Genomic DNA, 72,089 nt, shown 5'->3' with positions numbered 1-72,089 from the left:
AATACAACAAGGATGTATTTTGGTTAAAAGAGGTGGATGCAAATAAAACAGAAGTTGAAATGAAAGAACTAGTAATAACAACAAAAATGGTAGGAAAAAGAGCAAGGAATATCAAAAATTGGTCAGCACCAAGTGAAGATGAACTGCATGGGTTTTGGTTGAAACATCTAACTGTTATATACCCACTCATTGCCAAGCAGTTCAACAATATACTACAAGGAGGAGAAATTGAAAAGTGGCTAACAAAACTGCAAAAACCTACCTAATAATGAAAAATCCAGCAAAAGGGGCAACACCAGGCAATTGCAGGCCAATTACCTGCTTACCAACAACTTTCAAATTGCTAACTGGTGTGGTAGCTGATGCAGTACAACAACATCTTGTTGAAAACAATCTCTTTCCATCTAAGCAGAAAGGAAACTGCCCCAATAGCAGAGGAACAAAAGATCAACTCCTCATAGACAAAATGATCTTGGAAAACTGCAAGAAAAGAAAGACCAACCTGAATATGGATGGATTGACTACAAAAAGACATTTGACTCTCTGTCACATGACTGGATAATCAAGTGCCGAGATATAACAGGAGTCAGTAGAAACATCAGAAAATCTGTGCAAAGATCGATGGCACAATGGAAGACACAATTGCAGGTCAATGGTGAGAGACTAGGAGAGGTTAATATCAAGAGAGGAATATTTCAAGGAAATTCATTATCACCACTACTATTTGTTATTGCACTGTTTCTTCTGTCAACAATAACTCAGGACATGGCTATCAAACAACAAAAACATCTGCCAGACTATCCCACCTCCTTTACATGGATGATCTGAAGCTGTATGAAAAAACATAATCTGAAATAGAATCGCTACTCAACACTGTCTGTATATATAGTCAAGATATTGCAATGAGTCTGGCTTGTACAAATGTGCCACATTTACTATCAAACAAGGAAAAATAATGAAAACTGAAGGAATCAAGATGCCCCACGAAAATAACATTAAGAGTCTGGATGAGGAAGATTACTACAAATACTTGGGTATCCTTCAAGCTGATAACATTAAGCACACTGAAGTCAAGAAAAAGATTAGAGGTGAATACATCAAGAGAGTGAAGAAGATCTTAAAGTTCAAACTCAATGGAGGAAATACCATGAAGGTAATCAACACCAGTCATTAGATACACAGCTGGAATTGTGGACTGGAGTCAAGCAGAACTAAAAGCAATGGATAGGAAGACCAGAAAAATAATGACAGTGAATCATGCCCTTCATCCATGCAGTGACATTGACAGACTCTATCTACCAAGGCAAATAGGTGGATGTGGAATGCTACAAGTACATCAGATGGTTGAAGAAGAAAAAAATGGCTTTGGAAGAATATCTGAAGGACAACGATGAAGATGCACTGAAGTTAGTATATCAGGAAGGCTTACTGACTACTGGAGAGATCAAACTGGCCTACAAGAAAAAACAAATGAAGAACAGAATAGAGGCATGGGAAGACAAACCACTACATGGCCAGTACATTAAAAAAAACCCTGGGAAATCAGATAAAAATAGAAATGGCAATGGCTAAGAGCAGGAAAATTGAAGAAAGAGACCAAGGGACTAATTCTGGCTGCACAAGATCAAGCCTTAAGGACAAATGCATACAAAGTCAAAATTGAGAAGACAGCAACAGACAGTAAGTGCCGCCTATGTAAAGAAGCTGAAGAAACAGTGGATTAACTGATAAGCTGCTGCAAGAAGATTGCACAGACTGACTACAAGCAGCAGCATGACAAAGTAGCAACAATTGTGCATTGGAAGATCTGCAAGAAATATCATTTGCTTGTAAGCAAGAACTGGTGGGATCATAAAATAGAGAAAGTCATAGAAAATGATTAAGTTAAACTGCTTTGGGACTTCAGAATTCAAACAGACAAGCACCTGCAACATAACACCCCAGACTTAACAATTGTCAATAAGAAAGACAAAAAAGCCTGGATAGTGGATGTAGCAGTGCCTGGAGACAGCAGAATAGACAAGAAAGAACTGGAGAAGATAACAAAATACAAAGACCTACAAATAGAAATAGAAAGACTGTGGCAAAGGCAAGCAAGGGTAGTACCAATAGTAATAGGTGCCTTGGGTGCAATCCCAAAACTACTGAAGCACCACTTGAACACCATTGGCGTTGACAAATTCACCATTAATCAATTGCAAAAGGCAGCCTTACTAGAAAGTGCTTTCATCCTGCGACGATATCTGTAATACCATCAAACATCCACATCTGCCTATCCCAGGTCCTTGGGAAGAACTCGATAGGTAGACAAAAATGTCAAATCCAGTCTGAGCATCTGGCTGACTGTGTGATGATGATGATGATGATGATGATGATGATGATGATGATGATGATGATGATTAATAACAACAGCAACAACAACAAAAACAACAACAACAACAACATGGTTTTGGTTGAAAAATCTCACTACTCCTTGCCAAGCAATTTACTGTGGCATATTGCAAAGAGGTGCAATTGAAGATTGGTCAACATCTGTCAAAAACCACCTGATAATGAAAGAACAAAAAGCAGCAGCACCAGATAACTACAGCTTACGTACCAACTACTTTCAAATTGCTAACTGTTGCAATAGCATCAATTTGAAAAGAAGCTCTTTCTATCTAAGCAGAAAAGAAACTGGCCAAACAGCAGAAGATCAAAAGATCAGCTCCTAACTGACAAGATGATTTTGGAAATCTTTAGGAAAAGCAAGACTCATTTGAATGTAGTTTGGATTGATTATAACAAGGGTGTCAAACTGCCAGCCCATGCTGAATCATGCTGAAACCGTGCCCACCCCATTGCCGAAAATGGGGAAAAAAAGTCATGAAACATTATGACACAACATGTGATGTTGCCATTTTGACACCCCTGGATTACAAGAAGCCATTCAATTTCCTGCCTCATGATTGGATAATCAAGTGCCTAGAAATAACAGGAGCCTGTAGAGATCAATTGCAAAATAGAAGACCCAGTTATTGTTCAGTGGTGATAGACTGGGAGAAATTAATATGAAAAGAAGAATGTTTCAAGTAGACTCACTATCACCATTATTTTTTGTCATTCCACTCCTCTGTCAACAATGCTGAACAAGTGATGCATACATTTCTGCAAGAAATACCATTTCCCTGGAGGGGTCACAAAATTGACAAAGTAAGGGAAAATGGAGAAACTAAACTGTTCTGGGGCTTTAGTATTCAAACAGACTAGCACCTGTCACATAACACCCCAGATTTAAGAATTGTAGACAAGAAAGGCAAAAATGTTTGGTTACTGGCTGTAGCAGTATCTAGAGATAGCAGAATAAACTAGAAAGAGTTGGGGAAAAATCACAAAATACAGAGACCTGTAAACAGAAGTAGAACATCTGAGGCAAAAGAAAGCAATGATAGTACCAAAAGCGATGGGTACCTTGGGTGCAATCTCAAAATATCTGGAGCACCAGTTAAGTACTTTTAGACTGAACTAAATTGCCATCAGTCAATTGCAAAAGGCAGCTTTACTTGGAACAGTTCACATCCTATGATGATACTTTTAACACTATCAAACAACATCTGCATATCCCAAATCTTTGGAAAGAATTCAATAGGTGGATAAAAATGGCAAATCTAGGCTAAATGTCCAGCTAACTGGGTGACCAACCATAATAATATTCCTTTTACTGAATGATTTGAAGAATATAAAGACATTTTAGGTAACATATTTTTTAAATTAAGATTTAACTGAAAATTATGTATGTGTGGGTTTGAGTCTCTATATTGTTTTTACATGCTTTCTGAGTGCAGACTTGTTTTCATTTTGCCTTCAAGATTCATTCATTTCTTGCTTACTTCAACTTCTATAAACCCCGAGAACTTCAATGCACTTATAATTTACCACAGATGAAAGCTCTTGAGGAATATTTCCTCTTGTAATTGCAAAATGTTTAGTTCAGCATTTTCTAATTCAATGGTAAGAAAAAGACAAGTGTAATAAATTCTGAGATTTTGAATATTTTCTCTTCCCCTTGCAACAGCTGTGCTGAGGGCACTGAAATATTTTGTCAAAAGATCATAAATTGCTGACAGATATTTATGGATTATTTTTCTATTACACAGATCAAATGAAATTCCTATCCCTGTGCTTTGCATAGATTCACTAGATATTGTGCATGGCAATCAATTTAATTCTAATGTTCAGTAATATTATTTCCCTGTTTTATTGGGAGTAACTGTCCATTCATTAATATACTCTATAGGAGTTCGATAATACATCTAAAATAGGGTTTTTTTTAAACCTCTTTGGATTGACTTTGCTGAAGGGCTGAACATATAGGGTTCCCCCTCCCCAGTTTTCTAATTTATAGTCTTTATACTCATTTCTGCTTGGCAATTCTGTCCACCACAAAATCCAGTTCTGAATTTTGAATCTCAACCACAGCCTTATTTACTCACATAAAACTAAAGATTCTGATATTATGGCCTCTACTTAATAGGACTCAAACATTAAAGAAAAGTATTTCCTTGTATAGTTATGTCACCTGGGGCTTTGCTTTTTATAAATCACTTTGTGTTTGCGGGAATTTTAGAACTATAAAAACATATCAGCAAGGCCTAGATTGCATGTAAAAGTTCATGGTTTGAGATTAATAGATTTCCACAGTGCCTTCAGCAGGTACAAACTATTCTATTCTCCCATAATTTGAAGATTAACTTTTGATTATTTGGCCACTGTGTAAGAGGTCACAATATTTTTATGGAAAGGTTCCTATGGTCATCTTGTTCTCAAGTAAAAACAAGGTAACAATTTGTGTAACAGCATCAAACACTCCAATACTACATTGTATTAAGAAGCTGAACATTCTTCTAACCACTCATGGCATTTTTAGGCATGTTTCCTAAGTAGATGAGTTTCTACTTGCACAGATCAGAATGCAATACCACACAGGGATTCATTAAAGGGATCAACTTGTGTGGCTGCTGCAGCAGCTGATTTTCAGAAACAGAGGCAGCTGCATTAATGAGCTAACAACAGCTCTGCCTTTGTGTCCTATGTTCATCAAAACCCCATTTTAGAACCAAATGGGAAATGCTGAATAGCTGTTACTGTTTTAAACCAATGTTTCAGTGAAGGCCCTCACCAACAATTTGGTTTTCTAGTTAGCCTTTAGTGGGCAGACATGTCATACAGGAAATCAGGGCGAACTGTTAAAATCCTAGTAGCAGGTGATTAGAAGCAAAAATGGCTTAGCATCATGCCATGTGTTATTTCAGCTATTAGAGCATCCTTGTTCATAAACAGTGATAGGTCATAAAACATGGTTTTTAAACCACATTGACTACGTTTAGATATCACGTTAAGCATTTTTTTTCTTTACCCTTTTTCTTTTATACTATAATTTGAAATGGCCCTTAACTTCACTGTGGAATAACCCATGGGAGACTAGAAGATTGAATTAGATGAGATAGGATAAACATAGTTTAAAAATGATTGATCACCAGCTGACATACCTAATAATACATTCTATAAATGAAAGCTGGCTAGGTGACTTTGGATCAATCACACTCACAACCCACCCTGCCCCACCACATCCCACAGTTGTTGTGGAGAAATGGAAAGTATGAATATTAAGTAGGTTTACTATCTTGGCAGAGATAGATAGATACTGTATTTTCCGGCGTATAAGACGACTGGGCGTATAAGATGACCCCCTACATTTCCTGTTAAATTATAGGGTTTGGGCTATACTTGCCGTATAAGACTACCCCTCTTCTAACGCACACCAAATAAAAATTAAAAAACATCAGATTTTATTTTAATATGGTAATTTTAATTCAAATGCTTATGACATGCAGGTACTTAGTAGGAAAACTGTCACTTATAAACATAAGGCTGTTTGTCATCAAACATGTAAACATAACACAGTGCAAGTGGATTAAACTTTTCCTAATTCACTCTAAAGCTTTCCCTGCGCAGAGCCTTAAGTAACACCAGCTGCCTGCCTGCAGGTTCGCATCCCATCAGGCTCAAGGTTGACTCAGCCTTCCATCCTTCCGAGGTAGGTAAAATGAGGACCCAGATTGTTGGGGGCAATAAGCTGACTTTGTAATAATGCTGCTGGGGGGGAGAGAAAGCCCTAATAAGCAGGCATATACATAGAATGAAGGCTACTGCTAAGCACATTGATTTGTGCTTTAAATTGTAAGCCACCCTGAGTCTTCAGAGAAGGGCGGGATATAAATGGGATTAAAAAAAAGACCAAATGGGAGATCCGCTCCAGGTTTTCCAGCCAGCCCGCCCAGTTCCTGAGTAAAATGTGTCCTTAGAGCTAAGCAGCTGCTCTGACTGCTGCATTCCCCACCTGCCTTTCAAGTTGGGATAGACTACAGCTGCTCTTCAACTTTAGAAGGAAAGACGCCCAGACCCCAGTCTATAAAAAAATCACAGACTGCAGCTTCTTCTCCAATTGGTCCCGCTTTCCCTACGCAGACAAAATGGGAGATCCGCTCCAGGTTTTCCAGCCAGCCTGTCCCTAAAGTTTCAGCACCTGGCGTATAAGACGACCCCTGACTTTTGAGAAGATTTTCATGGGTTAAAAAGTCATCTTATACGCCGGAAAATAAGATAGATAGATAGATAGATAGATAGATAGATAGATAGATAGATAGATAGATGATAGATAGATAGATAGATAGATAGATAGATAGATAGATAGATAGATAGATAGATAGATGGATGCATGGATGCATGGATGAATACATGCATGGATGAATACATGCATGGATGCATGGATGGATAGATAGACAGACAGATAATAGATAAATAATTATATATAGAAATATAAAGACAGGAATAAGTAACAATAAAAAGAACAAAAGATCTTGGGCCTGAAAGGGGCAGCCCTTTGTGCCTCTACATGTACTTCAGGACAAGGCTGAGAGACTGGAGTTTTTCTCCTTCTCCCTTCTGAAGACAGGAATCTGAGCAGTGGTGGGATTCAAATATGTGAACAACTGGTTCTCTGTGTGGATACCGCTTCCGAAAGTCCATTCTGGGCCTGGGCAACAAAAAATTAGCTACCAGTTCTCCCAAACTGGTGTGAACTGGCTGAATCCCACCAATGAATCTGAGGCAGAGAAATATTAGAAAGGGATTTAAACTCGCAAATCATCACAACAACTAAATTCATAAGTATGATAGGAGTAGACTGTCATTTGCACCATTTGCCAAGCTTTCATGTATCAACATACTGCTGATAGTACACCATTCTCTCCCATTGCCTTGCTTATTACTCCAGCTGTACTGTGCAGTTTCTATGATGTTTCAGCACCTTCATTTGCTCTAAAGGGTACAGGTAGCTGAACTTATCCACTCTATCGGCTTACTGGCTAACAGTGCAAAACTTCTGGTTCTATTGTAAACCACTCTTGGGAGAGATTATTTTAGGTTATAAGGCATCATTCATGCTGTATAAGACAATTTCATAATGAATTGGATTATATTGATTTTAATATTCTAAGTCAGGGTTTCTCTGACTTTCTTCAGGGACTTAAAGTGCATACATTTTAAAGTTGCTGAGGTTTAGAAACAGTGTTCTAAGTGGAACAATTTTATTAATTTTACCATCTTTTTACTATTAATTTTACAAATTTACAAAGAGCCTTGGTGGAGCAGTGGGCTAATGCCTCCTTAAGTAACACCAGCTGCCTGCAATTAGTGCAGGTTCGCATCTCACCAGGCTCAAGGTTGACTCAGCCTTCCATCCTTCCAAGGTAGGTAAAATGAGGACCCAGATTGTTGGGGGCAATAAGCTGACTTTGTAAAAATGCCACTTGGGGCCCCCCGAAAGCCCTAATAAGCAGGTATATACATAGAATGAAGGCTATTGCTAAGCACATTGTACTTTAGATTGTAAGCCACCCTGAGTCTTCGGAGAAGGGCGGGATATAAATGGGATTAAAAAAAATCATTTCATCTTATTCTTATTGTTTAGTACAACTGATCTTCAGGTGTAACAATAAATTTGATTTGATATTCTAAGCAAGTATATTCTGCATTCTAATATTTTCTTCTATTTAATTACTAGTACCTACATTCGTGGAAACATCTATTTTTGTTCTTGCTGTTGCTAACTAGAAATCCTAGATATTATTGTGTTTTTTGTGTGGTGGGGAATGATCCTGACATTTCAATTTTTTTGTAAAAAAAGTAACGTTTAAGATGTTTGCATTCCCAAACAAATATTTTAAAAGTTTGCTATATAACTTTGGTTTCCTCTGATACATGCTGACTGAGAATATATCAGAAATAAATCAAAACTTTCCACTGACTACAAAGTTTAAGTTGGCATAGAGTAAAATTTGATACTACTTTTCTTACAATCATTATTGCCTCTGCAAGTAGCTGTACACCAATTCAAACTTCATCTCCCAGTTTACTACTTGGTGAATTATATTGATCACTTTTCTAAACTATCGAACAGGGGAGAAGTTCCAGAATAATATTATAAGGTTTAATTTCTTTTAGATGAGAGTGTATGTGGCATGGGAGATATCTCATCTGTTAAATCTTCTTAGTTGCACATACAAACAGAAAGAAAAATGCACAAACCTACTCTTACATATATACAGGCAGACAAGTGGAAACATCTAAATTTTTTCTGGCTAGGAGTTATTGCAATAGTAAAAATATAAAACCCAAGGTGAATTTCCTATTCCAAATGGCACCAATTCCAATTCAGTATAAAAGTTTGCAGGATTGACAGCCAAAAATTAACAGATATATATGGAGTGAAAAAAACCAAGACTAAGATTCAAAATTTTGCAAGAGTCAAAAGATATAGGTATACTTGTATTAAGTGATTTTAAATTATATTATTGTATATACCAGTTATATAAACTATGTGCAATTGATAACAAAGTGGATAAAATCTCCAAACAGCAGAATAATAGAAAGAACCGGCTTAGCCAGGGGATTTCATAGGTATCTATGGTATATATTATTATGATTGGTTGCATGGACAGTCAGATGTGTAGACTCAATTTGGGATGCTAATCTACCTATGGAGTCCTTCCCATTGACCTGGAGTTAGCAGATGAACAAGATTACTGAAGCAAAAGCTGACAGCTGAAAGCCCAAAACTGGAGAGACCAAAACTGGAGAGCATTCAACAATGGCAAAACAGACTATATACATCCATTTGGCAGTAGACGTCTACCAAATTTAAGCAGGAATGTATCTCTTATATACTTCATAGCACACAGCAAGGTTAGCATAGACATTTGGAATATACTTTCTTGAAAAAATGTTTATGAGATCAAAATAATAATTACTTAAACAGATATTAGCTAGTTTCTACCACATCTAATTTTTTCCCCCAAGCAGCATCATATAAATACCATCCCAGCACCCCAGCATCCCAATATCTAACACAAACAGATAATTAGTGGCAGTTTCTTAATGATAAAATCACACAGGTGTAAATCATTTTTCCCATTTGAACCCACCATTTCTGCACAGATGCTTATGATCACTAAAGTATTGATGATTTACTCTTTCACAACAGAAAGCAAGAAGCTTTGCAGAGAGAGAGAGAGCTGCCTAGAATATCTAATACCTTTTACTGATTCAATTCACTTAACTCACTCTATCTTATGAATTCTAACTATCCTTATAATTCATCTTGAAGAAGATAAAAAGAATTTAGACTCTCTTGTGCTTTCCTTTAATTACTGAACCTTCTAAACTCAGGGTAAGACATTACTCCAAGGGGATGCCTCCTAAGATAACAACCTCAAACAGATTTGTGTGAGATACAGATACCTGGAAGAGTACAGTTCAAATCAAGTTGCAACCACATCGGGCTGTATATAGTTTTAATGCTCCAGAGTCAGGAACTGTTTCCATTCCATGCTCCCCTTTTTCATATCCCTGAAAAGAGCTATAACAAAATTCAGTCATTTTTAACCAAGAGGCACCTTTAGGACAACTTCCATTATACATGTTATTCCCGAGGAGAACTGTTAGGGCATTTATGCTGTGCAAATGAAAGGAGATGCCTGTAAAAGCTATATCAGTCTTGTAAAAGTTTTGTCTTCTATAATGTTTGAAAAGAGGTGTTTTTGAGTGTTTCTATGTACTTTATTCAAGTGCTTTCCACAGCTCTGCTCCCCATTTAAATGGGATGGGCATTTAAAACCTTCAAAACCTTATTTCTTTCCTAACAGATTTTCTGAAATACCTTATTGTTAGCTGCCTTTAATAGTAGTTGGCTTTTAACTTATGGCTTCTGTTTCATTGTATTTATTATTACCTTCTATTTTTGACTATGCTATTGAAAAACCCTTTAGGTTTTAAATGAAATGAAACATCAGATGCAGCTGCTTAAACAACAAATGATAGGGAACATAATTTTCATAAAAATAAGTGTCTCGCAGATAATACCAATAGCACTTAGACTTATATACCACTTCATAGTGCCTTATAGCTCTCTTTAAGTCACGGATAGGCAACCTTGGCTCTTTTATAACTCATGGACTTCAACTCCCAGAATTCCTGAGTCAGCATAGCTGACTCAGGAATTCTGGGAGTTGAATTCCATAAGTCATAAAAGAGCCGAGGTTGCCTACCCCTGCTCTAAGTGGTTTAGAGAGTCAGCACATTGCTCCCAACAATCTGGGCCCTCATTTTACTAACCTTGGAAGGAGGGAAGGTTGAGTCAACCTTGAGCCATTCAGAATCGAATTCCTGGAGTGAGCCCGCAGTACTGCATTCTAACCACTGTGCCACACCATGTGGTATTTAATGTATTAAACTCACCACTAATTTTTTAGTACATATAGTGTTTAACTTATAACCATTAGTCCTATGATTGTTCAAATTACAATTGTGCTGAATGAACAGCCTTATGACTTATACTTGAAGTTATAATTGCTGCAGCAACCTTGCAGTCATGGGGTCACAATTTGGGTGCTTGGAAATCTGTCTGCCCTTAGGACTGAACACAGGGATGTCACAAGGGCCTCCACCCATCTATCTTCCCCCATCCCACCCTGCTGAGTCCCTTGGCTGGACTTTCCACTTGGCTGGATCCCCACAGGCCTTGGGCCTGCTTTCTTTTTTACCTGTTGGGTCACAGACTCTTGGGTCTCCTCCCCACCCAATCATGCTTTGCTCTACTTATCTTTTATAAAGGCCATCTTTCAAAAGAGAATCAGCAAATGTGCTATGTGGCCTTCTTATATGGAAGCCCTCTCATGCCATCACACAACCAGGCACCATTTTGGAAGCAGCCACAATTCTAGCAATCTGAGAGATGTGCAAGAGAATGCCTTGGGAGAGGTCCAGCACAGGCCATATGTGAGGAAGTGCTACAGACATGAGCCTGGCCTCGGCCTGAGGCTGCCAGGGCCTTTTGCACTCCCTCAGGCTTTGCTTAACGACCTACACAATCATCTAATGACTGCAATTGGAAGAGTCAGGATTGTGATGTTGAGGTGATCACATGGGCACATCACTTTATAACTGCCACAATTTACAACCATGATTACAGGCTCAGTTGTGGCTGTAAGTCAAGGACTACCTGTATCATACTAGAATTGTATGTCTTACTAAGACTGAGATGGAACTCAGTAATCATTTTAGGTGTTTAGACTTAGATGCTGATGAAAAGTTCCCTCTTAATGGTTAGGTAATATTATCTTTAAAATCCTAAATTTATTTTGAAAAGACAAGCTTGTAACCTATTTAACATTGTCTTATGATGCAATATATGGGGGAATTATGTTTTGCTTCATGTTCTTTCGTGTGATATACATTTTTGTAGTAGACATACATTATAGCAAAAGATAAACCCTGAAAGACTTCTACAAAAACTTTACAATAATTCTGTAATAATTGTTGATATAGACAGGCAGAAAGACATTGGGTATTTGGATCTGGTCTTATATAGGCTGCAGAACAACATGTATTTAGAAAACAAATAATGATTAACCATTAGGTGAATTGCCCATGTTCCCATCGAAATGTAAAACAGAACTACACAGTTTACCATTATTGTCAGAATTGTAAAAAAGAAATTCTATTCAGAAGATGAAACCTTATGTCTTTTTTTGATGTACATTGTTGGCTGATGACTTGATAACTTTGGGTTTGTTGAGGACATTGTAAGATCTATTTTCAAAGAACCATTCATTAGTTGTTCAACTTGCCTTGACATTAATGGCAGTCATACCGCTCCATCATGACATGTCAAGCTCTTCTTCACTTCATTATATTCTTGATGAAAATCATACAGCATCTACTAAAGTATTCACTGAGATGCCATTGTTTTAAGAGCTCTCTCAGATTTAAAAGATAAAGAACTCAGATTTGTACACAAATTCAACTATACCACCAATTATTCCAACCAAACACCATTCCAAATCTTTGTACCTCAATTTGATGCAGAGCAAACTTCAATAATGAATTTTTCAAAAGCTTCTTTTCTTAAGATTTGGCAACAGTAGCTTACTTCATTCTCTAAGGCTTGGAAAGCTGGAAAGGGTATTTTTCTGCCAGTTTCATGAGCTGGCAGAAACTGCTGTATGTGAGGATATTACACTATACATCTGTTCAAATCTGGCATAACAGAAATAGTAACACTTCTCAGGATGTAATGTTAGGACCTATCCCTTTAAAGCCCTGCCAAATATTGGGATGGATGTTTAGTAGTGGAAAGCAGAATATCCAAAGGGAAGCATGTATGCTTTCTGTTTATTTATAAAGTCCAAAAGATTTTGCTATTGTCTTATCCAGTTTTAAAAGACAGATTGCACCCCTGGCAGCAGCTTCATTGTAACATGGTTTGGTAGGATTTCAGCAATATTGAAGAATAGAAACTATCTGATGTCAGCACCATTGCCAAAATTACTATACCAAAATATCAAAACACACAAAACTTAGTTGCTATCAAGTGAACATTCTGGCTCCTTAAAGCTGAGGGGGAAAAGTCATGAAGCAACATATTATCTATTGCAGCACTCCCAAAATAAAGACTCATCCTTCCAAAGAATGTCACCAACATTTGGAAGTTTGATCAATGACAAAGGGGTAACCTACATTCTGTCCTAAGTCCTACTTATGTATATTCTTATTCCTCTCACCAGGAAAGCCCAAATTTAAAATATAATATAATAGAAAGAAAATCTTAATTAGGTTTTCACAGTTACAGCACAAATCTCTAATTAATTTAGGTATGTAAATCAATATAGCGGGCATTTTCTAAAATATAATAAATAATAATAATAATTATGATTATAATATTATAATATTTAATAATTAATATAAATATATATTACTCAGGTCCCTCTATAATGCACAGAGTGATCTTATTTAGACCAAATGCAGAAACTCTATACTGAGAAAATTCTCTACTCAAACTTGACATTTCTACAAAAATTCAAAGATGGTCTGTAAATATTGGCATCTGGAAAACACCTTGTTCCTAGTAGAAATAGAATGTCATGGGGAAAAAATAGAAATCCTTTTATTAAATAAATGCTACTAGGCATTGGCAGCCCCTGGATGACCTTGTATGAATATGGAAACTAACTTGGATCAGCCTAGATGATATTTGGATCATATTCCGGGGACTATAAAAACTGCAAATTACACTGAAATGCAAAATCATCATCATCATGGAAATAAAGAAATGGCAAATTACTTTCATATAGTTGCTTAAAAAAACCCTACAGAGACATTACCTGTGAAGTTAGAGCAGTCAAGCCAGGTCAGAAGAGGTTACATATTATTTTTCTGCTAGGAAGTTATTGTAACTGTAACCATACAGATGAAGAATGACTTGGAATGCCTCACCAAATTGGATCAAGAGCCTTTTGTAAGCAAAGCAGAAGAGTAATTGTTGCAGCAAATGATTTAGTTTCAGCTAACTGGTGCTTATTTTTATTTATTTTATTTTATTCTACTCTCATAGATGATATAATTCCACAAAGAAAGGTTATTCTCAGAAAAAGAAATTGTGTGTTATTTATTTCTGAGGAAGATTCAAGGAAGTAATTGAAGAAACAGAGAGGGCATCACAGTGATAAGAACTTTCCCAGTTTGGTAGAATGGGATGAGATTGTCCCCAACTGATTTTAGATTGTAAAATCCTGTAAACAGAATGATGGAGAGACGAATCTCAAGTAGATCGGCAGGAATTGTACAGCCCCATTTAAAAGCTTTATTCTGGAGAGAATTGCAAAGAATTCTGCTACTTGTGATGGCTTCTATAAATATTAATGATATTTATGAATATTTTATTTCACCAAGACTTAATGGGAGAACAGAGGATGCCCATAAAATATAGCCACCGGGGAAATAAGTCTAGTAGTATACTTACTGTACAGCCAGTTATAGGTTTATGAAATTGTGGCAGGGCACATATAGCATTTTCTTTTTTATTATGAATCCTGAACTACAAATCTGAAACTATTGACCTTCAGCCAGTTTGTTCACAATAGAAAAGCTTGTTTATTTAGATTATTCTCACACTTGGGTTGAGGTTGTAAAGCATTCTAATTAACTATGTCTTTCTTAGACCTTGGATGCTTAAATTAGAACAGATGGCTTCACTTCTCTGAATCTTTCATTTCAGGTTTATATTGAACCATGTGAGGAAAACCTCAGGATGTTGGGACAGTACAATAATACTTCCAATACAGGGCACAGGAGTCAAGTTTTCCATTACATTGTAAAGCTATTAACATTTATAGGCTGGTTGGGATAATCCTGAATTCCTTGGCAACTCTATATTTAATATATAAATTGATAAAGTGCATGGCTATGAAGCAGGAGCAATTAGGAGAAAAAAGACTGAAAATGGCATGTTACTGCAAGGAAATAGGCAATCTTTCAGATATCTTGAATTTCAAACTTTCAATAATATAGGTCAGCTTGGCCAACTACAAGATCTTTCTCTCTTTCTTCTCTATCTCTTTCTCTTTCTTTTTCTTTTTTCTCCCTTCCCTTCCTTTTTTTATTTTCCTTCTAGGAGAAAATCAACTGAGCAACACACACACACACACTCACACACTCACACACACACACACACACAAAGGAAAATCCAATCAGCAACAGTCAGATCATGCACCCAACCAGTCTAGCCTCAAAACCTGGGAGAAGAGCCGAATCTTTAATACCATCAGAATGGAGGCTACCCCATTCTCTGGGGAACTTCATTCCAGAAGGCAAGCATCATGAAGGAGAAAGCATGCTTCCTGGGCTCCACCATATGACATTACATAATCAAAGGAACTAAGAGCATGCTAAACCTGGATCAAACTGGCAGGGTGGTCATCCAAGGAAATTGGTAGTCTTTCAAGTAACCAGTTCCTATGCCAGGTGTGCCTTTATAAGTCATAATTAGCACTTTGAATCCCACCTGGGAGCAAAACTTGTGCAGGTCAAAAAGCAGGGCTGTAACATGGGCATATCTAGCAGGTTACAGTTTATTCCACATGTCCTTCTGCTGTCCTTTTATTTAACTTATCTGTGCAATTTGATATGTATTTCATAAAGATGTTATGTATGATATATGATGTGATATATAAGATTTTTCCCTAAAATTTGTACTTCCAGCTTCTTTTTGATTCCCTGTTAGTCATGATGGTTGAGGAGCATGATAAAAGCAAATAAAGAAAACAGCATTGTATTGGAACATAACTAATCCTGAAGTTAAAAAATTGCAATTTTCTTTTATTTTTAAATACTAAGGATAGTCCGGTGAAGGAAATATTAACATATGAGTGGTTTGTGCTGCAATCTAGAGAATAGCAGAAGAGAGTAATTTTGATCTAAGGCCTCTTCAGTAAAAACTATGTTAAATTACAATTATCATCATTCCTAGCTCAGGATGACTCTGCTGGGAGCGGACGATGTGAATTTTACTCCAGTATAATTAGAATACAGCAGGTTGGGAAAGACAATGGATCATGGCAAAAGGCTTAGTGGATAAACCATTAGGAATTACTGAGAATATGTTGAGGTATGAGAGTATTGCTGGCACTGAAAGAGTTTTGGGGGAAAGATGTAGAACGGTGACAAGCTTAAGATTTCTCTACTCATTTTATTGATCACCTTCACTGATCTTACTATTCTCCTTATCAAAACAATCAACTTAATAATATTCTGTGGGAAGCTTCTGGATAACTGAGACACCAGTTTAATTGATTGACCTGGCCTTAAGAACAGCAGTTCATATCTGGGTTATTGCTATAATAAATCCATCAAGTTAATCTTGCCATTGTACATTTAGTCCAAGTTCAGCATGTATTGTATACGCAGATTTGTTGAGAGAACAACATCAGAAGGAATAGACAAAGTAGAAAGTCAAAAGGTGACCCACACCAAAAGATACTTAGAAGCTACTATTGCTAGGAATTGGATAAATGGAGAGTCACAGAGACCTTCACAGATTAGTATAGGTACTCAACTTAGGACCACAACTGAGCACCAAATTTCTGTTGCTAAGGGAGACAGTTGCTAAGTGAGTTTTGTCCCATTTTATGACCTTTCTTGTCACAGATGTTAAATGAATAACTGCAGCTATTAAGTTAGTAACACAGTTGTTAAATGAACCTGGCTTCCCCATTGACTTTTCTTGTCAGAAGGTCGCAAAAGGTGATTACATGACCCAGGGACACTGCAACCATCATAAATACTGGTCACTTGCCAAGTGTCTGAATTTTGATCGTGTGATCATGGGGATGCTGTAATGGACATAAGTGTGAACTAACTAAACAGCCTGCTTGTTCTCTTAGTTAATCCTGCATGATCAAAACTAGTTCATTTTCTTTTATTACCATTCTATACAAAGAATGATACCAGTAGAAAATGACCACAGGAGAGTGGTGGTGATCTGAGAAGACAGTCCATAAATGGAGCATTTTAATGAGAAATTGGAAGCTTTTTTTTAAGACAAGTAAATTCTGTAGGAACTGTCAAAAATGGGACATTGTTTTTCAGATTGATGAATTTTGGGGCTGGATGGACATAATCTAGTTTTTGTTTTGTTCTGATGTTTTGCCTGAGTCCTTCGGGAAAGGGTGGTATATAAATCTAATAAAATAAAAGTAAATTAATTAAATTGCTGCTCGTTCAGTATGCTATGTAAAGAAGTGGGAAGTGCTTTTCAAATGGTAATAATATAGCTAATTTGATTTTACCTGAAGGTGCAAATTTAAGTCTCCTACTTTTTAAGACAGAAATATAGAGAGGGTATTCATTTAACAGGGAGGTCCCCATATTTTCCAAAATATTTATTTAAATGTCAGTAACAGCAGCAGATTGGAGGAACACTGAACAATATTTTGGAAAAAAATTTTGTGTGTGCCACAGATTATCTTTACCTATCTACTTTTTGCAGAGCTTCTAAACACGTCTCTTTGAGATTTCTTTCTTAGTTCCTTGGAAACTCTGCTTAGCTGTTTTGTTTAAATCCAGTGCTCACTGAAAGTATATTGTCCTTTTTGTGTCAACTGAATGTCATTTTCTTTTTGTTCTAACTTGAGAAAAACAATGTGAAAAAAGACAGTTTCTATTAGGACAACTGGGTTTTATTCAGTAGAAGTTAAAACTATATTTCCATGTAAAATCTGAGGTATTGCTAATAAAGATAGCATTGTTCAGGTATACACACACATGCAGATAAACACACAGACAGAGCAAGAACTGGAAGATTATAGTAATTTGTTTAAAATGCCTTCCAATGTCATCAAGTAAATAACAGAAATATGAGCTTCGTTCATCAAGTCTTTGTCACAGTAACTGTATGTTTTCACCTTAGAACATATGGCAAAGAATTCATGTTAAGAGTGATCATAGTTTGACTATCCCTCCAATTGAACAAATTTGTAGAACAGGGTGTTTGAACTTGAACTTTAGCTACTGACTTTAGATATTATTTGATAATTTACAGCATTTGCATGCTATAATGCTAAATCTGATGAATTTATTTGGCTAAACCTGCTATTTCAACCAGAGCCTATAGTTATTTAAGTGTGGCTGTCGGCTGAGGGAATGGAAACACCCCTCAACAGCAGTACAGTTCTGGATAGCAAATATTTAAGCCAGTATAATTTGCATATTACACATAATCCTCACTTAAGGTAAACTTTTTCAGTGACTGTTCTAAGTTACAACAGCACTGAATGAGGGGGATTTAACAACAGCTCCTTGTAGTTGTGACTGTCACAGCATCCCTTAGTGTGTGATTGCAAATTGGGCTCTCAGTGACTGGCTCCAAATTATGATGATGCAGTGTCCCATGGTCACTGATTGCCATTTGTAACCTTCACTGCCAGCTTCTGACAAGCAGAGTCAATGGGGAAGCTGGCAGGAGGTTCTAAATAGTGATCATGTGATTGCAAATGCTGTGGACTGCACAAGATTTTTCTAATGACAACAACTGGGACTGCTACAATTACTGCTGTAAGTCAGCACAGTCATTGCACTTTATGGCTTTGTCGCTTAGTGATGGAGTTTCCTGTGTCAAATACATTCAGTAGGTGAGGACATCTATACCTGGGAGTTGTTTACAATGTGAAATATTTTAATTAAGATTTTTTTTAAAAAAAAATGGTGAATTTAGCATGTTGTTTTCACAAGAGTTCTGATCAAGTTGCCCTTAGTCAAAAGGCAGCTTTTAAAAAAAATCATTTAAAATGCCCATATCTACCAATTATCATTGTTTCTCTATTCTTCTTCTTATTTTCTGTGCCAAAATGGAACATCAGTGCTTGAATATGAGAAAAAAGTGACAACCCAAAAAGACCATTTTTTTATATGTTTGTTAGAGTCTTGCCAGGAGATTGGAACCAATTTGCACTAGTGCTGTCTGATGTAGCCACTGATTCTTTTGAAACATTTTTTTTAACAGTCAGCTGTGGAAGTTGCTAAGCTACTCCTGGAAGTCGTCTTCTTTCAAATGAATGTAGTAATTCATGATCCACAGTTCCTTAAAGAATAGTATGCTGTACTGCATAGAGGATACTAAATACTGAACCAAATTGTAAGTAATATATCCTCTTTGATCAATACTTCCCTGTACTACAAGAGGCTAATTCAATCTTAAATTGAATATTTAGATCTGTTTCTGAGAGCCTACAAGCACATAACACAAACGTGTCCCTCACTGGGTGCACACAAAGATTTATTTCAGTGTCCCTAACAGGAAAGCATTCAACCCTTGTGAATATTTAAGTGTTGGGTGTGGGCAATTACATTGTACTTTTTTTTTCTTTAAAACAATCCTTTTCAATACACAATAATGTTTGAAAATAGAAAAAACCAACAGCTGTTTTATTTAAGTATGGTTACTCTAATCTTGATTTTAGGATTAAGGGATAAAGGAATGAGCATAGTCCAAGTTGATAGGCCTGCTTTTTAAGATTTGATCACTTAAGATGGACAGAATTTGGCAGACCACAAGACAAAGGCTAGATGATTTATGAAGCTAAGCTGGATTGGTCCAGATTAGTCTTTAAAGGGGAGCCATTCAGCCATTCAGGGTTATTTTGGCCACTCACCCCTGTTAGCTCAGCCTAAGCTACATAACTGTTCAGTTGGAAAAAAAAATTGCATGATGTACAGTAAAAAAAAATCATGATATTATGGATGAAGAACAATTTAATTTTCTGGCCATCCTTCCATGATAACTCCATGCAGACATGCTAGAATAACCTAAAGTTAATCAACACATATATAGAAGTTGCCAATATCAGACAAGGGTAGCAAAATACATTGATTCTACATTTTCAACATAGTACCTCACTATGTAAGAATCCTTCAAATATAAATTTCATTTTCATTAAAATTCATTAAATAAATGAAATGAAATGAAATGTATTTAAATTCTGCCAGTAAAACAATCTGGTGAGCAACCTTGGTGGAGCAGTGGGCTAATGCCTCCTTAAGTAACATCAGCTGCCTGCAATTAGTGCAGGTTCGAGTCCCACCAGGTTCAAGGTTGACTCAGCCTTCCATCCTTCCGAGGTAGGTAAAATGAGGACCCAGATTGTTGGGGGCAATTAAGCTGACTTTGTAATAATGCCGCTTGGGGTGTGTGTGAAAGCCCTAATACGCAGGCATATACATAGAATGAAGGCTACTGCTAAGCTTGTAAGCCGCCCTGAGTCTTCGGAGAAGGGCGGAATATAAATGGAATTAAAATAAAATAAATAAAATAAAAATGAAATGCAGGGGGAGGGGGGCTTATTTGGCACTTTTTTTTATAGAAACGGGGCATTACAATGGTTTCCCTTTAAATGCAAGTTTTTAAAGCACAATTTCATAGAGATGTAGAGAGACTTATAGAAAAAAGTAGCCTCAGGTACTTTTAAGCAAAAGGCAATTATAAATATTAAAAGCAATAAATAAAATAAATAGCCATTCAGGCAACTTTAACATTTATTTAGGGGCACAATAAAATAGATAGCAAAAGAAAGGCTATCCTTTAATAAATAAAACAATGCATCAGGGCTGTAAAAATTACCCTTTTAATAACAAGGAATTTTGCCTAATATAAAAGTATGAGTAACTTCTTTGCTTCAGTTTCCTTCTGAAGAGATCCCACTAGGAATTTGGAATTAGAAATAAAAGAAAATGCTAAAATTTTATTTATTTATTTTATTTATTTATGCCAGAGAATAGTAAACGGCAAATATTTCTGTGCCACGTAACGTCTTCGTACAACTAGATATGAAATAAACATCCTATAACTGTATTTGTTTCAAGATAATATTTGGGAATGATATCTACATTTATTGTGTTCCCAAGTTTATTGCTTGCTTGTCTCCTTCCTGCCCAAGAAAAAAATGAATGGATACTAATCAAGGGAAGGAGAAATTTCCTAACAGTGAGAACAAAGGTTGACTCAGCCTTCCATCCTTCCGAGGTAGGTAAAATGAGGACCCAGATTGTTGGGGGCAATAAGCTGACTTTGTAAAAATGCCGCTGGGGGGGGCGAAAGCCCTAATAAGCAGGCATATACATAGAATGAAGGCTATTGCTAAGCACACTGATTTGTGCTTCTTAGATTGTAAGCCGCCCTGAGTCTTCGGAGAAGGGTGGGATATAAATGGAATTAAGTAAGATTAAGAAGAATTAACCAGTGGAACGACTTGCCTTCAGAGGTTGTGGGTGCTCCCTCCATCACTAGAGGCTTTTAAGAAGAGATTGGACAGCCAATTTTCTGAAATAGTGTAGGTCTTCCTGCTTGAGCAGGAGTTGGGCTAGAAGACCTCAAAAGTCCCTTCCAACTTTGTTATTCTGAGTTACGTTTGGCCTCCCTTTTTCAGCCATTAGAAAAACTGTAAAGATGCACCACCATCCGGATTTCTCTTGTTCACTGCTTTTATGTTAATTTTTTTTTAAAAAAAATCAGTTTAGTTCCTGCTTTTCTTTTGAATATCCATAAGAATCAAAAGGCAGGTATGTATAATGAAATAAATGATAAGCATCTTATTGTACAGTCTACCATGATCATAGCATATTTTATCTATTTGTGATCACAGTATAATAACTATTGTAGTTTTTATTTTGATCACAAGGTGAGGTCAAATAGTCTGTGAGTTCATTCACAAACTTTAATATAAGCTTTGGGAGCAAATTATACTGTAACTCTGGAACATTTCAAACATAATGTTTACCTTTTACAGTGAGAGACAAAGAAGTGATTGAGGTAATAGATTGTACTTTCTAGGTATTGAGAATGCATGTTAAGCTAATAGTGTTTAAGAAAAAGTATTGAAAAAACAAAATATTGAGTATTATTTCTGCAACAGTTCAGCAGCTCCAATACTTATGTTGATTATTCCAACATAATACACGCAAATGTAAATTTGTATTGCTACATATATTCCCACAGACACTATTACGTTTTTATTGTTCATTTTTTTGTAGTTGAGTACCTTTTAAAATATATTATTTAAAATATATTATTCTCATTTAATTCAAAATCATGAAAATGCAAGAACTCTTCTGAAGCGACAACATCTTTCATCCTTTCTTTTTTATAGTCCTCCACTTCTTCCTTTTTATTCCTGTCCTCTTGCACGTTTCAACCCTTATCTAGAATTCTAGTCTTGGGACACATTTCCAATTCTAAACAGAAAAACTACTCAAGATGCAACACTGACTAAAAGTCTTGATCCTGGGCCAAGAGACAAGCTGTGTCATAAGAAAATTGTACTTATAGATACACCAGAGAAATAGCAAATATGAAGTTTAAACATAGATTTGATTACCACATTATTAGTTATTATATATAACATGACTTCAATATGTTTTCATTATTGCAATGGAAAAATAGGCAGCAGCTATTGGAAAATCGAGCGATATTGTAGAGAATATAGTGATTGAAATCCCCCATGCCTACATCCAAAAAGCTGAAAACCACTCAATGACACTAACACCTACCAAATAATCCCCAATGATCCTGCAAAACAGCTAGAGAACAAAATAAAAGACACCCTAAGAAAAATGGAAAAAGAAAAACAGCTAGCACCACTAAAGAGAAATCCAAAAACACAGTGATCATTGTAGTCAGTTTTGGGGGCTTTGGAGGAAGTCAGTTTTTTTTTTTAAAAAAGACAAAATAGATGCATTACCTAGTAGAGGCTTAACTGGGTAAATTGGTTTTAGAAAAAAATATGAACAGTTTTGGAATGCAGAACTGGTTACTGGGTGTCAGTAATCAATGCCCATTATTGTATGTGGCATTGTATTTGCATTTTCTGTTTAAAGATAAGGAGATAATTAGATAGTAGACAGATAAATCATAGTGTGATCAGTGCCAAGCAAGAAACGAGGGTGGGTGGGTGGGAGGGAATGATGTTAGGAAATATGACAGGTAGAACTGGTGCCCTGAAAATTAAAATGTTTGAGTTCACTTTCCTCTCTTCCCATATGTTGTGGAGAGGCAAACATGTATTTAAAACTTTGTAGGGAAAGGAGAGCATATCTGGCTGGAACAAAGAAGCAGCAACAGGATAAATGAATAGCAGTTTTCCTGGGGGTGACATTCAGGCAATTCTTCCATATTTAACCTGAGTTGTTTCATTAACAGCTTAATCCAAATTATGCTTCCAGAAGATATGTTGATCTCAAGTCATGTTTGAGTAGATCAGGGGTCTTCAAACTTGGCCCTTTTATGACTTGTGGACTTCAACTTCCAGAATTCCTCAGCCAGTGTGCCTGTTGAAGTCCACAAGTCATAAAAGGACCAAGTTTGAAGACCCCTGGAGTAGACTGTGACCTGCACTGATCATATAATATATAATACTCATGAGTTAGTTGGAGTCAAGTGGTGTCTATCCTACAAGAGAGAACAGATTAGGAAAGAAATGCCATATAGCTCAGAATCTTGCAAGTCTGCTTGTGCTTCCCTCTCCCACACTTTTTCACCATGTGAACTATAAGTGGCTTGTCTGAGACATTTTTTCAAATTAGTTTTTGGGCTGGGCTCACACCATGCTCATGTGACTTTTGCCTTGATAGTGGTTCTTCCTCCTTCCCTTCAAGGCCATTCCCTACATCCTCCAAAGTTATTTGACCCATTTCTATCCTTTCTTTTAAATCCTGCTCTCTATCCCTGCCTGTTCCTACTGATATTTATATTCTTGCAGAAAAGAAAAAAAACAGGATATTGCTTTCATAGTACATTTATCTTTTCAAAGCTTTTGCATAACAGAAACTGCCCAGAGAAACCAAAGCACCCAACAGTACGAAAAAGATGTAAAGTACCTTACTTAAGTTTCCATTGCAAGCCTACATGTCAGAGATAAGGGAGGGGGGTGGGAATCAATCGAGTCCAACAGGTTCATATATTGATCCAAATAGCTTTGGGGAAAGACCTCAAGTAAAATTGTTTGAAACAACAACAACAATAATTACAATAGAGAAGATGGATGGGCAGACAGGAAGAAAAGAGCATTAAACGCAACTTCTTGGGTATGTGCAAACTCTAAACAGGCAGCCAACAGTGAAGGCAGAGCAGCATGTTGCCAGTGAAGATTGAGCTCCACCATCTTTATTCTCTACATGACTGCATATGCTGTGAATAATGAAGGGTAGCAATACAATAAAAGTCTCTCTGTGTGAAAACATGCCAGTGGGAAATGCCTGCGGAGTCACTGAAGAAATCTGCACATTAAAGTTAGTTAGTCTTGGCCTTAGATCAAGCACCCAGCTGGTCAAATGGCAGACAAGTGGGGAGAATTTCTACTGCTGACTGATAAAGAAGTTTGCTAGCAGATGGCAATCTATAGTGAATGCTCACCTTTAAAAACACCTGTCCATTCGTGTTTTTCAATTTCCTTCTAGATTTGGGAGAGCAAAACCCAAGCGGAATTAATTCAGTTCTTAGCACAATGGTTTACAGCAGTTCTTAATGCACTGAAAACAAAAACAACACAGTTATACAATGTTACTGACAGATCTAAGATAAAATGTGTCCTGGAAATGTTCCAGTATGTTAAGAGATTGATCACCACAAGTAATAATTTTCTTTGGAACCTTTTATCTCGGTAAGGACAGAACATGTTGCAAACAAAACAAATCCATCTTTCTAAATCATATTACTGGAAAATGTATCAGGGAAAAACAGAAGACAAATGGATGCACAGCTAGAGAGCACAATAAAACCCATCTGTGGTAGTTAAATGGAAGAGACTAACCAACTTTGCCTGGTTAAATAGAATTGGTGCAAAAAATTGAATGCCAGGTGTTGCAATTAACTTTTGTCCTTTTAAGATGCAGTTTGAGATATTTCATGTCCTGGTAAGCATTTTGCCACAACAGCCCTATCCCTGAATTATACTGCCTGCATGAGTTGGTAATAGAAAAGATAAAATGTTCAACAGGGCTGAAAACACTAAAAGTGTATGGGGTATTTCCTGACTGCATCTAATGATGTGCTTGTAATTTCTACTCTTCTCTCGCCTATGCCTCCAAACTTTCAATCTTCCTGTATGACTGAGTATGATTGGAGAAAGGAAGGAATTGGAAAATCCATTTGGCCAATGATGCCCATTTCTCTGTGAATTATGTGCACACCAACACTAAGGAGAACCCCATTTTCTACAAGAATATAAGATTACACAGTATGAGGAATTCTTCATTGTGTTCTATAAAGGTTCCTCTGTACTACAGCACTGCATAGGCAAAAAGGCCTAGCCTGTCTTTCAGAGTCATTGTTTTTAACTTTTAATTTAAGTCCAAGTTTAATTTGTTTCAAAAAAATTTGTCTTATTTGTGCTTCTGTAAACTGTTAGAAGTATGATAGATTATTGCTGTTTCTCAAAGGTCAGCACAACGTGAGGCCTATAGATTAATATTGGGCAGATTTTTTTTATTTGAAGGAAAAAAGGTGTATTGCAGCATGAAGGAGCACTCATACACAACTGTTTGCAATTCCTTCTTTCCTATGATCATGTAACTGCCTTCTGCAGGTGCTACGTAGCCACAGATGTGTTTGCTTTAAAGAGATTCAGGCAGGTGCTGTGTATATGCTGAGTAATTTCATGTAATGTTCTGTAGCATTGGTAGAAAAACAAGATCCTCCCTGCTACCTTACTTGACTTAAGTTCGTTTTTGATTTAACATGGGAGTTTAATTGTGGGACAATCTCAATAACTGCAACAGGCAGGTGTTTACTATTGTTGCTATTTAAGCTACAAGAAACCTGCCTAAAACTTCAATTTATCCCAAAAGACTATCTTACTACCTCCATCATTGTTTCACTTCTATATCAGTCTCTGGTCATGGTCCAGGACAATGTCAATGTCTTTACTCTGAAATTAGCTTATAAGCCAACCTAATGCTCCTAGTTTGCTGATGATGCATTTTTCCTGTCCCAGGCACCAATTGAATTAGAACAAGTTTGAAGATCTCTTGCTGTCCACTTAAAAGATTCAGAGATAATGCTAAACTACAAAAGGTCAGTTATAATGGTCTTTGCTAAGTACCAAAGAATCTGTACACGGCAATTAAATTGACCATAAAATTGAGCAAGTCAAGATATTTAAATACCTTGGAATCATTTCTCAGGCCTTAGGAGAATATCAAATGTAGATTATAGACTTAGAATGTTCAGATATCAGCTTTGGAATCTTTTACCAATCCAGAGGTGATTAATTTATTAGATTTAATTTACAGACAACTCCCAACAGTGAAATCAAACAAGTGATGATTGCTCTTCTTGCTTAATAAATATGGACATTTTAGATTAGAGTCTTCCTTCTCATCTCACATATTTTAAATCTAATCACTAATTTATAGCTAAGAATATAGATTTAATATGAATTACAAAGTTATAGTATCAGTACTAACAACAATGGTTATTTTAGTCTTGAGAGTGATCATTAGTGGAATAACATTGTCTTATTCTGTTATTAGGTTGAACTCGTATTCAACTCCAGTGTTTCTGATTTTAACTATTTTATTTTAATCGAATTGTTGGATTGTCCCTCCATGAAACAGCTCTTCCACTGTCAAGATAGTGGCTGAAAAAGTCTGTACCAAAAGCCAGGTGGGATTTTGGCAGGGGGTAATTACAAGATGGGGCATTTGGAGCCAGCCTGGTTGTAAACACCCCCTGATAAACTCTAACTTGGCTTTTGATATGGACTTTTGGCTGCCAAAAGGACAACCGGCCATACTGATTTTGTCCTGCACAAAATGACAGCAAAAACTTGGGTTCAATATTCCAGGCTCAATTTTAGTCATTAGCTGAGGAGCACAGTATTAAATCAAGGTACTGTAAAGGTTTTCCACAGTTTGGAAACTGGGATGAAGTTTGAGTATCTTGCAGTATGATCAGTGGAGAATGACTACTTAGGAAAATGTTGATGGGGAGGCATGACTGAGATTGTTGTATGTCCATGTCCAGAATAATTTCCATCAGTATTCTCTTGGCTTCTTCATACTTTAGAAGCAGAATATTTTTTGTGAAATTCTTAAAAACTATGTAGTTTTGGGAGGAACCCTCTGATATTTTTAAGATTTGAAACCACAAACTAAATCTCTTTTAAGTAGGGAAGGCTACTTGCTACAATGATTTGCATCTGGCTTTTAAAAGGTGGTGTGGAAGTTGCTATGAAAGCTCTGAAAGAGCCGACGAGTTTATCCTTGCTGTCTCTCATGACATGAGTAAATGCTTCAGTTAGGCTTCCATCATGGTTTAACTGCATGATAGAAAATATCTGCCAAAAAGCCAGATTGCATCTGTTTCATTCTACTAGAGAGAGTGTAACTGTTTCTCCAAAATTATTACATTTGTATAGGAAAACTTTTTTGTTGAGTAACTTTTGATGTTGTGTTTTGTGCCAATTTTGATCAGCTTTTACTTTCCTAAAAAAACTGCTAAGGTGACTTAGGGCACTTGTGCAAGCTTAAATAAAGAGAGGAATTCTGATTTCTGTATTAGTTGCATTTGATTCCTATTTTCCTGGTTGATCTCAGGAGAGAGAAAAAAGCATAAAAAAATTGTGATATGGAAAATCTCATTGTTCACCACTGCCTTCTGGGAAAAACCTTTAATTTTATATATTCCTAAAGAAAAATGTCTGAAAATTGTATTGTTGGTTAAAATATATATATACAGGTTTGTGGAATTCTGCTGTGTCTAACTCAGTGGATACTTGAGAAGTTAATTTATTTGGATGTTATCGTGTGTGTCATTATGCTTCATATGCATCCTACTTGGTGAGATCAGCTAACAGCATGTTGACTTGCAAGATAGTGTCTATATTAGATACTCTAGCTTTTGTTCAATACAGGTAGTCCTTGACTTACGGCCACAATTTTCTGCAGTTTTTAAGTTAGTAACACAGTTGTTAAGTAAATTTGGCTTCCCCATTGACTTTGTTTGCTAGAAGGTCACAAAAGGTGATCACATGACCCTGGGGCACAACAGTCATCATAAATATGAACCAGTTCTCAAACATCTGAATATAAATCACATGACCATGGGGATGTTGCAAGGGTCCTAAGTAAAAAAATGTCATTTTTTTCAGGGCTGTTGTAACATTGAATGGACACTAAACAAACTATTGTGAGGACTACCTGTAATGTGAGCATGCTTAGTGAAACTGAGCTTCGTTTGCAACATATTTGGTCAAAAGGTACCCATAGTGAATAGGGAATGCTGCAGGAAGTACAAATATAATTAAGTTGGTAATCTAGTCTATATCTTTCTCTTATTATTAAAAATTGTCATTCAACAGAAATCAGTATCTATGGGCCTATATGGTTGATTTTGGCATACGGAAAACTGTAACTTGTATTGTAAATGAAATAAATAGTAGAGCACAAGTTAACAAATGAAATGAAGGAACGTCTTGTGCTTCGGAAAACTCATAAAGGAGGTAGTTGGCATCATGAATATTCACGATCTTTTGTACACAAGTGATTCTATGTTGTTGGCTGAGAGACCACATGATTTGCAGTGACTGATATATGATGCAATATGAGGTGTGAAAGACTAAGGTAGCTGTGAGTGATAGGATTAACAATTGTACATAAATGGTGAAAACCTAAACAATAAGCTGTATCTTGTTAAAAGGTTTTTAAAAGCTGGATGGAAAATTTTCAGATTTGCAAATATTGTACAGTAAAACTCACTGTTTTAGATGACCCCAAGCATAGATGTAGATATAATTTAACAGTTGTATACCCAATCATCCCTTTGAAATAAAGGGCATTCTCAAGTAAATTAATCTGGGTAAGTTAAATTTGCATTCACTTTGTCTTAAATTTAAAATGTCTCTAGAAATTCTGCAATGATGTGATAACACAAATGACAGCTTCCTCATTAACATGTTTCCATATTTATCAGGCATTCTCCAATAATGGGTACTCACTGTCCCCAAATACCCATTAAAATGATATTTCACTGTTGGTGGATACTATGTAATTTGATACAAGGAATGCATATCAAAAGAAGCAAAAATATGTTTTTTTGTTGAATAGTACAAAATATAACAGCAAACTGAATGGTACTTAAGAAGTATATATGACAAATCAAGGAGGCACAGATGTAGGAATTAATAGACAGATGCTGAATGATTGTGGGATGAGGATAAAAGTGAACAATTACAACAAAGTGATTATATTGAAGTGCTTTGATCATGTACAATGAATCAGAATGAATTCAAAAGGAAGGGAAGGACAGAGTTGTGAGGTGAGATGTTCAGAGGAGAAATTGTAGTATACATGGTATACAAACTAAAATAGTATGAAAAGACAGAATGGTGAAATATGGTGAATGTTGGTATAAATTTCATGTGGTTATCTTTATTTTTCCTATTTCATGCCTTTAATAATATTTGTTTACTGTTACTTGCTCCTATTCTTTGTTCTGCTTAATATTTTTTATCCAAAAATGGATAGCTTGATAAGTATATAATATATGTATGTTTTTGTGTATAATGTAATATTAAGAAACTTCTTAGAAAAAGGGATAGTTGAATATTTTACATTAAGCATATGTTTTTTTATAAAACTAATCCTGATCTATAAATATTTGGATAGTTTTAGTTGTGAAGTATAACAGGTATATTTGTTTGCATAGAAAGATAGGATATTCTTTGAATAAATAAAATGAAAGAATGAGACATGCAACAAAAGTGTTTGCAGAATTCAAGGCATCCTCTTTGGTGTTCTTATTATTCAATGTATGCCTGTTTTCAGGATATTCCAACACAGTATTCCATTTTACCATCCCTTATGGATATGTTCATTCATAATCTACAACCATTGAATAAATAATCTTCACTGGGTTGCATTTGATGCATTTTTCGGTATTTTCTAATACAAATTATTACTTTCCCCAAACCTGGGTTATTTCAACCCAGCTGCTACCTCTTATTCTTTGCTTAATCCAAGCAACTATGATCCCTGTTGAACTTCAGTGATGCAGAGAATTCTATAGAGAGTAGAAGCCTTTGTCACTTCACAATATATTATGCATGTGGATAATATACATTCTTAAAATCTTCTGCACTGAGTCTGTTTTTGAATACTTTTATTGTTTTCACCCCAGTGAAATGTTGTAAAGGAATTATGTAAAAGGGTGCAAGACTATGTCGGTCAATGAGCAGGATAACTTTTCAAAACCAGAACAGGAGCAAATTTCCTCAAATGCATCCTATGGTTGAGGCACTTGGGCAGTGGCTGACTGTACCAGTCTTAAGTAGCAGTTTTCCCTCCTGGTCAGATGATTCAAGGCAGAGCTGCTATTAGTGTATTGGCCAGCATTCCAAAAGCAATCTGTACTTACTTTCATCACCTTGTTGGAAAGGATGACTACTTGTTTCATCCTACTAAGTGGTAGCGAGGTTGTAAATTTGCAAAGGGGGGGGAGCTGCATTGTGTGTTAGGCTGGTACCATTGATTGCCAGTATAACCTGGGTGACTTTTGGCACTCACCAAAGTGTCCTATTCTTATAAACCGAGGTTAATAACATTCTCTCAGTTTTACAAATGGGCCATCTAGCATGAAAAGTTTGAGGAGGACTAAATATAATTATGGATTCTCTGAGAGTTTTGATATATATAAAAAAGCTAGATTGCCATGCAATCCTTGCATGGATTGACCTCTCTGGTTAGCTATGGATTAACTGTTAGGTATAAAAGTCTGATTTCGCCCAGGTTCGCCTGGTGCGCCAGTTGCGGCCCTATCTAAACCGGGATGCCCTGTGTACAGTCACTCATGCGCTCGTGACCTCTCGCCTTGACTACTGTAATGCTCTCTACATGGGGCTTCCCTTGAAGACCACTCGGAGGCTCCAACTGGTACAGAATGCGGCCGCGAGAGTTGTCTTGGGAGTTTCCCGGTACTCCCATGTTACACCTTTGCTCCGCGAGCTGCATTGGTTACCAGTTGTCTTTCGGGTGAGGTTCAAGGTGTTGGTTACGATCTTTAAGGCCCTACATGGCATGGGTCCGGGTTACCTCAGGGACCACCTGCTGCCGGCATCGACTCCCCTCCGCCCTGTGCGTTCCCACAGAGAGGGCCTCCTCAGGGTGCCGCCAGTCAGGGAGTGTCGACTGGTGGCCCCCAGGGGGAGGGCCTTCTCTGTGGGGGCCCCGGCTTTATGGAATCAATTGCCGGTGGAGCTCCGGATGGCACCAGACCTTCGAACTTTCCGTCGGGGCCTGAAGACCCATTTGTTCGAATTAGCTGGTCTGGCCTGATGGGGATTATGGGTTTTTTAATTGTTTTTAATCTGTATTACTGTTTTATTGGGCAAGGGTTTAATTCTTTTTTAATTTTTGTATAGTGTTTTTTGTTTTTTATATATGCCCTGTGAACCGCCCTGAGTCCTACCAAGGAGAAGGGCGGTATATAAATCAAATAAACTGAAACTGAAACTGATTTGTAGATGCTCACAATGTGAAATTATTTAGAATTTGACTTCTGGTTTTGCACAATAGCAACTGGTTTCAGGCTTGCAGATTCTCCACATCCCCGTGGCTAATTTCGTCCTGCCAGGGGACCCTAAATGGGTCTAAGTCACCTTGGAGAGGTGGCGAAGAAAGAAGGGTGCCCCAGAAATTCTGGAATGATGGCAGTGATTCCATTCGACTTGGGGAAAGCCTTCTAACCCAACAGGAGAAAGGCTGGCTGTACTTCATCGACCAGCCCAAGCTACTTGCAACCGAAGTCCAAAAGTACTAAGTAGCACAACCATGAACAACATACTTGAAACTGGGTGAGAAATTTGATCTTCTTTTCTATTCTATATTTAATTTCCTGGAAAATATCCTCAAGAAGTAAAAGGCCTCCAAAAGTGAAGGGGGGATTTCCGCCCCACCCTTATACTAATGGAAGCAGAGAATTATTCTTTTTATGGAGGATCAAAATATATGGAAGTGAAATAAACATAAAACCTGAAAATTAATACTTAAATCTGGATAAATCTAAAATTGTTGAATGGTTAAGACTCTCATTCTAAAGGTAATTGTTCATTTTGGAAATTGAAAAACAAATAGATGCTGACACCTAGTAGTGGATGAAGACTATGACAGCTATGACTTGAATATAAGACTTGGCAAAACCTGGGAAAAGCTAATCTGTGTTGCTTTAATAACAAAGAACAGCTGTGACAAAAAAGGACAATAATCTGGGCTGTAGACAAAGAGAGAATTATAAATTTCAGGGAAAAAAATCTTTTTTGAACCATTTGGATTAATTGGGACTCTAAAGCTATTTGCAGGGAAAAGAAAAGAAGAGAAAAACTCAAATTCTTGGCCATCATGGATCAGAGATATGTAGAAAGAATATATCAAGAAAACATAAATAGTCCACAGGAGGAGATATATAGTATACTGCAACTAATTCAAATAACAGTAATTTCAAACCACAAAGAAATCCAAAATAACTTTGAAAATATAAATCAATCTATTTCCAAGTTTACAACAAAAAAAATTCCTATAAAACAGAGAAGGAACAGATGAAACAGATAAATGGATACAAAATTGAGAATAGAGACTTAAAGATGGAACTTAATAAAACAAGGAAACATGATTTAATCCTAGTGGAAATTTTTTTACAAGAATTGAAAAAACCTATCTGTTAAGATTATAAAATAAATCTGAGGATAAGAAAACAGATTGGATAAAATGGACTGTAGAGATGTCAGGAATATTGGAGAGAAAGGAAATGATAAGAGAAGCAGAGAGAAAGAAAAAGAAAAAGATTTTCAACGAACATGGAAAGGCAGAAGCCCCGTACAAAGACACTTCATCTGATTTATTTTTTTGTTTCTACAGTAACATTTATGAAACTATGGAAAAACCTTTCGAGTCAGCAAAGTACACTGATTAAGAAAGATACTGGGCAAAGGAAAAAGACTAAAGTGGAAATCAAGAAAATAGATGATGGGACTTACCTGGGAGAATACTTTAAAAAGAAACATTTGTTTGAATATGGTTAAAGAAATAGAAAAGATTTGGAATATATATGTCATTCTAGGAGGGATGAATCCCCTAAATAATATAGTATGCTTTTTTACCCTTTTTTATTCTACTTCTTGATATGAGTAATATTAAAAAAAGCTGAAATGGCTTAGATAAAGGAAATGTTTTAGATATTTAAATGTGATTGAATTTAAGAAAATTATAAATGGGTAAAAATGTTTTGAATAAGAGTTAAAGGACTAGATGACTAGATGTATTAAAAGATTAAACATATTTTAATTATGGTTAAAAAGAATAAGAAATCTTGGAAACAAATATATATTAGCTTAGGGGGACATATATTTTAAGTAGTATGTTATTTTTTATGTTTCTTTATTCTTGCTCTCCTTACTTTTATTTCACTGTTTTATCTATTCTTTAAGAAATGTAAAAGTGCTGAGATGGTTCATAATAATAATAAATAATAAACCTTTATTGTCAAAGTACAACATGTGTACATTGAGATTAGCTGAGCCCCCCCGTGCTCTCTCCCCCCAACACACAGTGACAACAAACCCTCCATCCCACCACACTATGTGAACCAACTACACCACACACCGGCCTCCCAAGTCAATTCTGCATAAGATTATGTCCCATTTAAAAGCCTAACAGCCCACGAATAAAAGCTATTTTTCAGCCTGTTGGTACGGCTGGCTGTATTCCTATATCTCCTACCGGATGGTAGGAGAGTAAAGAGATACCGTCCAGGGTGTGAGTCATCCCTGAGAATCTTCCTCACTCTTCCAAGGCAACGAGCCCTGGCGATGTCATCCAGTGGTGTCAGGGAACAGCCCACAATGTCTTGTGCTGTGCTCACTACCCTCTGTAATACTTTCCTGTCCGTGGCTGTCAGACCAGCATACCAAACCACAATACCGTATGAGAGGACGCTCTCTATAGTAGACCAGTAAAAGAGGGTCATTAGCTGTTGTTCTACCCTGTTCTTCCGCAAGACCCTAAGAAAGTGAAGCCTCTGTTGGGCCTTTCTAGCCACCTGAGTTGTGTTAACTTTCCAGGTCAGATCTTCACAGAGGTAGACTCCCAGAAATTTAAAGGAGGGAACTCTCTCTACACAGTTCTCTCCGATGTAAAGTGGGGCAGGTTCCTCCTTTTTTCTCTGGAGGTCTAACACCATCTCTTTCGTCTTGCCGATGTTTAGGTGCAAGTTGTTGTTACTACACCATATGGATAGTTTTTGTACCTCCGCCCTATATGCTGTCTCATCCCCACCTGTAATAAGACCCACCACAGTTGTATCATCTGCGAACTTGATTATTGCAGTGGATGAGTCAGATGATACACAATCATAAGTGTATAAAGAGTACAGGTAGGGGCTAAGCACACAGCCCTGTGGTGTGCTGGTGCAAAGCTTCAGGGGGGTGGACAAAGCAGACCCGACCCTCACTGTTTGTAACTGATCCCTAAGAAAGTCTTGAATCCAATCACAGATGGCGGGGGAGAATTTCAAGTCAGTCAGCTTCTCGATGAGAATGCTTGGCAAAATGGTGTTGAAAGCCGAGCTGTAGTCAACAAAAAGCATCCTGACGTAACTTCCAGGTTTCTCGAGATGACTTGCTACAGAGTGTAAAGCAGTAGCTATGGCATCGCCTGTCGACCTATTTCTCCTGTAGGCAAATTGATGTTTATCAAAGTCCAGTGGGAGGCATGTCCTAAGATGTTGGAGAACCAATCTTTCGAAGCATTTCATGACTACAGACATTAATGCAATAGGTCTGTAGTCATTCAGGCACTCAACTGCAGTTTTCTTGGGGACTGGGACAATGGTAGCTGCTTTCAAGCACGATGGTACACATGCCGTTTGCAAGGAGATGTTAAAAATCCTTGTCAGGACCCCTGCTAATTGATCGGCACAATTCCTGACCACTATCCCCAGCACCCCATCTGGGCCTGCGGCTTTGCTGGGATTCACAGCCTTCAATACAGCTCTCACTTGGTGTTCACACAGGGTGAGTGGCTGAGAGTCAGAAGGCCGGCCAGCAAAGGCTACAGGGTCTGGTCTTTTAACCTCGTAGTGGGCAAAGAAGATATTCAGCTCCTCAGCCAACGAGGCATCGGTGTTTGCCATGCTCCTCATGCTGCCCTTATAGATGGTTAAGTGCTGCAGTCCCTGCCATACTTGCCTCGGATCATTGTTCGCTAAATGGTTCTCCACCTTTTGTTTGTACTGTTGTTTTGCCATCCTAATGCCTCTTCTGAGGTTTGCCCTGGCCTCTCTGTATCTGTCCCTGTCCCCTGCCTTAAAGGCAGAATCCCAGGCTCTCAGGAGTGTTCGTATCTCTGCAGTCATCCAGGGTTTACAGTTCCCGTAAACTCTAATGCACTTATCCATTGTTACACTATCAGTGCATGTTCTAATATAAGAGAGTACGGCATCTGTATATGAATTTAGATCTTGTTCTTCAAATACACTCCAGTCAGTGGTTTCAAAGCAGTCTTGCAACTGACTGAGAGCACCCACTGGCCAGGTTCTGACCCTTTTTGTGACTGCCTGAGTCCTTTTCCTGAGAGGAACATACTTTGGGCACAACAGGAGTGAAAGATGGTCAGATGTACCCAGGTGGGGAAGAGGGAAAGCTCTGTATGCCTGTTTCAGATTGGAATACACATGGTCCAAAGTGTTCTTCCCTCTGGTGGAAACTTGCACATACTGTACAAACTTAGGGAGAACTGTCTTCAGACAAGCTTGATTGAAGTCCCCAGCCACGACAAGAGCACCCTCTGGGTGAGTTTGCTGCTGCCTGGTGATGATGTCATACAGCTTAGAAAGTGCCATGTTGACATTGGCATCAGGTGGAACATAAACAGCTATAATAATTACCACATCAATTTCTCTAGGCAGATAGAAAGTCCTACATATAACAGTCATCAGTTCCACATCTGGGGAGCAATACGTGTATACCAATCTGCTGTTCATATGGAAAAAATAGACTTAAATTTGTAAATGTAATTAATTTTTGAGAAAATCTTAACCAGTAAGAATACTTAGAATTTTGTGGGAGAAACAAATTTAAATAAGGACTGTAATAGGATCTATGATAAGGCAACCAGAATAATTGGATAGAAAAGAAATATTATATTTATTTTTAGGAATATAGGGGGAAATATATATATTTAATTGTTATCTATCAAAACAATAAGAATTGCATTAACTCAATGTTTACAAAAGAGGATATTTTGGGGCAAAGAGGAAATCAATTAAAATCATGTGGATTATGGATTATAGAAATCAATAGTTGGTGATTGTTTTACAAATGTGAACCCAGACAACACACTGTTCACCAATTATTAAGTGATTTATGTTTAAAAAACATTAATAAAATATATTAAAAAAGAAATAATTTATAATTTGTTTGCTATAATGAGAAACCTATTATTTCTTTTAATACAGTAGAGGGAGAGAGGGAGGGAGGGAGGGAGGAATGAATGAAGATGTATTCATTCTGTGAGAGATTATTTTCTATGTACAAATTCTATTTGAATTACAGTATATTATATATTTGGTAATTCATTGGTCTCAGAATATTTAAATCTGTTATACAACCTGTGTGTGAGTGTGTGTGTGTGTATAGTGTATATGTATATGTGTGTGTATAGTGTATATGTGTGTGTGTAAATTTTTTAGATTGCTAACAAAGAATTAAAGGGAGACTGATATGCATTTTGAAATGCATATCAGTCTCCCTTTAATTCTTTGTTAGCAATCTAAAAAAATTACACAAATATGAGCTGTCACTGTTGTGACTACTGCCTGTCGATGGCCTTCGGTTAGGCTGAAACAGGAAATAAAGATTTGTCCCATGTTTGGGGCCTATCAAGGTAATCAAAATAGTTAACAAGCATTATATATATATATATATATATATATATATATATATATATATATATATATATATATATATATATATATATATATAATGTGTGTGTGTGTGTGTGTGTGTGTGTGTGTATAAAATTATATATATATATAAGAGCACACCAGAGCACACCTCCACCCACAGAACACACCCCCTCTGGCAGTTTAAAACAAGAGGAACAAACAGCCACTACAACACACTTCTCCCAGAAGAACGAAGCTGAAGCCACCAGCCTGAAGATGACAGATGAGATTTCGTCGAAACGTTGCTCTTACACCTTCAATTCTACGTGGGAAAAAACCCGAATGACCAAAGATCTACACAACCACAAAACAGAAACCTAACTACAGCTGCAACATCAGCCACATTAAACCCCTCCAAACCACACAATAAGCAAACTGACACCCACTATAAAAACAGGGCACCACCACAAACACGAAGCCGAACAAAAGCAGCACAACACACCAGCTCAGGTCTAAGGCTGGCAGCTGAGACAAGCCCATCCACTCAAAACACACCCCCACCCAATCAGAACACACCCACCATTCAAAACACACTCCCACCCAATCAGAACACACCTAATCCCCCATCCAATCAGAGCACACCTCCACCCATAGAACACACCCCCTCTGGCAGTTTAAAAAAGAGGAACAAACAGCCACCACCACATGCTTCTCCCAGAAGAAGGAAGCTGAAGCCACCAGCCTGAGGATGACGGATGGGATTCCGTCGAAACGTTGCTCCTACACCCGAATGACCAAAGATATATATATGCCTGGCAAATGAATTAATCCAGAAAGCTCTGTAAGTCCAAGAAAGAAAATCAGAAATCAGAACTTAAGAGTTAGGTAAAAAACATGGGATTATTTTTCTTTCTTTTTTTTGAATTGGAGTAATCTACTTATTGTACTGGTTTAGCTCAAGTTCTATATAAGTTATTTGCTGCACAATTTGGAGCCCACAGTAGTATACTCTGCTTATAGTAGTACAGGGGAAATATTTCAAAAATATCTCAGTGAAACTTTTGTGTGTCTTGACCCCTTCAGGCTGGAATCAATTGCTTAGGAATTTTAAGGTTATAAATCCAGCATGCAAAGGTATAGTTATAAATACAGTCCAACTTCAATAGTGTTCCTACCCATAACCAAAGTTCACGGAGCAAGGCAGCATCCATCATACGAAACAAGCAAAGGTTGAAGTTTCGAAGCTTTATGACAAGGTCTTGATATTGCAAGAACATGTTTCATAATAAAATACATGACATAAAGGTTTGTGGTATCTATGAGAATTGTTCTGGTGCTAAGTTGCACTTACTGCAGATGGGACTTTAAATAAAATGAGCTTTCTTTGGATTCCGGCATTTCATTAACCCCAAAAGCCATTTCCAATTGAAGACAAGGAGCAAGAATGCCCTAGGATCTTCAGACATGTCACTGTTGCTATAGCAGAGTGATTTAAAAAGTGTCACAGTAAAATCTCTTTTACTTTATAACTTAGAAATGTCTGCAAACAAGAGGAAACTAAAAAAAATCAGTCAGTGAGCATCCCAACCACATTTTCATAATTTTTAATTCAAAGCCGTGATACAGAAAATATCAGTGCTCTTCAACATCTTCATCAACGATTTGGATGAGGGGATAGATGGGGAACTCATCAAATTTGCAGACAACACCAAGCTGGCAGGAATAGCCAATACTCCAGAAGATAGGCTTAAAATACAGGAGGATCTGGACAGACTCGAACACTGGGTGCTATCTAACAAAATGAAATTCAATGGTGAAAAAAGTAAGGTTCTACACTTAGGCAGGAAAAATCAAATGCACAGGTATAGTATAGGTGGTACCTTGCTCAATAGTAGTAACTATGAGAGGGATCTCGGAGTCCTAGTAGACAATCACTTAAATATGAGCCAGCAGTATGCTGCAGTTGCCAAAAAAGCCAACACAGTGCTAGGCTGCATTAATAGAGGGATAGAATCAGGATCATGTGAAGTGTTAATACCACATTACAATGCCTTAGTAAGGCCACACCTGGAATACTGCATCCAGTTTTGGTCACCACAATGTAAAAAAGATGTTGACACTCTAGAAAGGGTACAGAGAAGAGCAACAAAGATGATTGGGGGACTGGAGGCTAAAACTTATAGGGAATGGTTGCTGGAATTGGGTATGTGTAGTTTAACGAAGAGAAGGGTGAGGGGTGACATGATAGCAGTGTTCCAATATCTCAGGGGCTGCCACAAAGAAGAGGAAGTCAAGCTATTCTCCAAAGCGCCTGAAAGCAGGACAAGAAGCAACGGATGGAAATTAGTCAAGGAGAGAAGCAGCCTAGAACTAAGGAGAAACTTCCTGACAGTTAGAACAATTAACCAGTGGAACAACCTGCCTCCAGAGGTGGTGAATGTTCCAACACTGGAAGTTTTTAAGAGGAGACTGGACAGCCATTTGCCCGAAATGGTATAGGGTTTCCTGCCTGAGCAGGGGGTTGGACTAGATGACCTCCAAGGTCCCTTCCAACTTTATTATTATTATTATTATTATTATTATTATTATTATTATTATTATTATTATTATTATTATTATTATTATTTTCAAGCAAGGTAGGAATTATATATGATTTATATTCAAATATGCAGGGCTTTTTTTGTCATAGAACTCTCAGAACAGAGTTCCGGCACCTTTTTTGGATAGAACCTTGTAGGATAGGCAAGGCGGGTTGTATGACGTATGTACGTTCTGACACCTTTTTCTTCTACAAGAAAAGCACTGTAAATATGTGTCAGTATAATGACAGTGAAAGAGGCAGTCAGTTAGGTAGTATAACTGGTGCTTCATGGAGAAACTTCAGTAAACAAATCTTTCTATTAGATCCAGGTTGGATATCCACTGAACACAGAGACATACTATTGAGGCAATTTTTTCAGCCCCCTGAAGGAGAAAACCACAGTCCTCTCTATCAAAGGTTAATTTCAGAACTGGCATAAGTCTTGTCTTTTCCCATTAGGAAGTACCCACAGCCAGGCTGCTGAGAATTTTGGAATAATTACTATTATTTCTGGTTTTATAAACTTGATTTATATGACATTGAAAGAAGAAACCCTCAAAGATATTAAGATGTTATAAAATGATAATATTCATCTACAGTAAATAAGTACTTAGAGAATATTGCATATGGTTGTATAAAGCTTGTTAGCCGAACATCTTTTAAAAATTGATTTGCAATAGGTACTAAGTGTGATTGTGTCCCAAGGCAATAGGAAACTTTAGAAAGACACTCCACAACCTCACAATCAATGCCTGGATAATATAATGAGAGAAATCATCTCGCCATGCTTCAGATGCTGTAAAGGATGTAATATCTACATGAGCATTGACAGACATAAAGATCTCCTGCCTAATGCGTGGGGTTTTGTGAAGCTTCAAATGGGTGATTTAATTAGTAGGACAAGTCAATTAAATCACCCCTTCAAATCCAATCAGGTGCATCTGAAGTACTTTGGAGAGATCTGAAGGCAATTCAGAGATTCAGTGAGTGTTTCAATGTTTCTGGCTTTGCAGCATTTCAGGTGCTACATGGACAAAGCTGAAAAGGCAGTTGTGACTTTGATAGCAATGTAAGTAGGCAATCAATGGAATTTATCACCCCTGCAACCTCTGATTATCAGCTTTGTTGGGATGGCTGTCCTTTTGGTGCCTTTCCTTTCTACAATCTGTACAGACAGATTCATTTGGAGACAAAGAAAGCAGGAGAAATGGAAGGATAATTTTATTCTGCTATTCTTTTTATCTCTTCTTAAACTGGATAGTATTTCAGATTCAATTTCCAAAAGGAGCGTTTGAGCATGAGAACATGGGACAGATAACTGTTTGCAACAAATCAATGTTTTTTTCCTGGGATTGTATGTTTATGCCGTGGAATTCTAGAAAACACTAAACTATTTTAGATAGGTACCATATTTATCTTCACACAAATCCCAGAGACTTCTGGGGACTAAATCTAAAGTACAGAACAGCTCTAAAATCGACTTTACACCTTTATGTAACTTAATGCCCATATATCTATGGGACCACATATTCCTGAAGATTAAGTAAGAGAGGGTTGCTCTGGGTCTTAGATTATTATTTTCAGGGTCCCAGATGGAGTCAAATTTCTTGATTTCTTTGGAATAATTTACCTCCTGAAATCAGAATAAGTCATAGATTTCCAAATTTTTGCAACTGTTCCTTTTGTGATATTACTCTACTATTTTAATATTAAATATTAATATTTGATATTTAATATTGCCATAAGAAAAAAATCTAGGTCCTGCTGGATTGGAGTGGCATATGAGGTTCTGTAAATAAATGACTAAAAAAAGAAATACTTTTCTCTTGCTTGGATGAACTTAATTTTTTCTTTCAATCTGCTTGTCCGATTTGTAGTATAGTCCTTTTTAGTTTCAAGTGCCTAGTCTGCCTGCAGTTATTCAGCTCTTTAAGTATACTCTTAAGTCTGGTTCATTCATCACTCTTTGTGTTTGTGCATGGGCGTGTATTCATGTTTTCTTTCTTTCTCTTTTATCTCTGTCTTGTCTTCTATTGATTTCTTTGACGTAAATACATATTCTTGCATCAAAATGGAATATAAATTGCACTAGAAGCTGAAAGGCCCAAGTTCTACTCTACACAAAGCCACAGAAGCTCATTGTTTGACTTTAAGCCAGTGGTTTTCGAAGTCCCTGTTTTTTTATTTTATAATTAAGAAATCATCAAACATACATTACAGTATAAGCCATCTTTTTTCTGAGATAACAAAATAAAGTTTTTGTTTAAAAAAAACTCATAACCTTTTATTGATGTTTTTTTCACTGAATTTTCTTCTGATATGAGAAAAAAAAAACCTTGAGGTCTTTTAATTGAAGGCACTATAAATAATAATCTTTTAGTTGAAAAGTACATTTCCAGTAAGAAATACAAAATGGCTCTGAGGTTTAGATGACTTTATAGTAGCCTGCATCAGACTGCATTCTTTGGGTCTACATTAAAAATATATTATCATCTACATCACAGAATGTATTTTTATTTTCATTGGGAATCTGCATTAGTAGCAAATATTGTAATATGCTATGGCTCAGAGTATTTTTTTTATTTAAAAAGTTTTACAATACATTTTATTTTTAACAAACAAAACACAACCCCACCCCAGCCCCTTCCCACTCCCCAACCCTCCCCAGCCCCTCCCTCCCTTCCCCCTCCCCCCTCCCCGACTTCCCAGAGCTAAGTACAGGGTATAAGAATACAAACAATCATAATCTACCTTATGCAAACAATCATAAACTATTAAAACTATCGCACTTTAACTCATATAAATTAACTCCAAACAGTATAAATATCACATCAATAATTATTCAAATGCTGGATAATACTTTTTAGTCCCATATTTACTCCACAATATCTCTCTGTTGCAAATAGTCCTTCAAGTACACTAAAGTCTTTGCCATATCCTCCAAGTTGGGAACTTTTACAGTCCATTCTTCTATAATTGGCAGTTCTTCCTTCTTCCAATATTGCCCTACTAAAAGTCTTACTGCCGTAGTTAAATTCAACATCCGCTTGATATCCACAACAAGTGTCAATAAAAATACCCAATAAAACAATTACAGACAAAACAAATTTACATCAATCATTAAAAAACCAATTTTCTATTCTTCTTTCCACCTGGTCTTTAATTTTCCATACTAAAACCAAGTTTATGCAATCTTTCCTTCTCTTAATATATTATACAGCTTCAAGTACCATACATTACTTTCCAAACTTAATTTTTTTAAATATGTAATCACATCATTTTTATATTTTCTATTACATGTTTCATTATTGCCCATAAAAGTAGCTTACAAGTTAACTTTCATCTATACTTTTTCCCAAACTCGCAACAGAGCATGTCATAAAATATATACCTTAAACACATTATCCACCTTCTTATCACACAATAGATATACATACCAACCAAATAGCAAATCATGACCTTCAAAATTTCAGTAAGCACTACTATAATTCTTCCCAATTAAGTTTTCATAATTATATTAAAATTAAAACAACATAAATATTACACAACATAATTATTTTATATAACTCTACATTTGAGGGTGAAAAATATATCCCCAAATATTTAACCCTTTTAACAATTTCAATTCCCGTTTACTCTTCTAAAACCACCTTTTATGATCCTTATTGCATTATTATCTCCTTCAGTTCTACAACTAAATCTTCAGGCTCGTCTCATTTGTCTAGAAGCAGCACGCCTCCTCCAATTTCTGGCCTCCTCCAGTGACACTGAAATTTGATCCACTCCTGTAACTTTCTCATCTGTCTGCATTGTTCCTTCAGCACCTTGTAGATTCTCTCTGTGTCGTTGAGACTCTCTCTCACCTTTCTTCTTTGTAGATTCCAAAAGTGGTATCGGGGCTGCTTTTAAAACATTACTATAAAAATCAACGTGCCTGAATCACCGTAGTAAGATGATGCCTCATACCTTCATAGGTCACCACCACACCCACTGGTATCTCCCATCTGAACTTGATATCACGTCGTCTTAATTCTTGTGTCAAAAAAGCAAATTCCTTCCTTCTACTTAAAATTCTTGGAGGGATCTCTTTTAAAATCAAGACTTCTTGCTCAGCAATTACAAATTCAGTATTGTAGGAGGCTTGAATAACCTCATTTCTAATCACTCTCTTTGTAAAATAAACCACCACATCTCTGGGTAATTTCCTTTGTCTTGCAATCCACGAATTAACATGGAAAATTTTATCTATATCTTCCATTATTTCATCTGCTGGTCGCCCCAGCACCCCTTCCAGAGCCTCAGAAACTATTTTCTTCAAATTTTCTTTAGTATCTTCTTTTAAGCCTCTGATTCTAACGGCAAACTCCATCTGATGATACTGTACCAAGGTCAAATCACAATTAGTTTTCTCCACCACATTTTCAGTTTCTGTCATTTTTACTTCTAATCTAGTATTATTTTGACTGAGATCTTCCACTCTTTCATCCAAATTCTCAATACATATAGCCATGCCTTGAAATGCAGATAAGATGTCTGCTCTTATTTCTGTTAGTTTCTCTGTAATCTTTTCATCCATAACCTCAGCTAGTTTTTCTGTTAACTTCTCCTCCAGCTTTTTATCCATTATCTCAGCAAATTGTTGCAATTGCTTTTCCATAATCTCTTGCATCACATTCTGCAAATCTTTAACTGTAAGGGCTGATGCAAATACGGGTGCAGGGGGCAATAAGGCTTGCAATGAAGACTGCTGCACCAGAGCAGGAACTTTAGAAGATATAGCCACCATTTTCACACACTATTGTCTGCTACGCACTTCCACTTTCAAGCTCAGCAAAGTCCATTGAGTTAAAGATCAAAAGACCACTTTCACCTGAATCTCCTGTATCGCTCTGCCTGCATCCTTGTTCTCCAAAGTTCTTTCTTGCTAGCAGGGATGGTTGCAGATGCCCTGTTCTGCTCTAAAAAGACCGGAGCAGAAGCGCCTCGCAGTCCGGAGCATGCCCAGGCTTCGGGGGGGCTCAATCCTTCAGCCGCCAAAACTTTAAGTTCTGGCAGCCCCGGAGAGCTCTACCCCTACCCGGGCGCTCACCCCCTCCTCTTCTCCCGAGGAGGGGGCTTCCGAGCCACCGAAACAGCTGATTGGCGCTGTTTTTGGCAGCTCTACGGAGCCGCGGGGCTGACAGCCTAAGAATGGCTGCCTCCGGCGACGCCTTGCCATCCAGAGGTCCGGCTCAGAGTATTTACAAGGTAGAAAATTGTCTATATATAATTGCTACAAGCAAATTGGGTTGAGACAATGCAAGTTTTGTGATTTTGAATTGAGGCAATATTGGAATCAATGAAGGAGAATATTTGTAGCTCAGGGTTGAAATGAGGGGTCATTGGTGCTCTCTGAGCTGGCTTGTTTTCTTGCAGATATTGGAATCAATTTACAATAGAACTTGTGATGCTGAAATAAACAGACTGAATGTAAGTATTTGCTTCATTTGACAAATAGAGGTATAAATCAAATCCATATGCATAGGAGATTCCGAACTTGGATATTGAAAATACTCATTTCAGATTATGCAGAGTTTTAGTTGAAATAAACTGGTAGTCTACCAACTCTGGATCAAAGTGTACAATATGCAGAATAAGAACAAAGTTCCCTAGACAGACATAAGTTTTCATCATGGATTTATAATCAAAGTCCCAACATTTATTAAATATTTAATCCAGTGGACAGCATCTGTGAAAACAACAGCTAAATATGAATATTGTAAGGTAACATCATCAATTGTATTTATATAATTTACATAAATAAAGTATAGGTAAAGGTTCCCCCGCACATGTGTGCTAGTCGTTTCCAACTCTAGGGGCTGGTGCTCATCTCCGTTTCAAAGCCGAAGAGACAGCGTTTGTCCGAGGATGTCTCTGTGGTCATGTGGCTGGCATGACTAAATGCCAAAGGCGCACGGAACGCTGTTACCTTCCCACCGTAGTGGTCCCTATTTTTCTACTTGCATTTTTATGTGCTTTTGAACTGCTAGGTTGGCAGAAGCTGGGACGAGTAACAGGCACTCACTCTGCTACACAGCACTTTGGATTCAACCCACCAAACTGCTGATCTTCTGATCAACAAGCTCAGCATCCTAACCCATTGAGCCACCACGTCCCTGTAAATAAAGTATAGAGGTTTGTAAGTATTGGATTAACACAGGGAAGACTCAGCCTTAAATATTCCCTTAGTGCTGAAAAAAGTTACAGATGACTTTGGAACAATCACCCATACTTCCTCTCTCAGCTCACCTTTCTTCACAAGGTGGCTCTTCAGGGAAAAATTGAAGGGATATTTTTAGTTAAGCCGCACTGCAGGACTTTCCCAAAAGATGAGATGGAAACCAGAAAATTAATGAAGCAAACAATTTTATTCCATTTTGCTCAATAGGCTCCAATTAGACATATCCAAAACTTGAAAAAACAAACAAACACAAATATAGAAGATGGAAGACAAATGCATTTGCTTGCTATGAAAGGAATGAGATGGAAAGAACTGTTAATATAATTAGCACACTGATGTTGTTTAGTAATAAGCATAAATGCTTTTTTATTAACTTCATTTTTTAAAAAATGAAAGAAGGCATATATGACACATATAATATAAATGTATTTCTACAGTGTGCTGTATCAGTGAAAATCCAAGTTTAATTTATTCAATTACTTTTTATGTAATGGTTTGAATGAAAAAAGACCATTCATAAATAATAGGAAGCAAAGCTGAATAAAACTAATAAAATACATCAGGGTAGGCTTTTAAAATATAATATGAAGTTTGACTTTCAAAACTGCTGACTGCTTGATATTCTTACCCAAACCCAATTCTATTGTAAAATTATTTCTAGAATGCAAACAAATGGGGTTTGCAGTAAAATGCTGCCGAGCGGGTGCTGTTGTTTATATTCTAGGGCAGGGCTGTCCAATCTTGACAACTTTAAGACTTATGGATGTCAACTCTCAGAATTCCCCAGCCAACATTGGGAAGTCCATAAGTCTTAACATTGCCAAGGCTGGACACCCCTGTTCTAAACAGACAGCCAAGATTCTTTTTCATTTAGTTCCATTTTTTTCCTGGCAATTTCCTGGCTCTTTATCGTACACCAACTTTCTTGGCTCATATTTTTCCTCATGTATTTTGTTTCCCCACCAAATGATAGCATATTAGAAAGATTGCCAAGATCCCTTAAGAAACTTCTGAAATCAATGAATTTGACATTGCCAATACAATCCTATCTGCATTTACTTAGAACTAGATTCCACCAAGTTTAATGAGTTTAAGTAAAGTAACTCAGTAATGTGTCATGGATTTGATGCCTGACTTTCCCACATTTAATACAAGCATTTTAATTAGCACATTACCAAATACAAATTGCCCAGAAAATATCACTCATATGTGACTGTCATAGTTCCAGACATCTTGGATAACAGTTATCTTTTAACAAGATATTTCAAGATAGTTATTTTGATCTGGAATCATTTTCTCCAGGTTAATTCAGATTTCTTTTGTTTTCTCCTTCCGTATTAAGTATTTATTAATAATTATGTATTAATTCTCTTCTTTTTCATGTAAGTAATGTAAAATTATTCTTCTTAAGCCTCACATAATATGCTTCTTTGGTTAAATAACTATGGCAACGTATAACTGGAGAAACAGTTGGGGGCCATCTTAGAAATAAGTATTTTATGCAAGAGAATGTGACAAAATAGATGAAGAGAAAAGAATAAAATATATAGCTGAATGTGAGGGTAATTCCTGTACATGAAATCTATTTCGGTGTTTTTCTTATTTATGATCAGAATGTGATCTGATGATACTGAAATGCATTATTACTTATTTTATACACTAAAATAAATTGGTAGGTTTTTTATCTCTTTTGTATAGAGACAAATATTTTTAAATGGTCCTTAAATTTGCAAATGTAATATTTTAAATACTTCTCTAAGGTACATATCTAAAATTCAATTCAATTTATACACAGGATTTCCTATCCTAATTCATATATATCAACAGACTATTCAATCTTTCTTAATTTATTGACTACACAGACAAAAGTACTGAAAATAGGTTTGAAAGATTAACAGTCAATTAAACCTCCTATTTCCTTTGGGTTCTATGTCCAAAATCTGCTGTCAACTGCTGAAATTTTGATTCTACTAGTGGTTAGGAAGATCTTAAGAGAATTTGGTATGTCTTTTGCATTTAAAACATCAGTTGGGAAAGCATTTTTCTCTAATGGTAGTTGATGCAGCATTTTCTTTTTCTTTTATGAAAACTACCAACAATCTAATAAAGAAATATATATGTTCCTAGCATGTGAGATTTCTTCCAATCTTGCATCTCTTCTAACTATACAGCATGATGATCACCAGACCAATATTTTATGGTAATGTGATCTTTTCTAGAAAGAAACTATGAGATTGATTGGACCATATGTAAAATATGTGATGATGATGATGAAGCTGATGGTTTATTCAGTTTTTATTTATTTTAGATTAAAGGACAGAATGATGGTTCCTGTGTGAAAATCTCTAGGGTAAAGTGACTTCTTGCCTACCTGCACAACATTATAGACAGATATATTCATAAGATATGCATCTGCAAGCATACCATTAGGCTGAGCCAATAAACCACAGTTTTCTTTCTTTCATTTCTCCATTCCAATTGTCCATTATGGTTGAAATAACTATCTAATCTAATCTAATCTAATCTAATCTAATCTAATCTAATCTAATCTACCCACACTTGATATTAATTATAGTTAAGGTTTACAATTCCAAAATAGAAGATGCATGTTTTTGGTGCCCAATTATCATATCTAAAAAAAAGAACAATTTTATTATTCAGTTAAAATCAGACAGTTTGTACATTTATCCTAATTAGGAAGCTGGCAGATTGCTCTTAGACTTGCTTCATTGCAAGTAAACAGCATTCATTCATCCAGAGTCTGCCATTTCATACAACCTTTTAAAAAAAAAAGTAACCCACCTGGCTGGTTATTTTGGAACATTTGCTACATATTGTTCCACTCCAAACAGATTTTCTATGTACCAGTAATTATTTTGAAAATACATTTTAAACTGTTATTTTCCTAAGTGTTGTAATTAAAATATCTCCATTAATGTCAACAATGTTTGGCTGCTGGGATGTTTAAAAGGTGCATAAATACATTAAAATACCCCCAGATGGAATGTAAGTACATTTTGGGTTTCTGCTTTTGCTAGGCAAAAGCTTGAGAAGGAGCATAAATGTCCTCAGTTCACAAAAAAGGCAGAGTAGCAGAGTCAGCATTTAGAAAATGATTTTATTTCCCATGCACATGAAATCAGGAAGTTCTCACCAAAGCTTTCACTTAACTGCTTTACCAACGTTTCAAGGACATGTCACCTTGACACTCCTTTGTCTCATGCCTAGCCTATTACTAAAACCATTTGACTTGACGTTTAACTGAACTTTTCCACCTTATTCTGCCACAAAGTTTGTTCTGTTCTGGCTTTCTCCTTCATCAGTTACTGCTGCCTGTTTATCTCTTGAAGACCCAACTAGTCAACAGTTAAGGGATGCTGAGGATTGTAGGATAGCAATGCTTGAAAAGTTACATTTTATTTATTATGTCATAGTAATAAAAACTGTTAGCTAACATGATATAAAATCAATGCAAACTAAATTAGCAGCAATTATCTTGTCCATTGAACAAACAGAAATATATGATATCATCAAAACAGTAAAATAATTGAAATGGAAATGGGCTGGTCACATAGCAAGAAGAACTGATGGCAGGTGGACCAAGGCAGTCATAGAATGGATCCCACTTGATAAAAAGCATCCATGAAAGAGACCTAATACAAGATCGATCGATCACATCAGCAAGTATTGTGGGCCCAATTTGCAAAAGAAAGCTCAGGATGATATTGGTTGGAAACATGCGGAAGAGGCCTTCATCATGCAGTTGATGGACAATGGCTAAAATGATGATCTTGCCCATTGATAATTCTGAAATAAATGAGATTTAAAGAAACATCAGTTTTAGGAACAGGACTGCTCTGTTAGCTTTGTCTCAAATATTGAGCATACCATTGGACCGGGCCTAAGATATTAATAAATGATGGAATAAAACAAATCTTTGTATGAGCATCTTTATACACATGCCAGAGAGTTTTGTTGCTGTGATAAAAAATAGCTCAGCCTAGCTGTTGAAACCATGGTGGGGAAATCTTTCAAAAAGATTTGGCCTTAATTATCTTGCTATAAGACTGTCTGGTGACTGACTTCTACAGTTTTCAAGATTATAGATTCACCCCCTAATTGGCTGTGAAGATGGATTTTTGAATTTTGTAATGCTCTCATGGCTTTGCCATTTCTATGGCATGTGCCACACATATGCTTTCATAAGGATTGGAACCTTTCTAAGAAATGAGTTTCAAATTATTTCCATAATTGTGGTTAGAGGTTGAGGCTGGAGATCACTTCATCCATTATCAAGTTTGATTTTCTGACCTACTCAAGAATCAGATATTCTCAATCAGAGAAAGAATGGGAAAAGATGACCTGTTATGCCAATCCACCATGTTTAAATGTTTGTTTCTTGATACACTTGCTTTACTCTACACATTCCACTGAGCCTGAGTTCAGTCTCAAGCAAGTCAATCCTATGGTTTAATGTGATGGGGGAACCTTGCCTGAAACTCTCATCATGATCCTTGGATGATGTTACTCTGACTCAACATGGTTTTTTTAGCTTTCTTCCTAGATGATTTGTCTTTTCATTGTAAAATCAGGCACAGCCTTGCTGAACAGAATTAAATATTAACATTAGTGGGAGAAGCATTTTATTACTGCAAATCTCTGGTTTGATACAGGTTGTAGTCAGGAGAATTGATTGAGCCATGTCTTCTGAATGGCTGCTACATGTTGAAGGCATAAATAATGATCTCACTAAGTGGAAAAAAGAAAGCAGGGATGCATCAGAACATTATTTCCTGGATTTTCAGGAACGTTGTACTTTTGAACGTGTTCTGCTTGTCACATTAGTGCAAAGAAATAGCAGCTGAATTGTTTCATTCAGAAACATTAATCATTCTGTTTCTCCAATCAAAGGAAGCTTTTATAAGTGAATTGATTGGTCTGAAAGGTTTTTACTATCTTCAGCTTTTAATTACTCTTCAAAGGGTAGTTGTTGGCTGAATGTAGGTCTCCACCTACCCAGATTTAAAATAAATTAAAACTTATGGGAAATTATTCTGAACCGTCTAGCAAGTGCTAAATAAGGCTCCTATTTTTTCTCCTGCTCCTTTGAATAACAAAGTAATATTATTCAGAATATCAGCAAACTGATTAAAAAATTTATATATCAGTAAAAGGTTCCTAATCATGTTCTTATTACATCCCATATCTTTTGAGAATTTTTTTTTTGCCTCGAGTAAAGAGGTAGTTAAATTTGAACTTCATTAAATACAAAAAAAGGAGAATAATTGAATTTTTAAATTATCGGGCAACAATTATTGGTGTCCCAAGGGGAAAATAATTAACACCTATGTTATTTAGTGAAAAGTAGCACAATATTATTTTAGCATGCAAATAGATGAAATTGCATAAAATTAATCCATTTAGCACGGTATTTTCTAATGAGCGGCAATAACAGCAGATCTTCAGATTTTTAAATGGATATGATTTTCAACCTTTTAAGTCAGGACTGTTTAGCAATGACCTGAGAAGTTACACAGGTGACAAATGTACTGTATAACAAGCTGTGTTGAGACAAGGAAGTAGGTGTCATCTGAATGGATGCATGATTTAATATGATTACTAACATTATATCTGGATACTCATTGTTAAAACTAGCCACAGTTTGCTCAATCACATTTTATTGAAGGAGCAACTGTCATGCTTCCTTGCTTTATCAACCACAATTGGAACTTAACTTATGAAATCCTAGTAAATTTAATAAATGCTCCACAAGTCCCATGGATGACTATATCGGTCCAGGAAATGTTTGAGCAGTCACTCTGACTTTACATCCATCTCCTAAGCAGAATAAGGCAATGTTGTTAGAGAGTGAAGATTATATTCTCCATGTTACATGCTGAGGATGTTATTATCTTACTGAGATCTGTTTTAAACAGTAGAAGGTTGATGATAGCTAGATCAGCATCATGGAGGGAGAAACCAATTTTCAAAGGCATCTCTGGAAAAGATGTTGACCCTGTGTCCATGTGTGCAATACTCCTCAGCACAAGTCTCTGCTGTAGAAACATGACAGGTTAGTGGCTGCTGCTGGACTGGGAAGAAAGGAGGGATCTTGGTTCAAAAATTGTCTTATGATGCACATTTCACCCAGTTAAAAGTCATGACAATGAGAGTTTTAGTAACATATATGGGTTAGGACGCTGAGCTTGTCAATCAGAAGGTCAGCAGTTTGGCAGGTCGAATCCCGAGTGCCGCGTAACAGAGTGAGCGCCTGTTACTCGTCCCAGCTTCTGCCCACCTAGCAGTTTGAAAGCATGTAAAAATGCAAGTAGAAAAATAGGGACCACTATGGTGGGAAGGTAACAGCATTCCGTGTGCCTTTGGCGTCTAGTCATGCCGGCCACATGACCACGGAGACGTCCTCGGACAGGCGCTGGCTCTTCGGCTTTGAAACGGAGATGAGCACCGGCCCCTAGAGTTGGAAATGACTAGCACACATGTGCGGGGGAACCTTTACCTTTACCTAGATAGATACTGAGATCTCCTGTCTGTGGTCTTCTTAAATGCCGTTTGGGCAAAGTGACAAAAAAAGTTTTTATTTAACAAAATGTTTTTACTAGAAAAAAAAAAGAAAAGTAGAAAAGTAAACTTAGGAGCAGGGAAGTAGAAGTACATCTGAAGAATCCATTTAGCATAAATAAATTATAAAAGTCAACTCAGATAAAAGTTGTTAAATGTATAAACTAAAACAAACATACCACTGTGGGCCTTTTCAAATAAAAAAATTCTAAAGTGCTCTTAGTAATAAAGGAAGTTTTACATTTTTGTCCTCTTGACAGTTACACAGAATTTAAAGGATTTTAGTTACTTTATGATACAATTTGACACATGGGAGATAATCTTCACCTTTCAAATACAATTAACACTTTCTGAGTGAGCACTGCAGAGTGTGAAATGGGATTTAGCAAAACAAATGAGGTTGTTTTTTTTTAAAAGAAATACCTAAAGTGCTATTGAATTAAGAATAAACTCAATACTGATGTCATTATGTGTGCTTCAGCTGAATCTTCAGCTTTCCATATAGCTGCCAGAACCTTGACCAAATGCAGTAGAGTTTTAAAATCAAGACTGGGTCAAACTCAGACTTCCCTCCTTCCGAGGTAGGTAAAATGAGGACCCAGATTGTTGGGGGCAATAAGCTGACTTTGTAATAATGCCGCTTGGGGTGTGTGTGAAAGCCCTAATAAGCAGGCATATACATAGAATGAAGGCTACTGCTAAGCTTGTAAGCCGCCCTGAGTCTTCAGAGAAGGGCGGGATATAAATGGAATTAAAATAAATAAAATAAAAAACTAATACTACCCATGGCAGCAAAAAAGCCACTGCTCCTGAATGGTGATTTAGAAGGAATGCATAGAGTTTAAGCTAGGTTTACCAGACTTTCAGCAAAAAAGGACATGTCATGTCCTTGTAGGAAATCAGCACCCCCTTCCTAGAGAAGGAAATATTTTGGGGGATATTAAAAAAGGCAGAATATTACATTTCCCCAAAGGAATAATAAAAAATTAGGCAGATCTCCCCCCCTGCTTCCAAAGTCTCTCTGCTCCAAGTAAAAACCAGCTTTTAGAAATTCAGATTTGGTGATTCAGGAAGACTGGGGCCAGGAATCATAGAGCTGATTGGATTAGAAAGACAAAGACCCCTTAAATCTACACCCCCACCCAAAACCTAAAGATATGAGCTTTAGGTCACAATAAGATTAACCCACCACCATTAGAATACCAAAAGGGCAGACTGAGGCTCAGGTCAAAGTTCATTGCACAGGAACAGGAAGAACCTCAAATACGAAACCACAGGAACAGGAAAAACTCCAAACATAGCCCAAAAAATGTACAAAAACCCACCACTCCCAGCCCCATTTTGTCAGATTTTTCAGAATTGCATGCTGTTGCTGTTCTGTTCTTCAATAAACTGAACCTATTTTCCTAATCAGCCTCCATTTTGTTTACTCCCAGCTTGGACTGGACCATGAAAGTTTTTCCCCCAACATCCTTTATCCAGCATAGCTTTAAAATCAAACATTGTCTGGGTTTTTTTGGTGTATTTAACAAACTATCTCTTCCTGAGCAGCTTTCCTCTGAGGTGCAGCAGTTCCTTAAAAAATGCTAAGGCAAGTTAACAAGCTGCACCTGAAGTTGACAAGACTTTAATCAGTTACAACTTGAAGGCTGTTGCATCCTAACCTCATATGGGTTTGCAGCTGTGAGCGCTCTAAGCAAAAAGCCGTTGCTAGTACATTCCTCTCAATGTCTATTCCCCATTGTGTGTCTGTTTAGTTACTTGTAAACCCTTCCACTCCAATGTCTGGAACTAAACATATTTAACAGTGTATCCTCCTTGCCCTTGGAATTAATGTGAAGAAATGAAATTGCCAGCTGTAATTTGCTTTGAGATAGGAGATTAATTTCTGCACAAATTTCTGTACAAATTTCTCCTACATATTTCTCCACATATGGATCACAAGAATACTTAAATTAGAATATTTACTGTATGTCCAAAATTATGTATCAGGCCGTTTAACTTAATATACAGTATGTCTTAAAATAAGTTAAAAACTTAAAAATAAACAGTCCTATTTTTAGGAAGTCAAACTAGTGTTGTATCCAGATCGTGATGAGTAAGTTTTCTATTTTTATCTGCACTGGACAAACTTCACCTGAAATCTTACTTCTCCTTTTTGCTACATTTAAGAAAAGCTTTGATAATCCAGAGCAGTGTTTCTTAACCTTAGCAACTTTAAGAAGTATGAAAATTTCTGATTTGACACGCACATGTTTTAAAGTTGCCAAAACTGAGAAAACATGACTTAAAGTGTATCCAAAGGAAGAATATAGACATTTTACAGTAAATAGTTTTAAAAGTTCAGTATAGGACTAATGGTAGATCAGATTATGTTTAAAGTAATAAGTTCTTCTTGAAAATATGTAATAAGAACTCTAACATCCTGCCTGAGTGCTGCATTGAGCAAGGAATGGAACCAGTTGGAAGATCAGTTCTACCATTAGAGACAATATTCCATTAGATTCAGGCAACAGATGCTGAAAGAGATGACATCCCTTAATCTTATCTTATTACACAACTTGCTCTTTGACAGTGAAAGCAGCCTGCTTATTAAGGTGTGATGGAAGACATCATCCCATCACTAAGAGTCAGTTGTCAATCCAATCACCTTCTGTATAGGGCAGGGGTAGGCAACCTCGGCTCTTTTATGACTCATGGACTTCAACTCCCAGAATTCCTGAGTCAGCAATTCTGGGAGTTGAAGTCCATGAGTCATAAAAGAGCCGAGGTTGCCTACCCCTGGTATAGGGGAAGAGGCATCACCTTGTCCTGGCTAACTGAATAAAAACATCTGTGATATTGTACCTGACCTCACCAACAAACATCTGAGCTGTGGAATGGATTCATAGAAAGGAGTTTTGTCCACTTAGTCAAGCCTATCTTTCAGTTTTGATACTCTGCTAAAGCAATACTCTTAATTTATATTCCAATCAATAAGAATGAGCAATAAGCAATAAGAACAATTTCAGACGTAGACCAGTTCTGCAAAATCTGCAGTCTCAATTTTAAATCTGTTCCCATTAATCCTAGGAGGCACTTGTCATGAGGAGTGTTGTTACATAAATACTATAAAAATAATAAATAGGCTGTTAATTTTTGAGTGTTGTCAACTTTTAAAATGCATTTGACTTCTCTAAGTTGCACATTTCAGTATGTAGGTGTTTTTTTTAAAGATTACAGTGGTAAAAGCATAAAATACATAATAATAGAGTTACCAAACTTACTTTGATTGTAATTTTCTTTCCCTACGTATATCAGTGCCTGTACATCTTAAGACTAACAATATGATTCCTTTTTATAATTTTACAATAATCTTTAGACAAACACATACAATGTTGACATAACCTTTCCTTTATTATAGCACTGCACAAAGAGCTTTCAATTACATATTTTCCCCATTTTTGGTGCACACTGAGGAAATGTGTTGTACTTTGAGTATTTGATATGTACAAAAAAAATCCTCTAGATCAGGATGACTCTTTAATTGTTTTGAGATTTCAAATGTTAAACTTCTCATTTAAAGGACTAATTTAAGAAGTACTGATTCTCTCAACATGACCCTTTGATGAAAATACACAGAAGTTACCTTTGAACTGAGTGTATCTCCACAGGAACCTCACAAATACCAGGATTTCAAAGGAATATATTTATAGATGTAGGAGATATCTTGTTTATTGCAGTGGTTTCTTTGTTCATCAGGGTTCTAATGCAATAGCATGAGAAGACATTGTTCCCCATAAATTAAGGGGTGAATATAAAAGCTAGATAAGTAAGGGCCTTCATTTGAATTCAGAAAGATTTCTTCATGCATTAGGAATTGTGGTATTATTTCTTAGCCAAGATTAAATGCAGTCTTTTTTAAAGTTATTGTTAAGAAGGCATAGATGAGGGGGAAAGGGTTTGTCTAAAATGGCTCACAACATTATCACATCTACCACATGATGTAATAATCTTACTTTTGAGTTAAGATGGATGAGCGTTCACCATTCACCTTCAAGGTTTAAATATAATTCAAATTGTTTTTAAAAGTGCACCAAGAGGTAAGGAAAAATATCACATGTTGTTTATGGCATAAAATGCAATTATTACTTCCTCTCACCTTCCAACCTACTCTGCTGAGAGATGGCTGTGAATGATCATAGTTTTATGGTTAGTGGCAGAGATTGGAACACCAATTCAATTTTGACTTAACTATCTGGACGTGATTCTGAATAGGGCTTGTCTCTTAAGGGGCAAAGGTTTCCTTCAATTTATCTTTAAGGAATAACTCTGAGAAAAGTCATTGTACATCTAAGCAAGGTAAGATATTGACATTTAATTTCCTCTCAAAAGTCCCAATTTAAGTTTGCAGAACTTTTGTGTTCTTCTTCTTATGCATCACTTTTTGAAAATCTACCTATATATATTAAATTTCAGTTGCAGAGTTTTCTTGCTTGTAAGAACATTTTGGTCCTTCCTAAGTTATGTTGCAGCCAGAGAAGTATATAGTCTTTACACAAATCCATGTAAAATTCAGTGAAGCAACACATGTTAGATAGTTCTATTTCCCCAAAGTCACTTGGAGAGATGTCTTTTGTTGGTGAGGTTTCTGGGGAATCTGCCCTGTAATAAAGTTGATGGGACCGTATTGTGCCTAGCTCAAAAGACTTCTTCCTAAACCTTGGGGAAGCTAACTTGCATAAAAAGCTCTCAGATTGCCAATTGTCCTTTATAATTAGGTCTCTGCTGTTCCAAAAGAACTAACTTTGGTTTGGTATTCAGTGCCATCCAATATTTGGACTAATTTTTTTCCTGGTCAAAATTCATGTTGACCCCCTAGCCCTTCAATCTCTGCTGGGTAGTTTCTTAGCTTGTAGTTCATTAATTTATGGTAATGAATTTAGTGAACTTGTAATTCACAATGAAGCAGTGATAGGTAGTTTTGCTTTCTGAGGCTCAAGAATGCATAAGAATGGACAGTGGGCTTGAGTAGTGGAGATTAATCACAAGGAGAAAGGTCATTAACAAACATAAAAAAGATCATGAAGGCTAACAGGGTTTAGAATGATAACAAGCATCAAAGGTAATGGTTTGATGTTATATGGTTGCAGAAAACTGGACATTTAGGAAGAGGAGATAAAAGAAGAGATAGGCCAATTTCAAATTATGAAATTGGAGTCAGGTTGCTAAAAGTACCATGAAGTGCAAGAAAAATCAACTGATCAAGCCTGGATGAAATAAAGATTCCTATCATTGCCTCAAGAGACCAGTCAGATATGAACTGCAAAAAAATTACTAGGCTTGGGAAAAGTGAGAGAAACCAAAGACAATGGATCAACATGGCAAGGAAATTATAGAAACATCCTTCAAACAGTAACAGATGATCACTAGCTGCAGGTTTTGATGACAAGCATTTAATAATTCTGAGACAATTGATGACATATGATTAATCTACTTTGAACACTTCATTTCTTTGAGTAGGTTTGATAACAAATGTATCTCTTTTGGAAAACTCATGATATATTATAGGTATTTTTTTGGGTGGTGGTGATTGGATCCTCTGGAAATTATTACAAAAAGTTGGTAAGAACCAAAAATAAGATGCATACTGTTTGGAGTTTTTCACCAGTTATGCTTTTGGTGAAAGTTGCCCTGTTAGGGTACCCTCAATAGCGTAATTGTGGCAAATAGGTATTTGAAAGCAAATACAACATATAACCAGCTCCATCTTGATTGGCAAATTCTAATTTTGTGATTAATGAAAATATACCGTAGCTGTGATATCTATTATAATGCATTAGTCTTTAAATTATTTGGGTCTGCATATATAGTTGCACTTAGTCTAGCTTTAAAATTGTTTAAGAAAGTGTTCTACGTTACTGGCTATTTTCATATTTTACCAAAGTGTTCTACCCAATTTTTTCATGCAGCTTTTTAATGCATAAGAAAATCTGATTTATGTAGCCTGCTTGAATTTTTTAATAGCCAAGTATGTTTAATTCTCCCTCTTTGGTAATGTGTTTTGCTACACAACACCTTCTAAAAATGTGCATAAATCTGAATATTGAATATTGTATGCTAATTACATCTTGAAACCCTTATTTAAGTGCTTCAAAATGTTGTATGGACATTTTACAGGTAAGTGTGTCATCCTTTAATTCCTTTCTCAACAGCTCACTATTTAATTAAATTTACTTTCTGCCAATGCATTTTACATTTTTGTGGCCAATGTGTTACTGAAAGTTTTATTAAGTAACTCAATAAACTCAGCTACATGCTAAGATTTAAGTCCCATTAATTTTTATTTGCTGCTTTCTTTCACTTTATACTACATCTTAAATTTATGTTATTTTCAAAAAGAAGTTGTTGAAGTTTTCCTATCATTTCCTCTTCATTCTGTTCCCACTATTTGAAAGGTCGGCCTGTAACCTGGGAAAAATAGAAGAGGAGGTCTTCTGCTTAGCTGAAAACCTACTTATCCTGTTGACCACAACAGATGTTTCTCATCATAGGCATCCAAGAAGGAAGGAGAGAGGCAAGATACCAGTAATGTTGATATGTGCATGATAGCTTCTGTGACTTAGTACCGGGGTCCTCAACCTTGACAACTTTAAGACTTGTGGCTTAAGGAATGACTGGGAGCTGAAGTCACAAGTCTTAAAGTTGCCAAGGTTGAGGAGCCCTGACTTAGTACTTGCATCAGACATCAGCATGCCACTACAAAATGGTAGCATTGGCTGCAGGTGCTGTCATTTTGTCATCATTGTGGTTTACTGTAAACCCTGCTGCTTCTTCTACTCTGGCATTGATAGCTGTACAATTCTAAATTGAAAGATAGTACTTTCAAACCCAAGATAATATCTACAGAGATGATACCAAAGTTAAGGGACCTCAGAGTCAAGGAGTCTGCTGGGGCCCATACCCATTGTTTAGGTGCTCCAGATTTCTAAGTGTTTCCATCCATCTTTCTTTTTTCCTCCTCTGCTTTCTTTTTCTGTTTTTCTATCCATTACCCATCATTCATTTTTCTCTCTCAGTGCTTTGCCAGGCAACAGGATATTTACTTTTCTTTCTTTCTTTGTAACGTTTAAAAGCTCTGGAACTCAGAGAATATCCAAGACTGTATCCAGCACATCCATTGGTTCAGTAGGATTATTTGTGGAACAAAGCAGGTGAAACATAATTATCTTGCTTTCCCCATCCACCGTCTTTCAGGAAAATGACACTAGAAACTAGGTCTATGTGAAACTACCCTCTAACCTAAAAAAACATTTCCACATTCCCTGAAATATAGTTAAATTAAAAGCTTTAATAAATAATATAAACATTTGTAGGGTCCTTAACATGTTTACATTTTGTCCATAACTTTAATTACACTAGCAGACTCATGAAGCCAATGGAAGGGTAGCGCAGAAGAACAAATTATGACTGATATATTAACCCCCAGTTCAGCCATTCTTCTTTTATATGGGAGATGCAGTGACATTTGCTTAAGCAAGCAGCCAAGATAAGGATGTGGAATGAAACCAGTTCTTACCATTATTCTTTCTCAGAATAAAAATACTACCTAGTAAAGCCTGGTGGATAAATCAAAATGATAGAAGGAACTACTTGCATGAATAAATACTTCAACATGTGAATGAAGGTTGTCAATTTATCTGTTGAAGGAAAACATTCAAGAGCAAAAGAAAGATTTCCTAACTATTCAAGCATGATATATAATATAAATGGCAAAAGCATTTGATCAAAACCCAATTAACTTGTCATATAATTCTTCCTTTAGCGTGTTCTCATTATTAATGATAAATCAACTGTTCTGTTTGCAATCAGAAAATTGTTTTCCTAGGAGACCTTTATGTCTGATTTATTCAAATGATACCAACACTAGTTATACTGCTATAGGTTCCAACAGTGTTATAATTTAATGTAGTGAGATGTAAGAATGTGTGGAAGACATAAGAAAGATCTTAATCATCTAGATGAAATTAGTTCTCCACAATCTGACACATTACAGATGTGCTGCGATTGGAACTCCTCCAGAACTTTTGAATGTGCAATTGAAAATGAATTTTCTCAGCAAGACTGGTTGTTAGCAATAGGCTTTGATTCAACTTGTTTCACATGGCAAATTTAAACTTCTGGACCATTTACATTGGATCTAACTCTAATTGATCTTGTATAGTCCTTGAGAATTTTGGGAAAATTCTTGTTCAATTTCTAGAACTTATTCAATCTTTGATTTTATCATTATTTTAATCAATATAATATAGGTAGAAAGCATCCTAGGTATAATTAAATGTTATATTTCATATATATATATATATATATATATATATATATATATATATATATATATATATATATATATATGTGTGTGTGTGTGTGTGTGTGTGTGTGTGTGTGTGTGTGTGTGTGTGTGTGTGTGTATGTATGTATATCTATATCTATATCTATATCTATATCTATATCTATATCTATATCTATCTATCTATCTATCTATCTATCTATCATCTATCTATCTATCTATCTATCTATCTATCTATCTATCTATCTATCTATCTATCTATATATCTATATATCTATATATCTATATATCTATATATCTATATATCTATATATCTATATCTATATCTATATCTATATCTATATCTATATCTATATCTATATCTATATATATATATATCTATATATCTATCTATCTATCTATCTATCTATCTATCTATATATATATATATATATATATATATATATATATATATATATATATATATATATATATATATATATATATATCACTTAAGCAGTTACCCATACGTTGAAAGAATCTGTAGGCTGAAAGAATCTGTAGGCTGAAAGAAGAATAAATAAATGGCTATGCTGAGTGCAGTATATGTATGCAAGCTGAAAATTCAGTATTATGCAGAATGTTTCTTACTGAGTTGACATCACATAATATTATGTATTTGTTTATATAACTGAATTGTTTTGATACCTCAATGAAATCTTTCATAGTCACACTGTTTGGTATTGCTCTGATACATTCATTTAAATTATATTCATTGGTAGCTGGTTGTGTGTAACTGTTCCATCATAAACTGAATGTGTGCAGCTGCTCCATCCTCTGCAGAGGTGATTGTTTTGTTCCCACTAATTTGTGTACTGCACATATGAGAGGTCAAGAAAAATTATAGCATCTGAAATATTGGCTTCAAGATGAGCTGCCGCTTCTGCTGCTATGTGCAGAGTGGACAGAAATATACCATGGTTTTATTTGACAATCTTCCTGCATGTATTTCTCTGTGTGTGCCTATAGTTCATAGACTTTACTGCTTACTGCTGAACTAGAAAGAGGCTAAAATAAAATCTAAGGGTGGAGACAACTTACTTCTCTCACATATGATCCATAAAGGTAGGTTTACTCTCATTCTCTGTCTGTTGCAGGCCTGAATTCATCTATCAATTGTACAATATATAATTGAGTAGATAAAATTCAAGCACAAGAAAAAATATTTCATCTGTTACATCTAGATTTTGATCCAGTACTATCTTTTACTTACATACTACAATAAATGAACAATAATTTCACTTAGACCAGCATTTTATGAAATGCTGCATTTTTTTCCACAAGCTAACAGATTACACCAAAAATAATAACCAAATTCAATTCCAGTGTGGTTTCAGAGTAAATTCAAACCAAATCATGATTATACAATGAAACAACTAAGCAAAAATAGTTTTTGCACTGTAAAGGGCTCTAATGCTTAGCATGGGAGGAAGCAGGCAACAGAATTTCTCCCATCCCCCTCTGCATAATACTTTGAAAAGAAGCTCCAAATTACTTATTTATTACATTTATATCCAACCCTTCCCTCCAAGAGCTCAAAGCTGGTTTACATAGCAACCCCTCCCCTCCCATTGTTTTCCCACAATAACCCTCTGCCGGATAATTTGATCTGAAAGATACTGACTGGTCCAAAGATATTCATTGAGTTTCCATTGTTAAGAATGGATTTGAATTTATTCTCCTTGCTTTTTGGTCCTAGCCAGTATACCACACTAATAGCAATATAATTTTGACTCAGCTGCATGACAGACCAAGTGCTGTGTCATCCTAAGCACTCTTTGCAGTTTAGGTCTGAAAAATCTTTATATTTCTGCTGCTCTCAGTCTTCATCTATAGCAGATCCACATCCATATCCATAGAGGAGATAAAAATATATATCTGAGTTTTCAATGGATGACTTCCTCAACTGAAGTCAGAAAGCCTCATTACCGGTCCCTAGAAAGCATAGTTCCATTTCCCTAGAGCAGCGTTTCCCAACCTTAGGAACTTGAAGATGCGTGGCTGGGGAATTCTGGGAGTTGAAGTCCACGCATCTTCAAGTTCCTAAGGTTGGGAAACGCTGCCCTAGAGAACTGTTCGTTTAGTTTAGTGAGATTGTATTTTTCCTGCTATGTCAGGAGAAATGAGAATTCCAAATTGGAAATGCAACTACCTTAGTAATATTGAAGTTTTCTTTGAGCCACCACTTTCAGCACAGGTTCTGTAGACAGAGAACTCAAGATAGTGGTCTGTCCTCCTGTTAATCCCCACAACCATTCTTCTTGTGAGGTAGGCTAGCTAAGACTAGCCTAACATCACTCACTGAGCTTCTGTGGCTAAGGGTGCAGAAGAACATGTCTCTTCATTATATTAGAACTGTGTGAAGTTTGTAGGCATGATTCAATCTGAAGGACATTCAACCGAATTTGAGTCTTTAAAACCATTTGAGGCGCTGAATAGAATCAATACCTCTGAATCACTCCCCAAGGTTTAGTTTTAGGCTATTCTACTTTTGCAGAGTCTCTAACACTATTGCAATTTTCTTCTTTTACAGATATGTAAATTGAGGAGGCAACAAATCCTAACAGCTGTACTAATCAAGAAAAGCCAATGGTCAGAGCAATTCAGAGCATCCTCAGTCTATAATATCTTTTGATCAATTTTATTTTACATATTTATTTATTTATTTATTTATTTATTTATTTATTTATTTATTTGTTATTGGGACTTATATGCCGCCCTATCTCCCGAAGGACTCAGGGTGGCTAACAACAATAAAACACAATAATATAAATGTTAAAAAAGATTAAACTAACAAGTGATAAACTAACCCCAGTGATAAAATATTAAAAACATTTTTTTATAAAAAATACCTATCGTCAGTCCAGGTCAGCCTGATGGAAAAGAAATGTTTTGAGGTCGCGACAAAAGGACCGGAGATCTGGGGCCATCTGGAGCTCAAGGGGAAGCTGATTCCACAGGGCAGGCACTCCCACAGAGAAGGCCCTCCACCTGGGGGTCACCAGCCAACATTGTCTAGCTGATGGCACCCTGAGGAGACCCTCCCTGTGTGAGCGCACCGGGCGATGGGAAGTCATTCCTGGCAGCAGACGGTCCTGCAAATATCCCGGGCCTAAGTTACAGTAGGACAGATTTTATATTGTTTCAGCAGGATAATCTAAATGCTATATGAGTCAGTTTGGGGCCTATTGTGCTAGTTCTATTATCCTCAAGGTGAAATCTTTTTTCAATTCAGTCTCAATTCCTATTAATCTCTGGAAATGTTTGTTGGCAAAAATACAAAATTAATTGGTCAGTGCTTTTTCCTTTAGCTTAGTCTGTAGCTCAAGAATTGCTTAGAGTGTTCCCATCAAAGTATTCACTAGCTTCAATAGTGTTTAAGTTTTCTTTTTCCTTCAAATATATCCAAGTTCAGTTAGGGTGGAGAGAAACATTTTTTAAAATGTACAATGAGAAACCCATAAAATTATTTAGTCAAAATTTTGTGCAATGAATATTCTTTAAATCAACAACCATTCTGGCTATGTCCATCATATCTTGCTTTTGGTATTTTGATATTTTTAATGGCTATTTTTTATCAGAACAGAACTTGAACTTGTTAAACTTAATTCTTCCTCCTTTCAAATCTCATTTTTGAATTTGACTCATTTTCAAAGTTAGAGTAGAATAGAATAACAGAGTTGGAAAGGACCTTGGAGGTCTTTTAGTCAAAACCCAGGCAGGAAACCTTATACCATTTCAGACAAATGCTTGTCCAATCTCTTCTTAAAAACCTCCAGCGTTGGAGCATTCACAACTTCTGGGTGCAGGTTCTTCCACTGATTAATTGTTCTAGCGGTCAGAAAAATTCTCTTTAATTCTAGGTTGCTTCTCTCATTCATTAGTTTCCATCCATTGCTTCTTGTCCTGCCCTCAGGTGCTCTGGAGAATAGCTTCACTCCCTCTTCTTTGGGGCAACCCCTGAGATATTGCAACACTGCTATCATGTCACCTCTAGTCCTTCTCTTCATTAAACTAGACATACCCAGTTCCAGCAACCATTCTTTATATGTTTTAGCCTCCAGTCCCCCAATCCTCTTTGTTGCTCTTCTTGCACTCTTTCTAGAGCCTCAACATATTTTTTACATTGTGGTGACCAAAACTGGATGCAATATTTCAAGTGTGGCCTTACCAAGGAAAGTTATCAAGTTACTGAGGTCTTCCTTGAGAAACTCAAAAGATGGTTTCTCTAATGGATCCCAAGGATTTCCTAAGCAGGCACTAGTTCCACATCTCACAATATGCTTTCAGACTAACACAGTAGAATTTTATAGTTTCTGTGAAATGAGGAAAGAATCGTATCACATCACCCTTGGATCCATCAATGTATGTGGCACTATAATAACTTTCTGTCAGTATTTATAATATTATTTTTATATACAAGATACTGTAGCGTTTTAAATTTTATAAGGTTAAAAGCAGGCATTTTCTTTCCTGGCACAATGGAGGTAGTTAACTTCTTAAATTTTGCTCAAGTTCTCAATTTTTAATCTAAAAGTTAAAAGCTGGATTTGTCAAAAGTTCATACCTGCAAATACAAGTAACTGAAATTTCAAATGTGTTCCATCTAAAGTTACACTTCAGCAACAGCCTGGGCTAATTAGCCCTTCATCTGTACACACTGTCAAAATAAGAGCTAATATGTTCTAGTAGTCTTGTAGTCACGTCTACAAATAGTAGTTGGAGCAAAGCAATGTTAGTGTATAATTATTTCTTCCACCTCCTGCACCCTTCTACTTGGTATATTAGCTTTCCCCTACTCAAATAAGACAATGATATGAGGCTGCTGATGACTATTTTTATAACAATTACTTTGCATGGTATAATAAGTATAGCCCACAGTGGAACTTCCTGTCAAAATATGGATCAAAATCACAATGAACTATCAAATATTTTCAGCTTGAGTGGTTATGGATATTTTTTTCCTCATGTGAACATTTTATATTTTTTGGCAGCTATGGTTTCAGTCATGTGTTCTCTATTCTTAAATCCTTTTATGTTATAGAGGCAAGGGATCCAGACAGAAGTAGGAGCAGTGGTTAATGGAAACAGAAAGAAGATGAAACAAAACTTGTTGGAGATACTGATCCCCCAGTGATCCTTCCCTGGAAACATATGGACTTGTTCAGAGGTTCTTGGACATTCTCCAAAGTATGACAGGATTTCCCTTAAGCAGGGTGAGTTGGACAGCATTGGAGATTGTGTGTTTCATAGCTGATTTGTATCATCATTGCAAGCCCCATTACTTACAGTAAATTTAAATATATAAGCCCTATAGGAGAAGTTAAGCTACAAATATCCTTGGCCCAGGAACGTGTTTTGTATCTGACCGTAATATTTTTCCCTTCAGAAACAGATTCATTTTGCTCCTCATTTCTTTTCTTGATGCTACCACACTGAAGTTTCATGAGAGACCCATGAATAATTTAATTTGACAATGACTGTTTCAGTCAAGAAAGACTATAAGCAATTACATATATCTTTCAAAATATAATACAATATCTACAGTATAAAGACAAAAAAATATCAAAATAAATACAAATGCCTACAAAACAATACATTTGTAACCAGTGGCATCAATTGATTATCAGTATCTCCAAATAATCTGTTTTTTCATAACATACAGACAGCTAATAATGGCCATATTTTTAGAGGTAGACTATTCCAAAGTGCAGGCCCACAAGAGCAAAAGAGAACACTGAAGTCTCCATCTTTCTTGCCTCATAAAAGTCAGGAACTACAACATCTCCTAGAACATCCAATTTACATAGGTCAAAACTTGTTGGATGACAAGATACTCCAATGCCCAGCCATGTGGGGTCTTAATGGTCACAACTAACACTGTGCATTCATATTCTACAGGGACCAAGGACCTGGAACAAAGGTATCAATTATATATCAGCAATTATATCACTGGGGTTCTTTTTGACCAAGTGAAACATCCTAGTGGTATTCAAAGGGTTCAGACAGATCACATTACAACAGTCCAGACAAATATTGATGAGGGTATGTAGAGCTCCAGTTTCCACCAGCCAAATTTGGGAACAGCTTCCTGTTGTTCATCCAGCAGTAGTCATGAATCCCAAAGACTACCAGCTGTGTATTTGCTTTTTTAGAGCAATGCCATTGCTTCAAGAGACAATACTACATATGTCAACAAACCCTGAAGAAAAACAATACCTCCATCATCAACCTGTGTCATCTCATCCAGTTTCTCACAAACCACAGACAACTGAGTCAAAAGATGAATAGGATTTCATCACCCACAAACAAAGGTTCAAAAAGGAAGGAAAATTCTGACTGGGAGTCTCCTATTAGAGGAAGATGATTCCTCTTTTTCTTATGGCAGTATTTTGACTGACCAATCCAGCTTCTGTTATTCCCTGTGGAAAAGAGCCTAAAACTCTGAGAAAAGTGAGAATGTGGGAATCTTGCTTTTCTTTCTATCATCATTTCCTGAGTAGAAATGAGTATGCATAATAGTGGCAATATCTCATAGTTCCAGGTGTGCATTGTTAGTCTATCCCTCAGCCAGAAACTTTAGGTATTTTTTAATGCTGAACTCTTATTTGGGGCAAGCACCAAGAATAGTTTATTGCAGTTTATTTTTGAAATGCAGAACATGTCAACATCCTGTCTATGGAGATTCTCAGTAATCCAGGTCATGGTTGTCCCAAAGTTTCTTTCTTTCAAAAGGCACCTTTCTTGTTTTGCTAGAAGACATTTCACTTTTCATCCAAGAAGCTTCTTCAGTTCAGAGTGAATGGTAGAAAATGAAAAGATTTATATTCCTTGCAGTCATGTGGTCATTAACCCTCTTTCCGAGAGTCATTGAGGCCACTTGGAGGTTTATCTGTGCCCTCAGGGTTACCTCAATCCTGTAGTCTGCATTTTTTTTCTTGAAATCCTTTCATATTCCTGCACCATATGAAGTGTGTTCATCCCAAAGTGCATAGCTAAATGTCTACAGAGATTTTCAGTCATCCAAGTCATGGTTGTCCCAAAGTTTCTTTCTTTCAACAGGAAACTGGACTTTCTTGTTTTGCTAGAAGAGGTTTCACTTCTTATCCAAGAAGTTTCTTCAGTTCAAACTAAATGGTGACCACTGAGTCTGGACTGAAGAAGCTTCTTAATTGAGAAGTGAAACCTCTTCTAGCAAATCAAGAAAGTCTAGTTGCCTTTTGAAAGAAAGCACATTTGGGACATGAAAACATCTTTTTGCTTGAGGTATGTCACTAGACTAAGGAGCTCTGATGCTCACCAACACATTTTTGGTCCATATGGTTATTCTTAAATATTAGAAAATTATCTTTACTACCTAGATAAAGGGAAACATCCAAAATATGGAGATCAGAGGTGACAAGGATGAGCAGAACAACTCTTGAGCGAAAGAGAGCTTGCACAAAAAAGAGGATACTGAGAGTAGTTAAGTTTACACAGCAACCACACAGATACACTGAGGTGTGTACAAAAGTTTTTACTTGTGGGATAAGACAATAGCACAGTCCAGGAAAAAACAGTCCATGTCATACACAAGTAATGAAAAGATAGCAGATAACTACAGTCCAAGGATTATCTGATACAGAGTCTTCTTACCAGTCCGTAAGTCAAACACAGTTCTACAGGTTTAGCAAAACAGTAGCAAAACCACAAACCACGATAAACAGCAAGTAACAGCAAGCAAGAATGAACGTAACAGAGAGAGAGAAGCTATGTCTCTAGCTCCCTCTTATCGCCATTGGAAACAGTGCTGGCCAATCATTAGAAGATATGATGCAATGCATTACATAGTTAAAGTGATACATTACAGTTTCTAAAAAAATGATACAATCATAGTTCATATATATTGCCAACCCAACCAGTTAGGCCACAGACATATACCTAACAAGAAGAACTGTATTTTATTAATTTAATACCATATTATACTAATTTAAAGATAACATTTTAAAATTCAGTTTTTATCATGGCTCCACCTACTTTTGGAGGGTGCCCTCTTTGCTTGAAAAAGGTAGTTTTCACTGAGTTCCATTACCCTACACCATATATCTCAAGTTGTTATTATTCAGTGTATGATGAGAACATGACAGAAGATAAATAAACAGACAAACATAAAGACATACTCACATTTATGTATGTTTGTGTGTGTATCACAAGTGCCAATCTCAAGTGCCAACAAGAAATAACCTGAACTGGAAAAGCAATCTTTAAAAAATGAATAACAATTTCAGAATAGTAATTCTATTGATTTCATGGGATTTTTGCTAAATGATTTAATTCGTACCAGGTGCATGTATTCTTTTTTAGAACATTTTCTGAGTAATATAGGGCAAAACATTCAGTGTGCAACTTGAATCGGAGTACTGCACATTTCAATAAATATACAAGTGCCCCAATTTCTCATAAACTCATAGTACTTTACTGTATTCAAAATACAGTTCATGTGATTTGAAAACAGCTGTCCCTATTCATTGAAGTCCTGATGTTGTAATGAATGTTACTGCTTTTTCCTCTTCTCTCTCTTATGGTATACATTCTCCCTTTTAAAATTGACATAATAGGTTGATTACACCATAAATGCAGGAAAAAATGATCTTGACTAACAAGCAAATGGATGTTATGTTTCTACATTGCCTTGAGCAGCAATATTCATTTCAGTCAAGAACGCAACTCTGAGAACAATAGGACAAATATTTTATGAATGTGAAACTTTTTTTGGGGGGTGGGAAGTATCTAGAATACTTTCTGTAATCTTTCAAGTGAATTAAACTAGCCAGATGTTCTCAGGTTCAATATGAAATTGTATGTTCTTGAGCTGTATATGAAATATTATGGATGGCTTTGTACTTCAAAAACATAAAGGACTACAGAGCTTGCTTATAGATGTTTATACCCCAATTTTCTGCACCTTTTAAGGCAGACATGTCAAACACAAGGCCCGGGGGCCGGATCCGGCCCACGAAGTGGTTTCATGTGGCCCACGAAGCCATCCTGGAAACAGTGAGGGAACGGCCCCCACTGCCTTGGCCCTGGCCCAGAGACCCTCCTTTTGCCAGAGACCCTCAGATCTATCCCACTCCTGCCCAGGCCCCCATAGGCACCCTTGATGCGAACAATGTAGAGCTGGCCACGCCCACCCAGTAGGCCATTCACAATCTAGCCACGCCCACCCAGTAGGCCACGCCCACCCTGACCATATCCACCCGCCCCCCTGAGGGCAACCGCAATGCTGATGTGGCCCTCAATGAAATTGAGTTTGACACCCCTGTTTTAAGGAGTCTGATCCAAAAGAAAAAACAATGAAAGCAAATGTAAATATGAAACTACCAAGTAAAATGCATATGATTGCTCTACCATCTTTCTGTATTAAAACAATAATATAGTCAACGATAAATTAATGAATGAACGGCAATTCATTAATGAATCTATTTGGATACATTATTTTTCTTTTTTTAAAAAAAATCATCCACTGTTTAACCAACAACCATTTCTAATCTTTCGTGATGAATTATATCCTGGATTTAGTAAAAACTGTTGGTATCTTCTGTTCTTGAGTTGAATTTGAAATTTCTCAGCTGAATATAAAAGGAAATGCAACATCCTTTTTCTTCATGACCAACATATGAAATCCATGATGACTCTCCCATTCACAAAGTCACAAAGCCCAAATGCTAATGGCATAAAATAGCAGAAGGTTGGGGTCTGTTTTTTTTTTAGCTTACCTAAACTGTATAAATAAATTCCTTCAAGACAAGTTTGATTCCTGGAGATTACATTGGCACATTCGTGTAGTTTCCTTTGAAACAATATACTATGTATTGCCTTTGACTTCGTCTGTAGTTTTTTTTCCAGCTTTTCAGACTAGCTTATTTTCCTTGAATTTCCTAAAAACATCCCATTCTAGTACTAATCTGGTCTAATACAACATCATCAAATCCACCAAGACTGACTGGGGGGGCTGCTCCTTTCTGGGGCTTACAATATTTAGCATGATGGCTTTCAGCCTAAGGCAGGGGTCTTCAAACTTGGCTCTTTTATGACTTGTGGACTTCAACTCCCAGAATTCCTCAGCCAGCATGCCTGGCTGAGGAATTCTGGGAGTTGAAGTCCACAAGTCATAAAAGGGCCATGTTTGAAGACCCCTGGCCTAAGGAGATTTCTTGTATTATTTTGGTTCTTTTGAATATATATTCCTTCATATACAATATCTGTGGTCAGTTATGGAGGAATTAGGACATTCCTAATCTGTTTTAACATGTCAGATGCTTCTCAATTTCGTTCTGTCCTGCTTCACACATTATGATATTTAACTTATTTAATTGGTCTTTTTTCTAAAAAAAAATAATAGCTGACTTCTTTTAACTGCAAAGAATTTCAGTACAGTGCACATACAAGTGACTAAAAACAAGCAAGTTTTTATTTCCAAGGATTAGCCCTTCCCTGCAATGACTTTTTAAGCAATGGAACATTATGTAATTATCCCAGACTCCAAAAGACCCTTTTAATTTCTATATTAAAAGTTATACAGTTTTGCATTCTTGAGTTGTAGTGATAAATCTCTTTACACTAAGAAGACTTGTTTCATGTAATTGCTCATGCCTCAAGATATGGCTTCCTGTCTCCTGTAATTGTCCTTGCTTCAAGATAATACCTCTGCCTTTCCCCAATTATAATTATGAAGTCTGCATTCCTGTGATAAACCTTTGCCCCCTGCTTCATTTATAACAAGACTTGTCTCCTGTATTTGTCCTTGCTTTACAACCCTTGTCAACTTTGTTAACATTTGTATAAGATAGCTATGCATTATTGTTTCCTGTAATGACCTTTGCCCTCTTCATTATCAGTTCTCTGTTAGCATAAACTATGTTTTATTGTTTCCTTTGACCTCACATATGTTCATTAGCAGATGTATGCAATGAGTTATGTTTTCCTTTGACCTCACATATGTTCATTAGCAGATGTATGCAAAGAGTTATGTTTTCCTTTATGTTAATTCCTCATGTGTACTTTCCCCCTCCCAAATGAAACAGCCTAATAAAAGGAGGGTGTCCGGAGCTGTTCGGGGGGCAAAACATCTACCCCGGGCACTCTGTGCTCTTTCTCACCTTGAGCAAACTTGTGTTGGTGCCTCAGTTTGTCCTAGGACTCTGCCTTTAAATCATCGCAGTTCCCAAGTGTGACCGTTGGAACGTCCGGCACACTGGGTCGGTGGCAAAGGACAAGATCCTTCCATATTCAAGGTGTTCACCCTTGCGAGGGTCCCTCTAAATTCTCACCCCTGTCACGGGGCTCTAAGAGTTGAGGCCAGAACCCTGATCAACCGCTCAGCACAACAACATTAATCTTTGCATCTTCGAGGGAACATACTAGAGAGTAAAGGGATGATGAAGGTCTTAATGAAAGTGATCTAATCTTGTGGAATTTGATGAGTGCATGAGAAATGAAGCTGTGGGTT

This window comes from Vipera ursinii (genome assembly GCF_947247035.1).
Source record: "Vipera ursinii genome assembly, chromosome: 2".
NCBI lineage: Eukaryota > Metazoa > Chordata > Lepidosauria > Squamata > Viperidae > Vipera > Vipera ursinii.
Note: the sequence above shows the minus strand (reverse complement) of the source record.